The 60,641-nt window shown below is 37.3% G+C and overlaps 6 protein-coding genes and 1 pseudogene across 10 annotated transcripts; 2 read left to right on the forward strand and 5 right to left on the reverse strand.

Moving 5' to 3' along the window:
• Positions 1 to 8,941: 8,941 nt before the first annotated feature.
• LOC143553955 (calcium-transporting ATPase 9, plasma membrane-type-like) lies at positions 8,942 to 15,937 on the reverse strand (annotated as a pseudogene). Its single transcript, XR_013138921.1, has 32 exons — positions 15,791 to 15,937; positions 15,548 to 15,664; positions 15,390 to 15,429; positions 15,193 to 15,308; positions 14,980 to 15,111; positions 14,820 to 14,909; positions 14,674 to 14,743; positions 14,501 to 14,571; positions 14,336 to 14,419; positions 14,173 to 14,250; positions 14,026 to 14,097; positions 13,704 to 13,787; positions 13,539 to 13,621; positions 13,226 to 13,462; positions 13,109 to 13,151; positions 12,951 to 13,034; positions 12,730 to 12,867; positions 12,576 to 12,641; positions 12,397 to 12,495; positions 12,093 to 12,203; positions 11,648 to 11,815; positions 11,303 to 11,362; positions 10,850 to 11,014; positions 10,674 to 10,790; positions 10,476 to 10,574; positions 10,215 to 10,352; positions 9,964 to 10,064; positions 9,846 to 9,891; positions 9,653 to 9,781; positions 9,430 to 9,537; positions 9,274 to 9,365; positions 8,942 to 9,165 (listed from the first exon to the last, which is right to left on the reverse strand). The product of XR_013138921.1 is annotated as a calcium-transporting ATPase 9, plasma membrane-type-like (transcript).
• Positions 15,938 to 18,690: 2,753 nt separating this feature from the next.
• LOC143553946 (GATA transcription factor 28-like) lies at positions 18,691 to 21,101 on the reverse strand. 3 transcript variants are annotated; one of them, XM_077043830.1, is made up of 7 exons: positions 20,597 to 21,101; positions 20,412 to 20,507; positions 20,226 to 20,341; positions 19,965 to 20,087; positions 19,417 to 19,522; positions 19,174 to 19,230; positions 18,691 to 19,050 (listed from the first exon to the last, which is right to left on the reverse strand). In XM_077043830.1, exons 1-6 carry the CDS (start codon positions 20,846 to 20,848, stop codon positions 19,189 to 19,191), a joined length of 735 nt encoding a protein of 244 aa, XP_076899945.1. In that variant the 5' UTR covers positions 20,849 to 21,101; the 3' UTR covers positions 18,691 to 19,050; positions 19,174 to 19,188. The 3 variants fall into 3 exon arrangements, with proteins under 3 accessions (XP_076899945.1, XP_076899944.1, XP_076899943.1); XM_077043829.1 differs by having other exon boundaries at positions 18,691 to 19,053; XM_077043828.1 differs by having other exon boundaries at positions 18,691 to 19,094.
• Positions 21,102 to 22,393: 1,292 nt separating this feature from the next.
• Positions 22,394 to 24,799, reverse strand: LOC143553956 (putative membrane protein At1g16860). Of its 2 annotated transcripts, none has more exons than XM_077043839.1 (5): positions 24,614 to 24,799; positions 23,366 to 24,178; positions 23,126 to 23,272; positions 22,842 to 23,053; positions 22,394 to 22,764 (listed from the first exon to the last, which is right to left on the reverse strand). In XM_077043839.1, the coding sequence occupies exons 2-5, from the start codon at positions 24,176 to 24,178 to the stop codon at positions 22,572 to 22,574; spliced, it is 1,365 nt and encodes a 454-aa protein (XP_076899954.1). In that variant the 5' UTR covers positions 24,614 to 24,799; the 3' UTR covers positions 22,394 to 22,571. The 2 variants fall into 2 exon arrangements, with proteins under 2 accessions (XP_076899954.1, XP_076899953.1); XM_077043838.1 differs by having other exon boundaries at positions 23,366 to 24,181; positions 24,610 to 24,790.
• A 999-nt stretch (positions 24,800 to 25,798) lies between these two features.
• Positions 25,799 to 28,129, reverse strand: LOC143553947 (uncharacterized). Its single transcript, XM_077043831.1, has 2 exons — positions 27,784 to 28,129; positions 25,799 to 26,009 (listed from the first exon to the last, which is right to left on the reverse strand). The coding sequence occupies exon 1, from the start codon at positions 28,072 to 28,074 to the stop codon at positions 27,802 to 27,804; it is 273 nt and encodes a 90-aa protein (XP_076899946.1). The 5' UTR covers positions 28,075 to 28,129; the 3' UTR covers positions 25,799 to 26,009; positions 27,784 to 27,801.
• A 16,155-nt stretch (positions 28,130 to 44,284) lies between these two features.
• LOC143553960 (protein SMALL AUXIN UP-REGULATED RNA 51-like) lies at positions 44,285 to 45,032 on the forward strand. Its single transcript, XM_077043841.1, has one exon. It carries the CDS (start codon positions 44,412 to 44,414, stop codon positions 45,030 to 45,032), a length of 621 nt encoding a protein of 206 aa, XP_076899956.1. The 5' UTR covers positions 44,285 to 44,411.
• A 6,522-nt stretch (positions 45,033 to 51,554) lies between these two features.
• Positions 51,555 to 52,058, forward strand: LOC143553948 (uncharacterized). The gene has a single exon (XM_077043832.1). It carries the CDS (start codon positions 51,622 to 51,624, stop codon positions 52,021 to 52,023), a length of 402 nt encoding a protein of 133 aa, XP_076899947.1. The 5' UTR covers positions 51,555 to 51,621; the 3' UTR covers positions 52,024 to 52,058.
• Positions 52,059 to 52,832: 774 nt separating this feature from the next.
• LOC143553963 (uncharacterized) lies at positions 52,833 to 57,152 on the reverse strand. The gene is made up of 7 exons (XM_077043843.1): positions 56,554 to 57,152; positions 55,835 to 55,972; positions 55,521 to 55,766; positions 55,109 to 55,222; positions 53,895 to 54,077; positions 53,582 to 53,799; positions 52,833 to 53,514 (listed from the first exon to the last, which is right to left on the reverse strand). The coding sequence occupies exons 1-7, from the start codon at positions 57,082 to 57,084 to the stop codon at positions 52,833 to 52,835; spliced, it is 2,112 nt and encodes a 703-aa protein (XP_076899958.1). The 5' UTR covers positions 57,085 to 57,152.
• Between the last annotated feature and the right edge of the window lie 3,489 nt (positions 57,153 to 60,641).

A 60,641-nucleotide genomic window follows, 5' to 3' on the forward strand; every position in this document is an offset into this window, starting at 1 on the left:
CTTAAAATATAAGTAAAAAACGAAAAATCTAAAAAAACTAAAATGTTTCCGCCGTTATTCTCGTTCACAAAAAAAAAAAAAAAAAAAAAAAAAAAAAAACGGTCTGACCCTAACCTATATTGACCCAAACCTAAACAACCCTTTTTTTAATTGACTCGTTTTGACCCAAACTCATTTTGACTCATACTCGTTTTGACCAATGACTCGTTCGACCCAACTCAATCCATTTGCCACCTCTAGTTCTAATCAAACAAAATGTTAACACAATTCTTTATTCGCGTTGAGTCTTCAAGCCATGAATTGTTTCCCTATTACTTGGAACACACTTATAAATGCATCAAACTTCCAATGGTTCCCGACCCATTCTTCAAACATATTTTCTCTTCTTATCATCTTCATAGTTACCACTTACCATTGTACCCTTAACCTCCTCAATACTCAAAGTAACAGCCAACCTGTATTAGAAAGTTTCTTCTTCTTTAGTGTTCCAAACTCTAATATGTGGATCTTTTCTTATGTGATTCTCTTCTACATAACTGCCGAGATTTTGAGATATTAAAATTCATTAATATCAAATTATGAATTTGTTAGACGAATGTAAATTCAAACTTTTAAAATTACATATATATTTTGGGTGACTGGAAGTTGGTCATTCTAAACAAAAAGTAGCATTGTGTTCATTTTGATGATTACAGCTTCATTTTTTGTGATCTTGTTATGAGGGCTTGATGGTGGGTACGTCCAAATCAAGAGTCAAAACTGAAACCTACTGTTTGGATATTTATGCTACTTAATTAAGTGACAGATTGGATACAACAATTAAACACAGTGATTGATTTAGTCACAAGTGTGTTCTAGGAAACTTGATGGTTTCCAAAAAAAATTTCAGAATGTTAGGGTGCGGAATGTAGTAGTTGAGGTTAATTTCAGGTTGTGTTTGATGCATGGTGTTAATTTTGCTGCTTCTTAGTATATGCAGTAAAGGAAATTAAGTTTGGGCCAGGGTGAACATGTCAATTTCGGTTACAAATCTAGTGACTTAAAACATGTCATTGCAGCCATCTAGTGACAGTACTTTGATTGTAAATTGATGCCATGGTGTATATATATATATATATATATATTAGGCCCAATATCAATATCTTGGGTCAATTTGTTTTGCCTGATTAGCGAACCGAAAAAAGCAAATACAAAACCAAATCAAACCCAAAACCCAAACCGAGTGGTTCTGAAAAATAAAAAAACCACAAATTTGGCTTTTGGTTCGATTTTAGCTCAAAACTGCACCGTTCACACCCCTAGTTAGAGATAGAGAATCTAATGTGGTAGCTAGCTAGGTTAAATAAAATTTAGAGATAAATAATATTCATTTAATATATGGAGATGGATATGGACTATGGAGAAGCCAATGTGAATACTCTTAGCTAACTAACAATTATCAAATTTGACAAAATAACTTCAAACTTAACTGGCTAATTCTAGCTCTGCACTATACTCTTACACAAATTTTAAAAAAGGAGGATTATTTCAAATGTAGTTATATAATTCTTGACTAAAGCTTTAAGCATTAAGCAAGGATATATATTATGGAGCACTCATAATAAGTTCAACTTAGGTATGAGTTTTGTCAGATGTGAAATGTATATCATCTGTAGGGGTGTGGCAATAAACTGGAATTCGAAATCAATTAATGAATAGCTACATTTGAACTTGACAGTTTCATGTTAATCCATAGGTACGTACAACACATAATTTCCTATATGCAAATCAAAATTCTCATAGTAAATTAGGTTAAGAAGATGCCAGAAGTCTCACCATCTCGTAGAAATCCATCAAAGTGTAATGAAATAGATGATACCAACAACAGTGATATGACACAAAATATAGATAGAATGACTCTTGTGACGTTGTTTTGAGATGAAAGGTATGCATGCAAAAAGGAGTTAGGATTTCAATTGAGGGAGGGAGGTATTTGTGTTAGGGTTATGTTAGATATTTCCTATAACCAGATCGATCGAAATTAGTATTTTTATGAGGAAATCAGAAACCCTAGCAAGATTGAAGAATACTAGTACAAAAGAACGCTTCGAATAATTAGGTTTGAATCCATCATTCAACTGAGATGTGTCATATCGGATCACTTGGATCCGCGCTTCATATTAGGGGGGAAACTAAAGGACCGGGAATTTGATAGCCAAAGTCACTCACGTCTCAATTATTTCGTTTTTTATTAGAATAGATAGATTTAACTAAATTTACCGTGCATTGTGGTGGGTGGAAATTTTTTCGGTTTCGACATACTCGCTATTGCAAACAAAAATGAAAACCCAATAATAGTCACAATATGATCAAAAGCATTGAACCGAATTTTTATATTCATGATATGGTTCGATATAGTAGTTTTAATATAATCAAAACTATTTCAATATTCTTATATCAAAAGATAACTAGATATCCAAGTCCACGTATATTAGATTTTATAAAGGAAACATGTATAATAAATAACAAATCTACTATTATAATAAAAGACTAATCATGTATGCCACTTGTCACCCACTTAGCTATTCTTATCTTTTTTAACCTATTTTTTTTCAAAAACATAAATTCAAGAATCATAAATTTGAATCTCGTCAACTTATTTATCACGTTTCCTAAAAATTCGAATTCTTTTTTTATTTGGAAAGCTACAATCACGATTTACTAGCTGTTTAAAACTTTTCGTTATATATCTTTTTTTTATAACTAAGATATCATTAGTTGTTTATTTTTTCGTTATATATATTTTGTTGACTATATATTTGCTTAATGTGCAAAGTTTAACATTTTCATTAAAATTACTTTATCTAAAATTCTTAAAATTATGAAAATTTTAAAATATACATTAAAACCATTATTAATTTTAGCTGAAACTTTGGAAACCTTAATTCTGTTTTTTTTTTCTAAAACTCTAATCGTACGAATAATTATTAGTTTTAAACCTTAAAATCAAGTATTAAATTATGTTTTTTTTCATATTAATGCATATATAACCGTGGAAACAATCATGGTTTACTAGGTGTTTAATATTTCAACAACTTTTCAAACGAAATTATCTAATCACACGGGATGTGTAACAAATTATAAACATTCATTATTTAAAAATTTTAACTAATATAAATGTGTGTGATTTGATTTTTCAATCTTCCCTATATATAAAGCAATAGATTATTTTAGGTATATTTTTTTAAGGAAGAAATCAAGGGTCTAATATGATCAAGCTATAATTACGGTTTCTTTATTTAATCTGGTTAACTCATTTACCATGATTGTTTTCTGTAAATCTGAAAATTTTTCATTATTTTGGAAACTACAATCATGATTTTTAATTGTTTTAAATAATTATAGAAATAGAGATATAACAACATAATTAAATATTGCAACTTCTTTTTAAAATAATCACTAATAAAACGGAATTAGTATTCAAAGTTTAAAACATTCATTATCTAATATTTTCAAGTACTATATATAAGACATAACATGTAGTACTTTACTAACTCATACAATAAAACATCTTCACAACTATGGCAAATAGGTTAGTATGTTTTTTTTCATATTCCTACCAATTGCATTTTTATTTAATACTTTTACTATTTCATATACTCCGTGAATATATGACTTTTAATTGTAATAAATAAAAAAAACTTGAAACATTTCAATACAGATCGGTTGGTGACAACAAATTTTTCATGTTCAATCAACTTCCAAGTTCTACGGACTCTAAGGATGACTATATCATCAAAGTTCGTGTAATCTGGTTTTTGGATAATCATGTTTGGGATATGCATGAGCAAATAATCTCAAAGGACATGATATTAATTGATCGAGAGGTATATGTTATGTGTACTGATATATATTAGTTTCATTATACTATCATTTATATTGCCTTTTTTTAACATTTTTATTCTTTGTATAAGTCACGGAAACATGGTTCATGGGAGCATATTATAAAAATTTATATACACATTTGAGAGATATATATCTGAAAATACGTCTTACATTTTAAAGAATGTTTATGCAGGTGACTACAGTCCTACATACAAGCATGTGGATAAGGAAAAAAAAGTCACTCTCTTTCTGAAGTCAACTTTTACACTATGTGAGAAATTTGGTGGTGATTTATACAGATTTAAATTTCACGACATTGATGCACTTATTGACAATGTTACTAAAACGAACACCACTGTTGTTAAGTATTATGTTACATAATGATACTTTGTATTAAAATTATTCTGTTAGTATAATATTATTAAAAGTATCCAATTCAATAAAAAAAAATAACCAACATATATGTTTTTACTTGAAAGAACTTTGTTCTCACATGGACAGTTATACGTCGCCTTGCCAAGAGTTACAAGAAGGCATGTGCTAAAGATTTTGATTATTGATAAACAAGGTAATCTGACCAATAAAACTACAAATGTAGTGTACAAGGTATTTTTCTTAATTGTAAAATATTTGCGTAATGTTGCTTTTGTAATTACTGTAATTTTAATGTAAGTTGTAATTCTGTTAACAATATATTATAATTTCGTTGTTGATTGTATATTTCTTAATGTTGTAAATTTTAAAAATGAGAAAATTATAATTTGTCTCCCTATGCTTTATGGGCGGGAGCACTTAACTGGTCCATTCCGATTTTACGAGTTGTGTGCCATTAAAGAACATGGAGGCAAATCATAATTATCTCTTTTAAAATTTTCATCAATTACCCGTGTAATTCACGAGTCTCAAACTAGTGACTTATAATATGATAGAAAACCATTTAATCTGTATATTAAATAATATAATAATGATTCAATGCAAAAGAATTAATGATGTTTTATTCGTTGAAACATGTTTAATATAAGATGTAATATAAACTAGGGGATCAAATCCGCGCGTTGTTGTAGTGGGAACTTTTTGGGTGTACTAACGAGCGAAAGAAGAAAACCCACAAATACAATCGTAATATGACCAAAAGGTAATCGAAATGTGTTCGGTTTGGGATATTAATAAAAGAAGACGACGGAGAAAAGAAGCTGAAACAAGTTTTGGTGTTGGTGGGTACGCTATCAAACCTGATATCTCCAACTCCACAACTAAAAAACTTACCATTCTATCAACTCAAGCCTTTTGGTTTTAGAGAGTGTTTAGGATTTGCTTATTTCAGTCAACTTATAACTTTTTGAAAAGTTAAAAACGTGTTTGAGATTGCTTATTGTGTGAGTGAATAAGCTGATAAGTTACTATATTGTAACTTTGAACTTATTACTTGTCCAAAAATAAGTTGTAAAGAGGTAAAAATAAGGAATCCCAAATTTTTTTCGTTTGTATGTATAAGGGTGGTGGGGATGGGAGCGAGTACCTGGCCACGGTTAGGGCGGGTATCATGACAACACCGCCGTCACCACCCCATTTTCGCTACCAAAAGCAGTCGTTAAACCCAAGTTGCATGTGGGCCCATCTTGAATACACACACAGTGCCATAAACTCAAAATCCGAAGCCCCAATTTTTGCATCACAAACATCAAATTCATCCATTTTTTCCTCAAATCAACCATCACATTCTCACAAAATTCACCCATTCATTTGTGTTGGTACACATTAAATAAATGGATGAATGTATAATTAACTAAATCTTTAATTTATTTTTTAATTAAATGTATAGTTTTTAATTTATTTTTAGTTAACAAAATAATTAACTAAATGTATGATTTAATTTAGTAAAAGAAAACAAATAAAAATGAAAATGTTTTATGCGATTGAAAGGAGTGACGGTAGTTTGAAATGTGTAATATTGCACCCCCACCACCCTACTAACGCGATGCAAATAACACAATTCCCCAAACATCAAGTGTATATAATTAGTAGTTTATAATAAGTATAAATAAAAATAAAAGTTTTAGAGTTATTTTCATGGATACTCCAAAATATAATATCTATATTGCATGTTTGCTCTTAATTTTCTTTAAAAAAGTACTATCAAGATAGTTTGTTGTGTGTGCACCATAGCGTGGATACCATTAACTTTTTCAATTTAGTAAATGTAAAATAACTACAATATCCTTGAATTATTAGAGAAACAAAAAAAACAAGTAGAATAATTATTAAAATTATATTTAACTAAAAGACAAGCTATAAACTTTCACTCCTTTGATTTTTGCCACAAACTTCTGTATATATATTTTTTGGCCCCTCAACATTATTTATAGCTTTGATTTATTAGACTTTTATCACAAGGGTTTAACATATTTACTATTTGGTCTTAACTTTAATATCACCTATATAATTTTTGTTCCTTCAATTTTGGTAATTAACCATTTACTCTTTCAAGTTACATATTTACTTTTTAGTCCGCTAATTTTGTAATGAAACTTCGGTCACAAAACTTTTCCTTATCAAATCAAATCGATACCGACCGACTCCTTGTCACGTAACCACCAACGTGTGATATATTTTAAACATGTAATGCATTTAACATGTTGTCAACCCCCCCCCCCCCCCCGCGATAGTGGTGGAAACGACGTGGCATGCGTAGATTGATATTATTTTTTTTAGAACGACAAATTTTCTTGTATTTAGGCTACAACACTGCAAATTTGGAGAGCCCTGATGCACCACTGGCCAAATTATGTTGTCTTAACCGGGCCCACGTTGGCTTCAGAGTTTGGCTTGGGCGTTCACCCGATAAACCATACCGCCGACTGTCACTTGACAATCGTTGTGCCACCACAAGAGCATAACTATTTGGCGTAATACGTGGTGGGACGAAAACCCCGGTGAGCTCAGAGTTCGAACTGACAACCTTTGCACAAGGTCTAGCTCAAATTCTTCTTTGCCACCATCCATCCAAAAGTGACATAAGTAGGATTCAAACTTGAGTCTTCATTGGAAAACCTAAGCTTCCTACCACTAGACCACGAGTGAAAGGATGAATTAAGTGGGAGGATACATCGATATTTATTTAACATGTAACATTAATATATGTTAAAATTAATGTTATCCTAAAGTATCTTATTAATCTTGTAATTCAATAGAAACATTATAAAACCTTCTAACTTATTCTTGGTCTACAAGTTACAAGTTTAGTATATCTATTTCATTGAATATTTGTTTTAAAAAAGAAAAGAAAAAAATAGTTTAAAAAAAAGGTTTGCTGGCCGTGTGCCACTTTTCCCATATGTATATAAATTATTATTATTATTGAGGTTCTCTCTTAATCTTTAAACAACATTTATATTCATCTCAATCGTATTCAAACCCCAGCTATAAATAGATTCTATCATTCTCATTAATTTTCACATAAAATCTTCTCATTCTCTTTATTCTCTCTAGCATAATCAAGTAAGTTCTTATATTTATTGTTCCTCGCATTGATTTTTATCTTGTTTTTATGAATTTTTTTAGTTGTTCATATGTTCTTGAATCTTCCTAGTTGTTTATATACTCTGATCATGATCATCATAAATTGTTAATAAAAACCTTAATTTTTGTTTTAAAAAAATTATGATAATCATGTTATTCCATTAAACAACAATTATTTTTTCAAAATCTTGGATCAAAAGTAAAGTTTTTTCATGAACAACTATTATTATTCTTATGATCTTCCAAAAACTCATAATGTTATCATAACTAAAAATTATAACATTTTAATAATTGGACCTTGTACTTTCACAAATGTCCATAAACATCCAAAACTATAGTATGTACACTCTGAACCCTATATTTTCATAAATGTCAAATCACACCCTTAACTATGTGATATTACACTTTTAACCTCGTACTAAACTATTTATCAAAATCATGTTAAACATTTTGAGTTAATATACAAATAGAGTATAAACCGGGTATGTATCTGACAAGCAAACAGTTGTCTAAGGCAATAGTGGCGTAAATAATCTCATTGGACGTGTGACTCGTACCTGGGAATCAATTTGCTGTAGGTCATGCTCTTGGTTTAAAACATTCTAGTATGCGACACAGTAACTAATTTATAACTCAAAACTTAATTTAGGGCATCTAGTGACCGGTTCAACAAGTTATTGCGTGTGATCGTGTTCATCCAACAAGCAAGGTGAGTTCATAACCCCCTTTACATGTTTTAAACGTTTTATTCGTTGGGTGGAAAACAAACAAACAAACTTATACAAACTTATTAATTCCATGTTTTATTCATGCTATATTTTATCACACTTGTGCATGTTTTCAATCTACGAAAACTCCCACATCCCCATGCCACCATTGGACGAAGACTACATTGCTCTAGAAGACTTGGACGTGCCCTTGAACCCCTTATCACCTACTATCTTCTCCTACAACCCAATTAGTTGGTCCCGTCTAATGAGTACTCTTTCCCACACCCATGGAGAACTAATATGGGCCATATGTTTTTTCAAATCGTTATGGGCCTATTAGTTCTTCATGGGTGGGGGAAGGAGTACTCATTAAACGGGACCAACTAATTGGGTTGTAGGTGGAGATAGTTGGCGATGAGGGGTTTAAGGGCACGTGTCGCAATTCGTTCCAATTTGTAGCCCCTTCACTACGCATAGCCTTAGTAAATGATCCACATCATCACTCTCAAGTAAATTGATTGGTTTATTGTACCATGTCAGCATCATGACAATGTTATAACCAAATAACCAATATTTACAAAATTATTTTTAATGTATGTATGTACGTTACCTTTTAGAAGACAACTTGTGTACTTTCTTAGTGATTGAAATATTAACTTTACAATTGGTTTATTGGATGCTGGCTATTGTGTAGCCAGCGTGCCGACTCAAATGAATCGAGTCTTTTCACGTGTTATTGTTTGGTTGGTTGTACCTTTTATTGTTTTAGGGGCCGGCTGAAACCTTGTCGTCTTAGCCGGCCTAGCTTCTTGGGATAAAAGTCAACACTTTTTTTTGTAAAATTTTGTGTCAAAACGTCTATTTTCATTTTCATTGATTTTTCCAAACTACTCAATATCCAACACTACACCATGACTTGCGTCACTTAACCGAAACATATAACACCTTGCAAATAAACGAATACACTCATCGATTTCGAGAAGCAATGCAACGTTGATACGGTTTGCTGAAGACCCTGGCCAAGGGAGTCCGAGGAACCGGGATGAGCTTTCCCACCATTGCAAGAGGCCAACTGTAAAATCATAATAAGTATTACTACTAAATGACATACAACAAATAGGATGACTATATTCTTGAATGATCATCATATCATGTTTTATGAATATGCAACAGAACCAACCTGAAAACCGCGATAACAATAGACACCACCCATAAGTTCCAACCAAGTCTAACTGTTGATGTAAACTTCCCAAGGAATTGAATGATCATCACCTGTTTCATAAAACGAGTTACGGTTTCTGCACTTTGCAGTTCGCAAAACAAGCTGTCTAATTACCTGAAGCAATAATGTGGTTCCTATTACTCCCATAAAAATAGGATTTTTAGTCACTCCAGAAAATACATATATTTCTTCTGGTTTCCGAGCATTGAACTCGTTGAATATCTGTAATCAAAAGAAGAAAAAAAAACAGATTTTGAACTAACTGCATAACTAATTGAACAAAGTAGGATATATATTCATTAATTCATTCATTCATGTTGTTGAAGTTGAATCTTACTTGACACATGACAAATGCATTGAATATCAAGGTGTGCTTCACAGCATTTCCCCTTTCGTTATTCTTTAATTTGAGAATAGTTGTTCCATGGAAGTTAAGGACGAGGAGGACCACAACTTGATACAGAGCCTGCCAAATCCATACCATTTTCATTATTCTAAATCATATTCAACGTACGTAACAAAGTACCTACCTGTATAATTAAGTTCCGCCACATGATATTCGTCACAAGAGGTTCCCTGAAGATAAAAGATAGCATTTAAGAGCTAGGATTAAAAACAAATATATGCAATGCACAGATTGGTCTTGACCTTCGGCCAACAGGAGATCTGTGCATAAGATGATCCGTTGGAGGTTCAGTTGCCAATGCCAGTGCTCCGAGGGTGTCCATGATGAGATTAACCCAAAGAAGCTGCACCATGCATAAACACCACATTTGAGAAAAATAACCCAACGTGAATGTCACAGAAACACTCAGCAAGCATTCTACCGGTATTTGTTAATAAGCTACTTTGTGTGTGTGTGTGTGTGTGTGTTGAGAGAGAAGTAGAGGATATCAAACCTGCACAGTGTTTAGAGGTACTTCTCCAGAGGATATTGCTGCTACAACATTTATCACAAGTGCTGCAACGTTAACTGTAAGCTGGAACTGGATAAACTTCTGAATATTTGCATACACAGACCGACCCCAACGGACAACCTATAATGTTATGATCATTAAAACAAAGGTTCCAAATGTAACTATAATTAATCACATTGAAATATTTCCTTAATGATGGCATGCGAAATATAGTGATGTTTTATTTTGATGGCATGCACATACCTTTACGACTGAAGCAAAATTATCATCCAATATGATGATATCAGAGCTTTCTTTTGCAACTTCAGTTCCTTGAATGCCCATGGAAAGGCCTATATCAGCCTACGATACAGATAGAGATATACATATAAGCACGCACAATAGGCCAAGAGTTTAATCTTAAGCTTCATTTTGTTAGCAAAATTTAAGATGAACTGAAACCTCATGAAGTGCAGGCGCATCATTTGTTCCATCTCCAGTAACAGCAACAACGTCCCCAAGTTTACGAAGCGTTTGCACAAGCAATAGCTTATGACTAGGTGAAGACCTTCCCATCACCTATACATCCACATATTTAATTTATAGTTACTCAAGCTTATTAACATATTAAACCGTACCAATATCTGTTTGGAAGCATGCTCTCTTTCTTTCTCTGAATACTCATGAAACGTCTTTCCCTCGATAATGATTGGCTCTGTTGCATCTTCACCTGGACTAAGTATTCCACACTCCATGGCAATTGCTTTTGCTGTTTGAATATTATCCCCAGTCACCATCCGAACCTATTCATTAACATTTGTACCAAATAAGCTGTTGAAAAAAAATATATATATGTTTATTTAGCATATAGTGAAACAGGATTGAACTTTTTGATAAGCTGCTTACTAGTTTAGGATTCACAACAATTGTTACCGAAAATTCTATGTTTTTTTTACTACTCTTAACTTACAAGAACGTAAATGTATTTTCATCATCATTTGAGTGTTCAAATTCACATAGCCAGATTAAAAACAGATTTTCCAATAAAATTTTAAGACATATAAGCTAAACCAGAAGGGGGAAATTAGAACCTTCACACCAGCATCCGTACAAATTTTTACTGCATTTTTTACACCTGGACGACAAGGATCCTGCACAAGGTAGAATCCAGTACCATTAATCAACTCTACTTATGTTACAACCAAGTGATATTAAGTAGTAGAACATATATTTATTTTCAGAAAATAAATATAAGGAAGAGTAATTGGATGAAACTGAAGATGTTAAAAGTTCACTGTAATGCACTAATACATGCATGACACTAAGTTCTGTTTTAAAAATATACACACAAAGTATCAGTAATAAGTATACAAAATATATGTAATATGTTAGTGTATGCTTTCTCTTGTTAAATATTGTACAGTATAGTTGAGTACCTTTATGCCCACAATTGCAAGCAGAACAAGATCATCTTCAGGTAAATTCCAGTTTGCCAGCTGCTGTTCATCCGCAGGAACATCATCTATATTATAGTTTCTATATGCAATAGCAACACACCGCAAGCTCCTTGCAGCCATTTCTTCAATAGCTCTCTTAAAATATTCCTGTTTAATTTAAATCTATTAATAATACAATATATACTCCATCCGTCACACTAAAGCGGCTCTCTAATCTTTTTGGGTGCCATAAGAATAGCCCTTTTATTAAAAAAAAGCACCAAAAGAATCCTATACACACGTATGTATGTGTGTCTATATTCATATATTTGAACCTAAGTTACCTAATATACATAACATAAATACATGGATACAATCATGAACTATTATCTCCATTCACTTTCGAGAATATTGTGCAGCTGGTCAACCACAACAATTTACTGACCATATCATTATCAGTGGGATGCAAGGAACCATCTGCATCAAGATATTCTTTACAAGAAGCCAATACGATTTCAGCTGCTCCCTTCCAATGTATGCGAACTTGAGTACCAGCCTGATATTCATCACAAGTTAAATTTCTTTTCTGCATATATATAAAGCTAACCAAACAAAATTAGAAGCAAACATGAAATATTTCTTGTATGATAACCTCATATATTGTCAACTTGACGTCACAATGAAATACATTCTCATGTTTGGGATACATGTTATAAACTACAAATGTAAGTTAGTAAATAGACAATTACCCCTTGTAATGCAACTCCGCCTCGCTTCTTTGCAGAGTTAAAAGTAGAGACGTATAGGATGACAGACTCTGATCTGACAGTATCAAAGTTCATCCCAATCTGCAATTAATGTCATTGACTTCCATCAATATAAATTTACAGCACTCATGTAACAATGTTCAAACATAATAAATTGATACCTTTACGCCCCATTGGAGAATAGCCTTTTCTGTTGGAGAGCCAGAAACCTCTATATAAGCGCCGTCCTATCAACAAAAAAAGCACAGCCAAGTTTTTAGTTGGTCATGGGCCCACCCTACCCTCCATTAGATTTATGATAAATAGTAACATCACCTTGGAGGAGAAAACACTTCCTGCTGTGTTCTGCGCAATCCCCTCATTTAACAAAGAGACAACATTTGCATGATATTGCAATCCATCTTCAGGGGGGTCAATTTTCTTTTGCCCAACGTAGGCCTCCACAACCGTCATCTATATTTGAATTTCACTCGAAAGAGTTGGTGTCCGTGCCACATATACATTGAAACTGCTTAACTAAGTAACATAAAACCAACCTGATTCAGGGTTAATGTTCCAGTTTTATCACTGCAGATAGTAGTTGCAGAGCCCATAGTTTCACAAGCTGAGAGTCTACGGACCTACAGGTAATTGACAATATTATCTTTAAACCGCTTCTCTAGTTAAAAATTGGAAGCCCGAAAACAATATGTACCAGGGCCTTGTCTGCCATCATCTTCTTCATCGAGTATGCCAACCTACAGATTAAAAAAATAATTTTGAATCACAAGGCAAAACAAACACAGGTGCATTGCAGCATTAGTGTACTCACGTCAGTGTTACAGCCAACGGAAGCCCTTCAGGAACTGCAACGACAACAATTGTGACCTGAAAAGTTCATGCATTAGTCAATGAAAGAAAAGGATGAAGGCAACAGAGATGGATTCATCACAAACTTACTGCAGCAGTAAAAATCTTTATGACATCATTAATTGCTTCACTAGCACTCGTTTTTCCACGGACAAACTGGACAGTTCCATCAGGGTTTTTTGAGCTACCAGTGAAGAACCTAAACACGTTGCAGTAGTTATAAAATAAGTGAATTGTTTAAATCGATGCTGCAGGTGTAACAGAACAACTTTTACCTAGCCAGAAGGACAGCCAGCACTAGTAAGGCAACTGAGAGCCCAACTATGCCTATAAATGTTGCAACACCATTCAAGCGTACCTATCAACCATCATGAGTGATATAAATATATGTATAGAGAATAGTGATCGGATGAAGAGAGAGCAAATATATGTAAGTAAACCTGCAAGGGGGTTTCTTCACCAGTATCTTCTGATATGCTTGCCATCAACAATCCCCATTCGGTATTTATTCCCACACTAGTCACCTAATGATGGAACACAAAAGCTAATACAGGAAGTGCGTAAACGTTTACTTTTACTTCAGTATTACTCACAGATTGTTATAACAGATGTAAAGTTGTGTTTAGCAGATGTAACCGGATTCATATTAACCTAAGTTTGTAATGTTGATTAGCATTAATTTATAGTCCAAGGACCGATTAACACTTAATGAGGATGGCTGAAACTCCTTGTGATAATTTATAAAAGATAACAGATATTTACCAGCATAGTTCCAGCACCATCTGCTACCTTGCAGCCAGACATCAAAAAAGGTGCCTTTTGATCCTTGTGCACCTAAAAGTCTTATGGTATTTAAGAAAAAAGCTCAATAAACCAATTTCATTTAGAAATGAGGTCTAACCAGCTTACAATCTTGCTCTCCCCAGTCATGCTAGATTCATCGATGGCGAGAGAGTGACCCTTTATAAGGAGACCATCAGCAGGGACCTGCAGCATACCAAAAAAAAAGATGATAAATCACCAATAAATTAGAGTCATATAACTTTAAAGTATTTGTGAGTTTAACCTTTACCTGATCACCTATATTAAGAGGTATTACATCACCAACAACAATGTCATATATCGAAACCTTCTCTCTTCTCCCACCTCGAGTTATCTAATTGAATTTGCACGAAAGAAAGCTTAGCAGAAACAATATAGCTAATTGTAGAATATCTTAGCACACATGCAAGCAAACCTCTATCTGTATATTCCGCTTTTCTGCATTTAGGTTCTGAAACTGCAGGGACTGTCTATAATCACTGGTTGCTATACACAACACCATTTGCAAAAACAATATGCATATATGTTATGATAGTTAGCGTACTCACAACCACATCGATTCTATGTATCATATACCAATCACCTTACCAGTCACAAAAATAACCAGAAGAACAGCAAACGTAATGCTTCCTCCATCATACCATCCTTCTTCAAAACCCTACACAAGGAAATTAACGCATGCCTTCAAACAAAAAGTCCTTGTAAATCAGAATTGTCTAAAAGTTCAAACTTGCCTCTGTCTTTATTCCTAACACAAGTGAAACTGCAGCAGCTACTATTAATATAATAAGGGTTAAATCTTTCAAAGCTTCCCAGATGAACCTCTGCAAGTACGATTACCATCATCAACTGCAGCTGTTAACAAATAGGCTGAAACGAAGATTAATAATGTACCAAGAAGCTTCGTCCTTCTTTGACAGGATAGGTATTGGGTCCAAAGGCAATTCTGCGGTCTGACAATTCACTGTCGTCTCCTGGTACTCCCCTGTCGAGATCGGTTCTCAACATCTCAGATAACCCCATGACCTGAAAATGCATGCATGATCGAGCTATTAATATAAGAAGATCGATCGAGGGCAAAATTAACATGGTTAGTAAATAACTTGCCCCGCCACATTGAAGAAGAGCTGTTATATTATGATCCCTGGTCATTGAAACGAGTTCCTCGAGTTCAATCCCATAGCCACCACTTGCAGATGGAGTAGGGACCGTAGTGTCTAACACTATATTATATACACGGAAGAAATAATTATTACACATATATACATGTGACAAAGGGAAATTAAGGAAGCAAAGTTAATTACCAAGTGCTCGTTGGCCGGCTAATTTAAATAGCAATGCAGCCTGACAGATAAGGTGATGAGATAGAAGATTTTAAATGTACAAAGGTGTTGGATATAATATATATATAAGAGAAGCATGTATGTATGTATGTATGTATGTATGTATGTATGTATATTACCCTTATGGCTTGAGCATGTGCTCTGATCATCCCTCTCCTTTTTTCTTGATCTTCATTCTTTCTCAAGTCCAATGTGTATCGAAAGCGGCGTGAAGCATTAAGGACGAGGGCGGCTTGCTGAGATGGACATACATGCATACATACAATCAATAAGTGAAATATTATTTCTTTGTGATGATCATATATTCTCATTTTAACACTGCATGCATGTGAATGAATAAAGAAAGAAGTGAAATTACGTACCCTCCAGCGCCTGAGTGTATCAGTGGATGCATTTTTAGTAGTGACAATGTCAAAAGGATCGTCATTAAAAGTGTCTTCAACGACACCGGTTTCAATGTCGGCCCGAGGAGGAGAAGAAGAAGAGGAGCTGCTTCCGCTTCTAGCCATTGATAATTAATTATGAATGAATTGTGATAATTCAAAACACAAGACAAGACAGTGTTGATGTTGTTGCTGAGAGTGATCTGATCTCAACTCATCTCATATGGCTGATATTATGGATGGAAGTAGAGGAAAACCGTCATCTTAGCGTCTTTTTTATTTTCTTATGTTTTTATTTACTTGAATAACTAATTAATTAATAACTAATTTTGGTGTACGGACAGATCTATTGCCCAACATAACCACACTACATCCTACAAACATGCTTTGTTAATTGCTTCCCTATTTGACTGTTTTATTAAATTCTATATATTTTTCTCTTTTATTTTAAAGGACATACCAAAAAAAATACTAAAGTATTACTAGTCACATTGACAAATTATACATACGTTTTTTAAGGCTAAGACTAGAATAAAAAAGAAAGATGATTGGCTAAATGGGGTGGACCCCACCTTTTTGAGGCGTTACCCCGGTTGACCAACAAGAGGCAAAAAAAAAAAAATGGTGCCCCCACCCCCACCACAACGCTTAATCTCATATGACTGATATTATGGAAGGAAGTAGAGGACAACCGTCATCTTAACGTCTTTTTCATTTTCTTATGTTTTTATTTACTTGAATAATTAATTAATTAATTAATAACTAATTTTGGTGTATGGACAGATCCACTGCCCAACATAACCACACTGCATCCTACAAACATGCTTTGCTAATTGCTCGCCTATTTGACTGTTTTATTAAATTCAAATTTTTCTCTTTTATTTTGAAGAACATACCAAAAAATACTAAACTATTACTAGTCACATTGACAAATTATACATAAGTTTTTTTAAAGAAAAGACTAGAATAAAAAAAGATGATAGGCTAAATGGGGTGGACCCCACCTTTTTGAGGCGTTACCCCAGTTGGCCAACATGAGGCAAAAAAAAAAAAGTGGCGCACACACCCACCACAACAATTAATCTCATATGACTGATATTATGGAAGGAAGTAGAGGACATCCGTCATCTTAGCGTCTTTTTCATTTTCTTATGTTTTTATTTACTTGAATAATTAATTAATTAATTAATAACTAATTTTGGTGTATGGACAGATCCACTGCCCAACATAACCACACTGCATCCTACAAACATGCTTTGCTAATTGCTTGCCTATTTGACTGTTTTATTAAATTCTATATATTTTTCTCTTTTATTTTGAAGAACATACCAAAAAATACTAAAGTATTACTAGTCACATTGATAAATTATACATAAGTTTTTTTTAAAGAAAAGAATAGAATAAATAAAAAGATGATTGGCTAAATGGGGTGGACCCCACCTTTTTGAGGCATTACCCCGGTTGGCCAACGTGAGGCAAAAAAAAGTGGTGCCCCAATCCCCACAACACTTAATCTCATATGATATTATGAAAGGAAGTAGAGGACAACCGTCATCTTAGCGTCCTTTTCATTTTCTTATGTTTTTATTTACTTGAATAATTAATTAATTATTTAATAACTAATTTTGGTGCATGGACAGATCCACTGCCCAACATAACCACACTGCATCCTACAAACATGCTTTGCTAATTGCTTTCCTATTTGATTGTTTTATTAAATTCTATATATTTTTCTCTTTTATTTTGAAGAACATACCAAAAAATACTAAAGTATTACTAGTCACATTGACAAATTATAAGACTAGAATAATAGAAAAAAGATGACTGGCCAAATGGGGTGGACCCCACCTTTTTGAGGCGTTACCCCGGTTGGTTAACATGAGGCAAAAAAAGTGGCGCCCCCACCCCACCACAACACTTAATCTCATATAACTGATATTATGGAAGGAAGTAGAAGACAACCGTCATCTTAGCGCCCTTTTCATTTTCTTACGTTTTTATTTATATGAATAATTAATTAATTAATAACTAATTTGGTGTACGGACAGATCCACTGCCCAACATAACCACACTGCATCCTACAAACATGCTTTGCTAATTGCTTTCTATTTGACTGTTTTATTAAATTCTACATATTTTTCTCTTTTATTTTGAAGGACATACCAAAAAAATACTAAAGTCTTACTAGTCATATTGACAAATTATACATACGTTTTTTTAAAGCTAAAACTAGAATAAAAAAAAAGATGATTGACTAAATGGGGTGGACACCAACTTTTTGAGGCGTTACCCCGGTTGGCCAACATGAGGCAAAAAAAAAAAGTGGCGCCTCCACCCACCACAACACTTAATCTAACAATGGCATTCGTTGGTTAATCATTATCATCACAAATTCGAAGTTTATGCATGATGCATATCGGAACACACCCACACACATTTAACGACCTTACTTGAGGATTCGTGAGACATGACATTTGGACATCTAAGAGTAATAAATGACACTTGTAGATTGAATAACTCGATGGTTCACCCGAATTTTCCCATAGCATAAAACCTAGAAATCTGACAAAATGTATGTATGTTTGTGTGAATTACGAGAACGAGAGATCACAGGGAATGACCAAATGACAATCAAAGTCTATTTGAAGGGATAGGGCCAAGACTGCGGATCTATTCCAATTCATTTTCCACCAAACACATTAAAATTGAGGGAATTAAATTCCATTCTAATGTTTCAATTTATACACAGTTACCCGGTGAAAGTAACAAATAATGAATCTAACATAACCCATTTGATATTACATCGAAAACCGAGGGAGGGACTTGCATATGATAGACTAAAAACAGGGGGAACCGTGACTTGAAGTTCATTTCCGCTTGTTTGATCAGTGACCATTAGAAGAAAGGAACATCCCTGCTGACGAATCATTTCAATAGTACGAGTGAGACAATTTCAAACAACAATGGTCTCCCCTCCTTCACTGCATTACTACTCGGCTATTGTACCCACTACAGAAATAATGTAGAACAATATGTACTTTTGACAAAAACTGAAGTAAAAAATAATAATAATAATAATAATATTCTAAGATAAAATTTTATAATGTCTGGCATGTTAATTTGAAGTTAATCTCAAAAGGTGGTTATATCAAACTATGACAAATATAATAGAAGCAGCAGCATATTTTGGTTTACTTTACACTTTCACTTTGGTCACCCGTCTCCATTCTCTCCACTTTCTACTTTCTACCGTTGCAGTTGCCACCACTATGACGATGAATAACTGTTGCAGTATGGCAGAGGCAGCAGTTAGCCCATTTACACACACAAATATACATGTATTTAACTGTTAAAACCCCTACCTCATTATGTCGATGCTACTTTCCCACAGCTGCCTTGGTCAAATCCCTTAAACTTCCCTACACATTTATACTCAAATTTCAATAACAAAAATTCCATTTTTAATCACCTCATAGGGGACAAAAACTAAAACCCCTCAGTGTGCAAAAAAGGAAAACATATTGAAGTCAGCAGTTTAGGTTTCCTCACAAAAACAGTCTCCAAAAAGTGATTGGAATTACTAGCATCAAAGATAAATGACATACCTTATTCGCCCACATCAAGCCACATGCGTTACAAAGAGTTTTAGGTCCATCAGGTCCTTTGCGCATCATTGGAGTAGATTTCTCATTCACACCACAATGCCTACAGCTGCATCACATGACCAAATAATATATGATTAATTGAATAACATAAGTGATTATTAAAATCTCCTATATAATAGTTTGAAGATAAGACAATGTTATTTAAATAGGAAACTAGATGATCAGTGATCACCAACAAACAATAATAGATATCTCCTCTAATATACTGATCCCAGTCAAAAACTAAATAAATAAATAAAGCCTAAATTATATAAAAAGCAGAAAATGCTTATTTTGATTTTCAATATTTTCCCAACACATAAGTGACTTGCAGAAACCTAAGAACTTAATACAAAATTAGAAATACCAATAACAATAATCTTCCAAGCAAAATAAGAAAGCTGATGAAAACAATTATAAGCTCAAACAATAGATTGCACAAACAAATGGCCTGGCTTTCTGCATGTTTAAACAACAGCGTTTTCGATTTGAATAAAATAGAGGCTTACACAGTTTCTTGATGCTGGTTACCACTACCGTCCGAGTGCCAACTTTGATTTGAGTCCCAGCTTGTGGATGCATCCTCATGAGTGGGCTTTGAAGAAGTAAACTGGCCTTTATGCCGTTTCATTCTACAACAATAAGTAAGGAAACATATCAAGCGCGCGCAGACAGAGTAAACACACTTCCAATATAAGGCATATGAACAGCATTGGTAGAAACAGAATACAAATACATGTTATAACTGGAAGTTGGAATCTACCCCTTACCCGAGGGCCACTTCCTTGCGAACGGTATAAAGAATTTTCTTGTCAAAATTCCTCGATTTCCTCTTTTCACGAAATCTCATCAGTGAGGCCAGCCTCCGCGAATTACTGGACAGATCCTGGTAAACGAAAATTATAAAAAAAAAATCTAAACAAACATACAGTGATGAACTTAATTCCTACGCATACCCTGTTATTCTGGTTATGGGTTAAAGGCATATACGGAGGCATGCTTCCGGTTGCGGGATCTTCACAGCCACCTAGTAACAGAAGTACTGCTTGAACCTGATAAAATGTTAAAAACATAATAAAACTTATGAGGTTGAAGATAACTAGAGCATAAAAATAGTTAGAAGTGATTAAACGAATGGTACCTTGTCGGTAGATACGGAATCGAACACGTAAACCTGACCCTGGAAAGAGAGAGTAAGCTGGTTTGTATCATCAGCGGTGGCAGCAGGCAACAAGGCATTATGGTTATCAGGATCATGGTGAATCATGTTGTCATTAGTTAACTGGTGTAAGTCATCATCATGTTCTTGCTGTTGCTGTTGCTGTTGCATTTGGGGATGATAGTAGGTATCTGGCATCTGCATTGATGCTTCATTCACATGAAGCTCATCCATTCCTCAGCTCGATTAATTTACCGTATCAATCTACAATATTCATATCGAAACCGAAACCCTAGCTATTGATGTTGTATGAATTACAGAAAATTAACAATTGGAATTGACGGAAGATTAACAGGTTTTGTATCTAGTTAATTGGTCCAATCAAGTAAGTATATATACTTGATCGAAGGAAACACACAGTACTTACTTCAACGATTGGAGGCAACAATCTCTCTAGGGTTTCTGCGAATTGTTCCCAAATTGCTATTTTAATTCCGTTTTTATGTTTTGTTGAATGATAAACAAAGCCCGCATTAGCAAAAGGTTGGCCCACCATCTCATCGTGTAAAGGCCCACTGTGATAAAATTATGCACTTCTATATTGAAACAAGGAGAAAGTCACGAGACTAGAGGTCATTCTATATTGAAAGAGGGACTTTTGTAACAGTTTTGTCTACCGAGTTTAGAGACATTGATGATAACTTTTGACTGTTAGGTTAAGGAGCTGGCATACGGTCATGGTTGTAAAACTCGTTTGACGCTAGTTAAACAGTGAGGTAAGTACTAACGATTAATAGGGATTAATCATATTCGAATTTTGATATGTAATTTGAAAAACTAGTTCAAAGTTCACATAGTATATTTTAACTTTTAAGCATAAACATAACATTAACACCTCAATGAGAAAAAACAAATAACTAGGGTTAACAAGTCCCACTGCCAACCAAAAATTAAAAGAAAATTAACAATAATTAAAAATTTTAAAATAATAGTTTTTAATAAAAATGTCTGATTTGGACGTTTGGCCTGGTTTGGGCCGATTAGGTTCGACAACCGATTAATAGGGCCGATCAGCTAAAAATGTATCGGTTTAGAGGCACTTAGCGATTAATCCCTGCTTAGACCCAATTTTTACAACACTACATACGGTCAAGTAATTTAACCTTCATCAAAACCACTATACATAAGATTGTTTGTATTGTGATATCTTTCAATTTTCTATCCTTGGTTTGAGTTCCTTATTGGAAAAAAAACCATCTTAACACCTTCAACGTTTCAACATAGTTGATCAACAATCAACTTCTTGTAAAACTTGAAGGTCGCTCACTTTGAACCCCCCCCCCCCCCCCCCCACACACACACACACACAAACACACCCAAAAAAAACACCTTTTTAAATAAGCATTGAATCCGGCTTTTTTTCATTTTCGAGCAAGCTTCACCACTGCGAACAAAGATATACTGTAGGATGATCAAAACAGTTAAGATATTGTGGCCATGTGGTTCCATCCAATTCAGATATTGTTGTTTGGTTGTTTACTATTAGTGTTCTGCCGGCTATTGATCCCCTGTTCATGTTTCATGTCTTAAGATTTGACAACTAATCATTTGTTTCAAAGACTATAACAAAAAATAATAATAATAATGGCAATAACAAGACAGGGAGGTGCAAAAAAAAAAAAAAAAGAAAGAGATCACATGTTGAAAGCGGCAATTGAACACCAGCCAATAACCTCCTCTCACAGAATCAAACGATCACATGTTGAAAGCAGCAATTGAACACCAGCCAATAACCTCCTCTCACAGAATCAAACACCACTACCTTCTTCCATCAAAAACCTATTCACACTAATTAACATACAACGACTGCAACACACCCCAAACCACTAGCTACTATCTACCACCTGCCTATATATAATATATATGTATATCATAAAAATAGATGATTCCTTCCTACCTACACTGGTATGACATCTACTTTGGATGCATCTTCACATCTCAAGACTACCCCCTCGAGACTTCCTGGCAGCATACAACTTGTCCATTGGCACCCCGTTGTGAATCCTTCTGCAGGAGGCACTATCATTAGCACGTTCTCGTTCCTCTGCACCACTCCCATTACGCTTACCGTGCTCCCTTCCTTGATGTACCTATTCATTTATCATCCTTATTATTATTTATTTATTTATTATTACAAGAAGGAAAGAAACCATCAACAGAAACTTACCCTTCTTTCAATCTCATGACACGATCATTGCTTGCCAGGTTTCTCTCGCCCATCCACCTTATGAAGTCCGGGGACAAGTCTTTATTCAAAGGGTCGACTTCAACAACCACAGAGTCGTCCACATAAGGGGTCACCCTTGCTCCATACCCTGTCTTCACCAACGCTCTTAATCCAGACTGGAAATCCGATATGTAGAAATCCACCACGTGCCTCTGCCATCAACCAAACACCATGTTAATCGTTAATCACAAAACCAAAGGAACCAGCTATAGCTAGCTACTCACTTCTATTGACCGCAGCCCCCAGCTGAACCTACGGTGCGTAGGGTTGGAGTCCCATCCTCGAAACTCGTACAAGCTTGTACAAGTATACACACATCTCGGCATCTTTTGGAAAGTTGACTCAAGAGGTACGTTTCCACAAGTGACCACCTTCACAAATCAATTCAAACTATCATTGCATATTTGCATTGCAAGTATATATAATTATAATCAACAACAAAAGGAGGGGGGAAAAAAGAGTACCCCGGAAACCTTGACATATTGGCCATCTTTTGCAGTTCTGAGTTCAGCATCTGGATAACGGGCTATAAAACCAATGATAGACTGTCTACCATAACAAGAATTCCAAGTGAACAATGCAGCAACAACGATGAAAAGAACCACGACGACGACCAAGAGGATGCCATTGTGAACCGCGCCAAGAATAAAAGCACCTGCAATAAATCCCATCATAAACAGTAGAATCATGGACCACATAATTATCTTAGGGAAACCCTTGTTGAAGGAATAGTCATCCTCTTTGGTAAGAGTGGTGACTGCATGACCATGGACTTTGATTGACCCCTTGGAGTCCAGAGGACCCGAAAACTTCCGTGGAGCCCCGGATGAATTGAGGGGCCCCGAAGAGATCGGGCCAGACGTAATCAGGCCCGTCGTAGGCAGAACCGGTGGCAGAGGACCTGAATATCTCATAGGTGTGACTCCACCGGATTGAGGACCCGAACCGGATGACTTCTTTATGGGCTCGCCATGCTTGTTCAACGGGCCAGAGTTAGACTTCTTGACACTGGACCTCGCAGCATTAGGTATTGGCCCGGAATGTGAAGCGGTTCTTGAAGGAGCAGTTGTGGCGGTTAATGGACCAGACTTCCTTGGCTTGGAGGCGTCGGTGTTGATATCAAACATCTTTCCCAGCTCTCCGGATTTTTTGATGTCACCGCCGGTGTAAACCATGGCTGAAGAAGTCATTGTTGGAGGTCTTTCTTTGGGCTGCTCGGGGCGGCCGGATACATAAAGGCCGTTACTCAGCTGATGAGACGGGAACCTGGAACCCATCTGGTTAAGATGAACAAGCAAGATTAATAATGACTGATTAATAGGTTGTGCAATTAATTAAGGAGTAGAATGAAAAGTAATTGCTAAACAGGTAAATGAGAAATGGGAAGTCTCCATTGTTTCTTTCAATTAATAGACAGATAGACAGACAGACATACATACATACATACATACAGAAGCAAAAACATAAATGGTGTGTTATGATATTCAATAAGCATAGGGGATAAAGAGCAAGCAAGCATTGTTGTAATGTAAAAGCATAAAGAAAAGGTAGATCTCGGTGTATAAGAGCAGATCCAGAAGCAGAGATGTGTGTGTGTGTGTGTGTGTGTGTTTTAGCCTAAAGAAAGATACTCCATTGTTGATGAAATAATAATAATAATAATAATAATAATAATAATAATAATAATAATAAGTGAAGAAGAGAAGAGGTACCTTGAAGAGAGAAATCAATGGAAATCTGAAGAGAAATCAGAGGTAGAGGTAGGTGGTGTTGATGTGAATATATGTACAGAAGAACATAATAATCTATTTTTTGTTTTCTGTCTCTTCAACTCAACTCAAGTGGTTTGGTTTGGTTTGGTGGTTGTGTTGTGTTTTGTTCCTCTCCCAAAAACACTCACTTTGGAAAACAAAAAGGAGAACTGAAGTGGGGACTGGGAGTGCGGCCGGTAGGGGAGAGAGAGAGAAGGAAACGGAAAAGAAGAAGGTGGTTAGTGGGTGTACTTATTGTTATTAATGCGTGTTTTTTTTATTATTATTATTATTATTATTATTATTATTATTATTATTATTATTAGTAGTAGTAGTATCAGCAGAAGCAGCATTTGTTATAGATGATGGATAAATGAAGACATACAGACCCACTCTCCCCTGGATTTCTTCCTTTCTATATTGTCATTTTGTCAACACTATGTCCCATAAACACACTTTCATTGTCAGACACTTCTTTTCATACCCAAACTGTGTTAAATGTTTCTAAATTCTTATTTATAATAAATTCATATTCAAGAAAAGAAACAAAACATGGTTTTTGCTTGCACAAAATAAACCATCTATTCTTTTCAATTTAAGAAAATTAAAAATGAAGCAGATCTTTTATTCATCTATGTTGATAGGTTACACATTGAAAACGTGTATGTGATATTACCTACACATGTTTAGGTTATATGTAAAATTTTTAAAAAAGTACAAATACATTATAACATACAAATGTATGTCAAAATAAATATTTTTGTTACATAAAACTCTAAAACAGTTTGTGATTTTAGGTTATGGTATTTTATTTTATTATTTTTTTTTGATGGGATAGAGGAGGTTATTATTTACTAATGGAAACTTTCATTAACACGGACAACTAGCAAGACGCTAGAGGCCCAAACTACAAAACAACATTAGAAATCAAAATTATGCTACTCGGTCCACGATAAAGACTTAAAAGGTCGATTTTGGTTCTATAGGCCACGTATATTTGCATTTGTTTACGCACGCAAGCATAACATGTGATATGGTACGTACAACCGTGTTGTTTTAACATTTAAGCCTTTTCAACAGAAAGTTGAAATAAGAAGACATTCCTCACGTAGAAATAAGAAATCATTCCTCACGCGCATATATTAGTTTATTTCACCAACCAACTTTTTTTCCTTTTCATCATACCATGGACTTAAAATCCATACAAACAAAAGAAATCAACTTGAAGGTCTAATGATTAGAAATGATGTCCAAAACATGTGTTTTATTTTGCCTTCACGCATACAACAATAAAAGAAAATTCATTTATTTAGGTGTTCCAAACCAAATTCAAATCTCTGATGCTCCCTTCCAAAACCTGCAAATCACAACAAATCATAATTAAACGTTTTTCCGTCTAAAAAAAGAACCTATATATCACAGATTGTTAGCATATCCTATCCCTATATATCACTGATTTTTAAAGCCACAGGATAGATCCACAATATATTTCTCATTGCAAAACAACCACTCTCCAATACAGCTTTATATATACCATATGTCAAAACAACTATGCACCCAAATCATTGAAAAAAATACTATCTACTAATTCCTCAAAGATTCAACTGATAAGCTATTGATTAGCATTTTTGTGAACTTGTTTTTTCCTATTAGTCTACGCAAATAGCATCACTTGATTTAGCCTTCACAAAGGTAGGGTCTAGTCCCCCGTGTATCAGTGTGATATAACACGTGAGTACTTGTGCATTCTAGAGTTAAAGCGTATCAAAAATAAAATCTACAGTATCCAAAAATACAGAATGATAAAGCCTGCTAATTTTTATTCCTTAACAATGGAAATATATATAGATGTGTTCACGGGTGAAGATATACATATATCTGATACACGAAATAGAGATGTGCTTAAGTCTTAGCCCAAAGTTTGGGGATACTGGGATGTGTTCATATATGCATTAACATACAGACAAATGCAAAATCAAAACCAGCAAAAGAAATTTTAACACTTAGATTGAGCATTGAACACATGTTCGTGTTTGAGTCTTATCATGCTAATCATGCCTCCTCTCATGCAAGTATACTAACGTGCGTATAAGACTATAAATGTATTTGTATTTTGTAATCAGCAATAATAAAAGACTGTCAAAACAACATACGGTGTGCACACTGCAGTCTGCACATCACTAAAAGCCCAAACCAAGGGGTAAAACCCGTACCTCCTAGCAAGTTAGCTGCGACCCTTGAGAATCAACTATGTATAACCTTAAAACCTATAGCAATCCAATTTGGTTGCTCTTCAGGTTCACTTTGGCCCCATTTTCCAGTATCTTGTGTTATTCCCACAAGTATACGCTTTCAACTTATTATCATATTCGATCGTCCATCAAATTAGTATATAGAATCAAAAGACTCAGTATCGATTATACCATGCAAGATAATAGATAGCAGAAAATAAAAGCTTGATTTTATTGAATAAGTAAGACAGTTGGCCCAATTCAAGAGGGACTGATAGTCTGATCTCCAATACAAAAACACTTAATAATCAAATAAACAAGACTAAGACAACTACAACAGGAAATGCAATACTTAAAACATAACTTTGGCAGTTACTACCTCCTATCAGCCCCTAACAGTCAAAAAGTTAACTGTCTCAACCCCCCCACCCCCAACCCACTAAGTCAGACCTAAACTTTGCTCCTGATTGACTGGGTCAAGGTAACTGAACCGAGACCTTTTGGACCACCTGATAAGGTGAAGTCATATCACAAGATCAATCCTTTTTGAAAACTCCATCTTAAATTCTTAACACACAAATAGCACATGTCAGTTGACACTAGTTAAACGTCTTCTATAGTCATTAGTAAACATCACCAATGTAGTAAAGAAACTTGTAATTTTTATTTATCTGTTTCGCACTATCGTTCTAAACTTTAGCCTAATAATATGTCAATAGTAAACATCACCAAATAGTGCTAATGATCTTCCGGCATTCCACAATATGCTTCAACAACACTTTAGAGCTAATGCCACAACTCCAATAAAAATGCAACAAGTAAACAAACAAACATACCAAAACATAGATATATAACACCAATCAATACATTCATATCCAATTCAATGGTGAGCTAATATACCTGGATCGGATGAGCAACTCAATGGCCGCCGTGCTCTTTGGCGTGTTGCTGGTGCTCAAGGTGACGGCGTTCCTCAGGCAAGGCGACAAGGTAAGAGAAGATCATGCCACCAAAGCAGACATGATACAGCGGTACAATGGAATCGGTCTGGATGTATTTGGCATGGTAATTGTCCAAAGATCTCTGGATGAAAGTCTTGGCGTTGCTTGTGGTTACCAGTGGCTTCACGTGTGCCGGTACGTCTTTCATCTTCAATCCCCTGATCTCGTTGAAGAACTTCCTCATCGCCATTTTCAGATCGAAGAATCGCTCAAACCCTAGTTTTGTTGATTCTAGGCGGAAATGAAATGGGCATGTAGCCTTTTATTACGATACCAATTACCAGTGCCGGTAACGGGTCGGTATACCTCAAGTGTAATTGGGTTGTCGATGTCTAAAATCAATATCGGGCCGAATTAACATAGTGTTGGGCCTCAATATTTTTTTAGGTAACTTGGGCTAGAGGTGCACAAAAAAACTGTACCCAGAACCGGACCCGAAAAAAATACCTGGAACCGGTTTTTTTATATCGGGGTATTCTATACCCGAAACCGGAACCGACCCTACCCGTAGGATATGGATAGGGTATACATTTTGAGTTCAATACCCGTACCCGGAACCGTACCCGATTTATACCCATAAATACCTGGACCCGGTCATACCCTATACCCGATACCCGGTTATACCTGATACCCGATACCAATTTTCTAATACCCGAAATAATACATGAATTTTTATAGTATATATTTATGTTTACTTCACAACTTTTATCTTTAAGTTTTTGTAAAATGCATATTACTAAGTAAATAATTTGTAATTAAGTGGATTTATGGTTTTTGTAATATAGTTTAATTATTTTTATAAATTACAAAGAAAATTTAAATTTTAAACAAATTAAAAAATGTATAAAAAATTTACAAATTCAAAACCGGGTATTAATACCCCGGTCGTACACGGTTTCAATACCCGAGCCCATAAACCCTACCCGGGTACATAGGGTTGAGTTTTTCTCCTCAATACCCGAAACCGGTTCCATACCCGAACCCGGGTGTTAGAAAAAAACTCGATTTATGCACCTCTAACTTGGGCAAACGACTAGAGGTGCACAAATCAAGTTTTTCAAATACTCGGTTCAGGGTATGATCGATCATAAAACAATACCCGGGTCGGGTTCGATTCCAGATATTGTGTCTAAAAACCATACTCTATGTATCGGGTTTGGGTCGGGTTATTCTAAACCGAGTAATCGGGTATTTGAATACCCTGTTTTCATGTATTGAGAAAACTCTATTTTCGGGTTTTTTTATGAGTATTTTTTGGGTATAAATTGGATTTTTTAAGAGGTTATACTTTTTAGGGATATTTTTCGGGTATTTTCAGGTATTTTTCGGGTATAGATCGGGTACTTGAAAACCCCGGTTTTGGGTATGGAACCGGTTCCGCTTTTCAGGTATTACCGGGTACAAATCAGGAATGGTTCGGGTATGGATTTTGGTATTGAAATGCATAACATATCCGTACCTTATGAGTAGGGTAGGATACAGGTTCAGGTATTAAAACTTGAGTATAAATATATTGGTTTCGGGTTCGTTTTTTTTTCCACCTCTATAGAAGACTATTGCTTTAGGAACTTGTTGCTAGTTTGTTACCAAGAACTATGTTACTACCAATCTTTAGTAGCTATCTCTTTAGATGATTAATTTGCATGAAACCTTCTGTTTTTCTTTTTAATCCATGGGGATTCAATGTGTTTTAAATGAAACATCTTTCATGTAATAGACTTTTTTCACCGCGAGCGTTGGTCACTGACCGGGTAGCTACTCATGGACCTTGCCAAGGGTGTTGTCCACTTGTCCCTTTGAACCCATGGGCTCTTTGGCTCTAGAAAGTAGAAACAACATCTTCTTACTTGTATCAATGTATATAGCGAGGGTTTCTCATCTAATCTTTAAGTCAGTCCAAAATAGTTTGACAGACACTAAAATTACCAACGGTTTTCAACTCATAAGAGTTCCATCTTTTTATGATACAAACTACAGGTCTTTCTCCATCCATAGACTAGTTATGTAATTGTAGTATTTTGGATGGCATCAAGTTTAATATATAATATTATTCTCTATGTATAAAGGCACTACATAATCCTATAATACAAACAATCAATAAGGGTTTTCTGTTTGCACTTGAAACAAAACATATTTATTTTGTCTACTAACGGTGGGTGGTTCAATTCTTTTTATAGTTTAGGTCATGTACTATATATAGATGTTTATTGGTTCGGATATCATGTATTCGGTTAGTTCGGATTCGTTTGCTTGGAATTTAAATTTTGTTGTCCATAACCGATATGAATTTTCAATTGTCTAACTAGACCGAGTTCAACCAAAGTAAAACCGAACTCAAATGAATATCAGTTTTGCCTAGGTTCGCCCCCTATTTTTATTCCGAACATCAGTTTTTACATCGGATATGTAAATAGATGACAACTAGCTAGGTAATTCGATAGGGTTGGGCCATTAAAAAACTCACAAACATAAACCATAGTTACATAAAAAAAATAAAAAAATAATAAAAAAAACATAGTTATTCGGTTTAACCGAATAAACCAAATTCAAACTTTTGTATATCAGATTCGAAAACTTAATTCACAATTCGGATCGATTTCTTTGGTTACAGATACAGTTTGACCATTTCGATTTTTAGTTTTTTTCTTTCACGTCCCAAGTTTGGCGTGACAATGGTTCTTAACTTCTTATCGAGCCAAGTATTGAAGCACTTAATGCCTGAATCATTAACTCTAGCAGCAACCACAGTACAATTTAAAATAAACTTTTAAGATCTTATAGTTGTACGTAGAGGTGGCAATAGGAGTGGGTTGGGTTGGATTTGGGTGATGGGTCAGGATGGGTATGGGTCATGAGGGATTTTTAAAATAGAGGGTTGTGATGGATATGGGTCAAGATGGATAAAACTAACTCATCTTGACCCAAGTGAAGGTTGACATACAAAGGGTTTTAAAAACCCCTCAAAAAAATATTCAAAAAAACTATTAAAAAAATAATAACTCAAAACATAAATAAAAAACGCAAAATGTAAAATAACTAAAATGTTTCCCCCATCCTCCTCTTTCATAAAAAAAAACTTTTTGTTCCGGTTCAATTTCGTGTTTTTCGGGTTTTTCTTATTCGGTTTTGTTTTTTTTTCATTTCGGTCGGTTTCAGTATCTGCTCGGTTTCAATGATTTCGGTTTTGATTTCTCGGTTTTTTCGGTTCCAGTGTTGTTTTATGTTAGTCAGTTTTTTCGGTTTCATTTCGTTTTTTTTGTTTCGTTTCGACTCATTTGTTTTATTTTGGTTGCTACGTTTCATTTTTTTTGTTTCGTTTTGGTAAGCTTTTTGATTGCATTTCACTTTTTTTTTGTTTCGTTTTGGTCAATTTTTCGGTTTCATATCGGTTTTTTTGTATCGTTTTGGTCGTTTTTCTATTTCGGTTTAGTTTCGTTTCAGTTTTTTTGTTTCGTTTGTCGGTTCGGCGTTTTTTATTCATTTTGGTCCGGTTTTTAAATTGCATTTAGTTTTTTTATGTTTCCTTTTGGTTAGTTTTTCAATATCAATTCGTTTTTTTTTTGTTTTGTTTCGGTCGTTTTTCTATTTCGGTTCAGTTTCGTTTCGATTTGTTTGTTTCGCTTTGGTCGGTTCAGTGTTTTTGTTTTGTTTTGGTCAGGTTTCAGTTGTATTTCGCTTTTTTTTTTGTTTCGTTTCGGTCATTTTTCTATTTTGGTTTAGTTTCGTTTTGTTTTTTTGTTTTGTTTCGGTCGATTCAGTGTTTTTGTTTCGTTTTGGTCGGTTTGGTGTTTTGTTTTGTTTTGTTTTGGTCCGCTTTTCAGTTGCATTTCGTTTTTTTTTTGTTTCGTTTTGGTCAAATTTTCGGTTTCATATCGTTTTTTTGTTTCGTTTTGGTCGGTTTTCTATTTCGATTCAGTTTTGTTTCGGTTTGGTCGATTCGGTGTTTTTGTTTAGTTTTGGTTAGCTTTTCGGTTGCATTTTGCTTTTTTTGTTTCGATTCGGTCAGTTTTTCGGTTTCATTTCGCTTTTTTTTTCGTTTTGGTCATTTTTCTATTTCGGTTCAGTTTCGTTTTTGTTTCATTTTAGTCAGTTCGGGGATTTTGTTTCGTTTTGATCGTTTTTTGGGTTTCAGATGAATTTTGTTTCGCACATGATAGTTTGGGTATTTTGAAATAGATAAATTTTGGATAACTTTGATATTTTGTTTTGACCCATTTTAACCTATAAATGAAACTCACTTGTATATTTCCAACCCATCCTGACCCACTTGAAGAATTTTTATAATCTATCCTAACCCATTTTACTTTTAAAGTTTATCTATCTTGATCCAAAACAACCCATTTGAGTTGGGTTTGCCACCCTTAGTTGTACGACTCACCGACACCTGTGTGAGTGTGGTCCTTAAAAACTGAAAGAGATTAATGGAACTGAGTTAGAGTTAATTATCTGCAGCTGCAGCTGCAGCCCATAATTAATATTGAAGGTCACACTCACATCACATGCATTTCTTGAAGCAGTTGGTCGTTGCGCAGACGTCCCTGTTCAAGGTGAGTCTTGCGGGTCCAACTGGGCTCTGCTGGGACCTACCTCTTCAAGTCCCCCCAGTCCAATGTTCTTCTCATGAATTATTAATAAGTGAGGTGAACTTTTGGACTAGCAATGGGTTTTGAAAAGGGTTTTTAGTTTTAAGGTTTTCCGTGGGGATTCTTCCCGCGGTTTTCCTAATGTCACGCAGAAATTCCCGACTTTTCTGCTTGATCTTTGGGTATGAAGCGGGTAGGTTTGTAACCTCCTCGCAAGTCAGGAGCGTTGAGTCCCACTTGTGTGGATTCTCCATGGGGTTTTGGTAGTTTTCAACATAGTGATCAATTATGTTAAAACCACCAATTCCATCTTGGAGTTTCAAACAATATAGTTCTCGACGTTCCCGCCATGCGGGGATGTTATTCCCGTTTCCGCAAGCATGGCCCAGAAGATCCTTCCTGGTTTGAATTCCCTGCGGAGTGCTAAGTATGTGAAGGGTTTTGCCTTGACACTGTACCCGCACTCGTCTTACGGTTACTTTACTTCCAAGGTATTCCTGGCGTCAATTCCCTGCGGGTGCTAAGTATGTGAAGGGTTTTGCCTTAACACTTTACTCGCACCTGTCTTATAATTACTTGGTTGCCAAGGTAAGGGGTATTTTCCCGCTTTTGAATCTTTTTGAAATTTTGAAATTCGAAGAGTTGGTGAAAGGATAAGAACAGTCCAAACTATTGAAACGTCATCCGACGGTTTCTTCTGACAGTGTCAGGACGTGCAGGAAGTTATGGCGACGTGACAGTATATGGTCATTCCAGGCGCTTTTTCAGGCACGTGGGCGCGAATTTTCGGGCGCGTGGCCGCGAAATTACTGGCACGCGTCCTTTCAACAGCTGTTGCCAGCTTGCTTTTTGCCACGTGTCATAGTTTCATTGCACCTGCGATTTCTCTCTCTTCCGCATTAAATTCACCGCATTAATTGCGATTAGTATATAAAGGGGGAGAGTGTCCTTTGTAATCCACACTTTCACTTTTCTCTTCATCTTCAAAACGATATCCGGCGAATACTCACCTTTTCAGTCGAGCATTCTCTTGAAATCGTTCTCTTTTTCATATCTGCAAGATGTCTTCTGCTTACGATCTTGAGGGTACAGCCCAGGAGGCTGGGGTGCACGCCGAGCACCCGTCATCCACGTCCGACAAGGATGACAAGAGTACTGCTGGCGAGTGCAAGTGTGCTCTGTCTGTCGATCTATATCAGTACATCGTCAGGAAGTTCATGCTCGAGTCTCTCGAGCCTGAGTTTCCTGAACCTCATTAGACGGTGTATGATGCCCCCAGAGGCAAGATCGGGGTATATAACGCATTCTTTGTTTATGGGAATCTTAGGTTCCCATTGACAAAGTTTGTGTACCGTGTCCTAGAGAGGCACGGTGTACACATGACCGAGGTGCACCCGATGGCGATCGCGAAGATTCGCCACTTCGAGTGGGTGTGCCGGATTCTGGGCATTGAGCCCTTCGTCGACCGCCTGATGACCTTCTACTCTTGGAGGTGCATCCAGGGGTGGTATACTCTGATAACCCGTATAAAGGGTTTGAAGATTTGCGCAACCGAGCGCAGTCTTCGTTCGTGGAAGCTGGAGTTCTTTTTTATCTCCGCTCGCGCCATCCCCCTTGCCATGAAGTTCAAGAATGGGCAAGCACTCCCCAGCCTTCACGCCTCCAACTATCAGGAGGCGGAATGGTTCTCGAAGATATCCCGAGTCCAATCTCCGGTTTACCGCTTTGCGGAGTCCGGGATGGTGATGCTCGGGATGAGCCGGGTGTGGAAGGATGCGGATGCACAAAAGATCCCGATCGTCCTTGAATACGGTTTGAACTCTGTCCCTTACGGTACGGTCTGTCTTCTTTGTTTATATTTGTTTGTCTTCTAACTGTTTTGTCTTTTATTTCAGAGGGGAACGACTTGCAGTCGCTCCTGTATCCGCGGGAGGCTGATAGTCCCGCTCGGATGGGTACTCGTGCTCTAGATGAGAACGAGTTGCCCATCCTTGCACAGACGGCGGATCGGTTCGTGGAGGTCTACCCGCCAGGCCACGAGATCTTGAGCGCCAGGCGGCCAGGTAAGGCGTTATTCAACCCTCGACCCCTCAATGTTGAAACCTCTGCTGGAATTCCTCTAATCCTGTGTTCTGATGAAGAATCCGCAGATGGTCCTTCGTTGGTGCGGAAGAAGAAGGCTGCCGGCGGGAAGGGGAAGGCGAAGGTGGCCTCCACTGCCGATCCGGTGCCTCGGTCTGACTTAGAGACCGAGAGCGAGGAGGTGGCGGGGAACCCCGGTGGTGATAAGACCACTGCTCCGGAGGCTGCGACTGTCACCTCCGGAGAGCCCAGGATGACGACGGTGAGCGGCGCAAAGAGGCCGGCTCCATCGGGTTCGTCCCCACTTGTCCGCACTTTTAGGCTCAAGAAAACCCGTAAGTACAAACTTCCTTTATTTTTAACTTCATAGCTTTCCATCATTAATACTTATTTTCCTTGTGCAGGCGTGGATGCTACCGCATTCCAGGGTGGAGCGGGGAGGAGTACCTCCCCGCCCATGACGGTAGGCTTGGTCAGCCTACCTGAGGCGACGACCCAGGCGGCTGCGCCTACGCCTGCTTCCGCTGGTTCAGTTGCTCACTCCGTTGAGCCAACTGTTCCAGCTGTGATGACATCACCGCCGGCCGTCAGTGCCATATTTACCGCATCTTTCACTGAGCCGGCGGTTACTTTTGCTGCGGACTCCGCAGCGGCGACCGCGGCGGCCTTCACCATGCCTCCTCCGTCATCGGCAACGACGGCCGATCCTTCAGGTATGCATGGGGCTTCTCGCCAACCTCTGCCTCCTTCCCATCTACCTGACCTCTTGGACGGATTTCCCTTGGGTTCAGGTGATGGGTTTGGCGGCTATCGGCCTGTTATTGACCCTACAGGTGCGTAGGGTTCTTTTGGCCTATTTTTTTTTTTTTTTTTTATATATCATCTTTTCCTAACTGCTTTTTGTTTTTTGCAGTGTCGGATTCCAATGAAGTGTATGTTCCACGATGGAACATCCGCCGAGGAACAACCCTTCGCACACCTGTGGAGTGCGTGGAGTGGGCTCGTCACGCAGCTCCCAGTGGTGCGTTGGGGGAAGCCATGGCTAGCTACCAGGAGGGTAGGCTAACCAATGAGCTTCGGGTTCTCCTAGCCCGGATGCAGCCGCGCGTCGAGCTGCTTTGTCGTGAAAACGACAAGTTAAAAGCAGCTCGCATTCAAGAAGTAGCTCAGGCGCGGGCTGTCCGGGAGGAGAATAAGAGGCTCTCCGCCGCGGCTGCGGAGAAGGAGAAGGCGTTCAAGGCCCTTGAAGTTGAGGTTCAGGCCCGTCTCGAGGCCCGTTCCAAGGCTGCCGAAGCTGTTAACGAACAGCTTCGGCTGGCTAAGGAAACTGCTAGGAACGCAACTGAAAGGGTCACCAAGGCTGAAGCTGTTGCTGAGCCTCTACGCCTCGAGAATGAGGAACTTAAAGCTAAATTAGAGGCGCTCCAACAGGCTCATGATGCCTTGGCGATGGAGGACGCGAAGAAGCTCCAAGAGATCCTGGACCAGAGGGGCGTGCTTGACCACACTGAGCGGAAGCTAAAGGGCGTCGAAGAGGCTGCTGCAAAGGAAGTGTTGCTTGCCAACCTCAATAAAAGTGAAGCCGAACGCGCCTGTAACCAAGCTCAAGCCGCCCTCCAAGAAGCTCTGGTTGCCAAGGAATGGCTTCTTCGAGAAGCGTTGTCTCAGGTAAGCTTTTCATGTCTTTACGCTTTTTTTTGTAAATAGAAAAGGTTTTGATACTTGTATTTTTTTTCTTTTTGTAGGTTGTGCATCGGGTCTTCACGGAGACGTCTTATGACGATGCTATGAGCACAGCCCTCAACGCTTCTCATGAGGATGGGGAAAAGGCCGGCTTCCTGCTTGGTCTAGGGTTTGTTGAGAAAGGCATCCCGCCTTCCAACTTCCCTTTGTATGATGTGGATACTGAAGCTGTTTATGACCAAGCAGTGAATCAGTATGCCGCCTTCCCGCATCCGGTGGTGGAGAAGGTAAACGAAATCGCTGCTGCTGATGATGGGCTAGCTATCCTTAAAGCTTTCCTTGAACCGCCACGCTCTACCGATGGTGCGGGTCCAAGTGGAAGTGGTCCTGAAGCATGATCCTGAAGATCCCTTTCCACCATTAGCGTAGATTTTTGTTTTTGTATAGCTTCTTTTGTATGCAGGTATGCACCCAGCAATCTTTGTAATATTTGAATTTTGATGGAATAAAGATTGTGTTAATTCCTTGCCTTGCTTATTTTACGCATGTTTTGATTTATCTTAGCAATTTATTTAGTACTTAGATAAGTTAACTTTTTAACGTGGCAAATTATAAGTTTGTTTCGCTTCCTCTTTCATGATTGTGCGGGTATGACCGTCACTTACACTTAGTAGGATGTCTTAACTTTACTTATATCTGACCTGCGTGGAAGTTTTCCTCATCTTTTCCTTTGAAATTTTCTAAGTGTTCAGAATAAGTTAACCTTTGAACGTGGTAGATAATAGGTTGAAGTTTTGCCTCCTTGTTCGTGATTGTGCGGGTAAGACCGTCACTTGCACTTAGTAGGATGGCTAAACTTTGCCTACATCTGACCTGCGCGGAGGTTTTCCATAAAACTTGAAATTTTTACCGTTTTGTGTTTATGCGGGTTTTGCCGCCTTCCACACGTAACGACTTACTTCTTCCCCTATTTATGCGGTGAATACCGGCACATCAGTGTGGGAAGTTCATAAGTATAAAGGTAAGGCTATCAACACATTGTGAAAGGAGAATCATTTCCATTAGAAGTGGCTCTAGGCCTTTTCTTTACAAGTTTGGAATTGATCTACATATAACATTTGCATAATTGAGCTCCATTCCATGTTCTTGGGATGGGAGTGCCATCGAGCCTTTCGAGCCGGTATGCGCCCTTTCCCAGAACTTCTTTGATAATGTATGGCCCTTCCCAGACCGGGGCCAGTTTTCCTGGGCGTTGTTGGTTCGAAGCCTCGTTGTTACGCAGTATGTAGTCTCCTACATTGAAGTTGCAGAGTTTTACCCGCGTGTTGTAGTACTTTTGCATTTGTCGCTTGTAGTTCTCTTCACGCACTGCGGCTAAGTCTCTGCGTTCCTCGGTTAGCATAAGGTCTAACCGTCTTTCCGCATCATTGTCTTCTGGCTGAATCAAGACCCTTGGTGAGGGTAAACCAATTTCGACCGGGACCATGGCTTCAGTGCCATAAGTGAGACTGAATGGGGTTTCTCCCGTACTGGCCTTTTTCAGCGTTCTGTTTGCCCAAAGGACGTGCGGAAGCTCGTCCACCCAGCCGGATCTATGTTCCAAGAGTCTTTTCTTTATGCCTTCGACGATGCTCTTATTTGCTTTTTCCACCTCACCATTACCTTGCGGGTGTGCCACTGAGGTAAAGGTGTGGGTGATTTGATGTTCTTTCAGCCACTGTTGTAGCTTCTTGTCAGCAAAGTTGGTGCCGTTATCGCTCACCAAATTTTGTGGAAGTCCAAAACGACAAATAATAAATTCCCAAATAAATTTTTTGATATGTTTCGCGGTTGTTTGGGCTAAGGGTTTTGCTTCTATCCACTTGGTGAAGTAGTCGATGGCTACCACTAGGAACTGAACATTTCCTGCTGCTGTAGGAAATGGGCCTGTCACATCGATGGCCCACTTCTGAAATGGCCATGAAGAGGTGACTGGAACAAGTTCATTCTTCGGGCGGTGCGTGTTGGGTGCGTAGAGCTGACAGGACCTGCATTTTCTGATGTATGCCAGCGCATCCGTATGCATCCCCGGCCAAAAGTATCCCGCGTTGTTTAGCTTAGCTACAACAGCGCGTGGACCTGCGTGTACTCCACAGATGCCTTCGTGTACTTCCCTTAGGAGGTAGTCAGCATCTTGGTTATCCACGCATCTTAAGAGTGGGCCAAGAAAGTTACGTCTGTAAAGGATGTCATCGATGAGTTGATAATTCAGTGCTTTACAGCGTAGTTTTCTTGCCTGTGTTTTTGACTCTGGTAGTGTACCTGCCGCGAGGTATTTTATTATTGGTGTCATCCACGTTTCTGTGCCGGTTTGGATGACACAAATTTCCTTGTGCGGGACCGAAGGTGCCTCGAGGAGTTCAATGCGGATGTCCTTTCCCAAGTGGGTGAAGGCTAATGATGCAAGCTTGCTTAACGCATCCGCAGATTTGTTTTCACTACGCTTGACGTGTATGACTTTGCAATCGTTAAAATCGCGCATAAGGGTTTTTGCTTGTGCGAGGTACAGGGCCATTGTGTCGTTCACGGCCGTGTACGTCCCGTTGATTTGATTGGCTACTAACATGGAATCCACGTGGGCTTCCAAGTGTTTCACTCCCATCTTACGCGCAATTCTCAGCCCAGCCAAGAATGCCTCATACTCGGCTTCGTTATTCGTACTTGGAAAATCCAGTCGAATAGCGTAAGTGTATTCTTGGCCTGCTGGGTTGGTTAGTTTCAGCCCTGCGCTTGAACCCTCGTTACTGGCTGCTCCATCAGTGTAGAGTCGCCAGACATCATTGTTGTCTTGTGCTGGAGAGGGTTGAGCCTCTTCCTGGCACTCTTTTTCCCGCGATGCAGGCACTTCCGCAATAAAGTCGGCCAAAACCTGGCCTTTTATAGCTGGTCTTGGCTTATACTTTATCGCGTACTCCCCCAACTCAATTGCCCATTTGGCTAGGCGTCCCGATAACTCGGGTTTGCGTAGAACATTTGCAAGTTTGAAGTTGGAGAGAACGGTGATTGGGTGACCCTGGAAATATCGTCTTAACCTGCGTGAAGCGTGTATAAGTGCTAAGACTAATTTTTCGAGGGTAGAGTACCGGGTTTCTACGTCTGTTAGGATACGGCTGACATAATAGATTGGCATCTGGATGCCTTTTCGCTCTACTAGCAGGACTGCCCCGGTTGCTCTATCTGTTGCGGAAAGGTATAGGATTAACTCTTCTCCCGCTTTTGGTGCTGTGAGCGTTGGGAGTTCGATCAAGCGTGACCGAATCTCCTGAAAAGCTGCTTCCGCTTCTGGTGTCCAGCGGAAGTGCGTTTTCTTTAAACAGTTTCTCAACGTTGACACGAAAGGAAACGACTTATCCGCGTGGTATGCCAAAAAGCGATTAAGTGCCACTAGTCGTCCATTCAGTGTCTGAGCCTGTTTGATGGTAGTAGGTGATTCCATTTTGATAATGGCTTCGACCTTTTCAGGGTTCGCTCTGAAGCCATCTTTAGTGACGATGACCCCCAAGAACTTCCCTTCTTCCATTCCAAAGGCACACTTGCCCGGGTTGAGTTTCATGTTTATCTTCCTAAGCGTGTTGAAAGTTTCTTCGATGTCTTTCAACATCGCTTCTGCGTCAGGGCTTTTGATGACCAAGTCATCCATGTAGACTTCTAAGTTCCTCCCAATTTGGGCATGAAACTGGTTGTCCATCAGGCGTTGGTATGTGGACCCGGCATTCTTAAGTCCGAATGGCATCATTTGGTAACAAAATGTGCCATCGGGCGTCCGAAAAGCGGTTTTGTCCTGATCATCAACGGCCATGTGGATTTGATGGTACCCCTTATACGCATCCAGGAAGCATTTAAGGCGAAACGGTGCTAACGAATCCACCTTAAGATCAATTTCGGGTAACGGATAACAATCTTTGGGGCATGCTTTGTTTAAGTCCTTGAAATCTATACACATGCGCCATTGTTTGTTATTCTTCGGTACCATAACGGGATTTGCAACCCATGTTTGATATCTACTAACGCGTACGATGCGTGCGTCAAGGAGTTCCTTGACTTGGGTTCTACACGCGTTAGTTTGTTCTGGCCCCATTACTCTGCGCTTTTGTACGACTGGCGTAACAGCCGGATCGCATTTGAGCTTATGCTCTGCCTTACTTCGGGGTACACCAGTCATGTCAGCTGGTGTCCACGCGAAGATGTCAGCGTTTTTCTGTAATAAGCGCTTGAGTAAGGTGCGTGTGGGATCAACAACTGTTGGGCCAATGGAAACGGCCTGGTCAGGGTATTTGCCGTTGAAGGCCCATCTTTCCGGTTCGGTGATGGTTGGTTTTGCCATCTTTGGTTTGGGTTTAGATGAGACAGATGCGATGCATACCTGGGGAATGCCGGTGATCATCGCTACACCCTCATCTGTTGGCCATCCCATCATGCCGTGGACTGAAGATACCACGGCGTTGAATCTTGCCATCCCGTCTCTTCCGAAGAGAATGTCGTATGTTTGGTGTGGCTTCCTCATTACGACAAAATCCACGTCTTCTGTGCGTGAGTGATTCCCGTCCGTAAGAGTGACGGGGAAAGATAGGATACCCAGGGGGGTGTTTGTGCTGCCGTCGAACCCTTCCATCGAGGCGTAGATCGTTTCCAGGTGTTCCTTGTCTTCGTCATCTAGCTTGTCGAAGAACTGCCTGTACATCACCGTTGACGAGGCGCCGTTGTCAGCAAGAGTGCGAGAAGTGATGTAGTGCCCCAGCTGGCTTTTGATGACGATAGGGCCTTCTTTGCTGGGTCCTCCTGGCACTCGCGGGAAGCGCACCTCAGCTTCCTTCCACGCGCATGGTTCTGTCGTTCGCCTTTTTCTTCCTCTGATCTTACGATGAACCATGTTGATGCTGATGTCAACGGGCTTTCGTCCGTTGCCTCTGTACCGGTTATCATTCCTTCCTCCCTTCTTGATTGATGCCACAAGGTGTGCAAGTCTTCCATCCTTGACGAATGTTTCAACAATATCCTTCAAGGATGTACACTCCTCCATACTATGACCTTTTGTCCCGTGGAAGTCACAGGATTTGCTTTGATCCGCATTAGGTCACTGCCGGATCATTGGAGCTTTTGGCCATGGTAGTTTTTCGGTGGCAAATATCTCCGTGACGCTTTTGGTGAGTGGCGTCCACCGGTGTTTTCGGTTTGAAGGGTGTGTGTTATCTCTTCCGCCAACAGGAGGGTGAGAGCTGGATGAGGTGTCAAAGTTTACCCTTGACTGCCAAATACCTAGCTTCCTCTTTTTGTTCTGCCGGGCGATCCGAACATTGTTTTCTCTAGTCCTTTGCGTGTAGAGGTGTGTACTCTGGGGAAGATCCCTTCCCAGTTGCTTCTCCGTCTCGGCAAAGCGCTTGGCCGCCGTCATGATGGCATCCCATGTGGATGGCATGCCGTCCTTACCCGTCAATGTGCGGATAAGCTCTGGGTATTCGGCGCCCTGGATGAAAGCGGCGCGAACAAGATCTTCACTTATGTTGCCCACACTTAGCTTTTTGGAGTTGAAGCGAGTGATGAAGTCTAGTAAAGATTCATCCTCCTCTCTAACGCAGTTGAGGATCGTCCACTGTTCTTCAGTATATTTCCTTTGTTGGCTGAAGTGTTGGCTGAACTTGTTCTGAAAGTCCGCCCAATCATAGATGTGGTGGACCGGTAAACGATCGAACCATGCCCTGGCCGCTCCAACCAGAGTCAACTGGAACATATAACACCACGTGGGTTCCGTCCAGTTACTGACGGTTGCCCCGCAATGAATCTGTTCAAGTGGTCGTCTGGGTCGGATAGACCATCATAAGTGCCGATGTTGGACATTTGTTTGGCACTTCTCGGGGCGATTGCTTCCGCAATGTCCCTTGCAAACTTTGACTTTCCTGCATTTGCAGCAGTTGGTCTAAAGGTTTTGGAGAAGTCACGCGGGTTTCTCTCCGCATTCGTTGGTTTAAAGGTTTCTCCAAAATTCCTTGTCGGTTGGAAGTCCGTTTCCTTACGCTTCCCTTTTGCCTTATGGCGAGGGTTTGCGTCGGTATCGGATTCTTCCCGCTCATCGTCTGAGTACTCGCACTCACTGTTCATATTGAGATGTTGGCGAGTATTGCCGAATTCGTCAGCCTGTTGAAGTGAACGCAAGCGTTCATCCAACTCAGCTTGGAACTCTTTCTGACGTGCTTCGGCCCACGCCTTAACTTGATCTAGTGTTTGGCGAGGGACCCTCGTCCGTTTCTCCAACTGGGCATCAGTGAACCCCAGTGAAATATTGTTTACTGCACTTGTCCCGGCTTGGGTAACCGGGGTAGTGTTTGTAAAATTTGTATAACCGCCGGTGTTCCCAGTTGCTGGGGTTGTGGTCACCGGGGTTTCTTGGTCACTTACTGGCCTTGGGACCGGAGTAACGTTAACCATTTCTTCAGAAATTTTGAAAAAACTAAGAATTAGTTCTAGCTTTTATGCACGGATGGCGCCAATGAAGAAACACTAAGTGACCCAGGGCAGATTATGGATAATCTGTGGGTTAAGTAATGTTTCCCACGAGGATGAGGTCCAGCAGAGAAGGTTGTTCTTCAGATGACCTGCAAAACAGACACCGTAAGCTCGTCACTGAGAAGGGGGGGTTCCTCCTTGTGACCACCCTCCGGCGTGAGAATCAGACTAGATTGCTCTGAATATAAGTGTATATTAAGAGATTGCTAGATAAGATAAGATAATGAGATATCAGATGATGTCCTTACCATTCCAAGGTGTTGGAGTATTTATAGCCGAAGGTAGGTTTCCTAGAAGGTACAGCCGGCTGAATAGTATTCCTGTTCTACCAACAGTGGGCTACGCACAAGCCATGTTGGTTGGTGGATAGGCTGCGGCCGACAGTGACAAGGTCGGCTGTATACTGTTCCTTTACTGCCGGCTATGCACTGTTCCACCAACTGTAGGCTGCGCACGTCCCACAGTAAGGGTTGGTGAGTAGGCAGCGGCTAATAGTGACAAACAGTACTAGAGGGTGCACCTCCTCGTACTGTTGTCGGTGAGCTGTCACCCTGTGATTGGTTCATGGGTGTCTCTGGTCAGATCGTCTGTTTTGCCCATACCTTGGTAGGTATAGTACAAAAGATCTTCCAGAAGCATACGGACTGGCTTATTTGGGCGGGAGTATTCCCGCCTTGCTCATTCCTTCAGGTGACTACTGAAGTAGCAAGAGTTAGTGCCTTGTGCGTGTAGCCTTGCTATCAGTGCGGGTAGCCTTCCCTGATGGCTTGTATCCGCAACTGCGGGAACAAGCGGGGTACTTCACCATTGGGAGGCTTTCCCTGCGGGTACAGCTGGCGTACTGCGCGTAAGGTCTTTTCTGAGCATGGTGGGTCCTGCGGAAGCAGTTGGTCGTTGCGCAGACGTCCCTGTTCAAGGTGAGTCTTGCGGGTCCAACTGGGCTCTGCTGGGACCTACCTCTTCATATGCATATGCTCTTCTATGTTATTTACCAGCAACTTGTCTTCTCCACCACTTTCTTCGTATTCTAAGCAAATTAAACTTGATTAAAACTTCGCTTGGATTTAAGAAAACATATATAATTTCTTAAGGCGCGCATTGATTATTAATCGTACGTCAAATACGGGCTACTAATTGTCATTTGACCAAAGCTAGCTAGCATGCATGTGTTTGTGTGCAGACCTAGTTGCATTGCTTGTTATTAAAGAAAACTTACCCACAGATGATATGCCAATTCTATTTTATTGTATTACAATATACATATACATATATAATATAAATGTCAAATATTAGAATAAACATGAGAGCACAGGGCAAGTTGAATTCCACCACTGATTACCCAATCAATGCACCCATGATTGATCCCTCCATCTTCAACTCTAATCATTCCTCAACTAACAAAATACTGCTTATTTTTATCTACAAACTAACTAATAGATTAATTAATAATATTTATTTCTTAAACATATGCCTAGCTAGCTAGCTAGTTACTAGTATAAATAGACTTACAGGTTATACATGACAACCACCTCTCCCTGCCCTTTGGTACCTACATACTCATATCCGGCCTTTTTCACAAACACACTCACGCCATCTCTTAGATCTCTTTCAACCGTACCAGAAGAAGAATATAGCAGACATGGGTGATGTTAATGGACCACCACCAGCACCAGCATCAGCACCAACAAAGAAGTCCAACAAAATCAGAGACATTGTCAGGCTTCAACAAATGCTCAAGAAGTGGAAGAAGGCTGCTACTACCACCAAGAACAACAACAACGATGACAACAACAATGGCAACAACGACAACAATGTAGCTGCTCCTGTGACCAACAGCAAGCCAGCCACTAAGGGACTCAACAAGTTCCTGAAGAAGACGCTATCCTTTTCCGATATCAGCAACTCTCAGGGTGCGCAGGAAGATACTGTGGTGAAGAAAGGATATTTGGCGGTTTGGGTAGGGAGAAATGGGGATGCGATGAAGAAGTTTGTAATCCCTACAGACTACTTGGCACATCAAGCTTTTAGTGTTCTTCTACGAGACGCAGAAGAAGAGTTTGGATTCCAACAAGAGGGAATCCTCAAGATTCCATGCGACGTCCCTCTTTTTGAGCGAATCTTAAGCATGTTGTCAGACAACAAGAAACATCATCCTACTCTCAAGTCTTCATCTTCTACATCCTCATTCTTCTTATACGACCAAGATCAACCAAGCTCTACTTTAAAGACCCCTCCAACTACTCCATTGTACTGTCGATAGACTTCAATCGTCTAATGATCTCTTTTTTTGTTCATTTACTTAGTTACATGTATGTTTACTCCTTTTGATCAATATCATCAACACTTTGTTTCTTAGTTGTTGCTGCTATAGCTACTTAATTACTTATTAAGAATGCATGGCCTTGATCAATGATAATAATAATATTGCTACATTGTATGTGCATTTGACAAGTAAATGAATATGTTGTTTTTCTTTTTTATAAAATTAACCATGAAAGGAAATGATATATAACTATGAATATGATCATTTAAGTGTTAAAATAAATACAAAGGTAGGTATTATGTAGTTTTAAATAAAAGATATATAAAAAAAGATTGCTGGACAAAGCTAGCATTGTCTTATTATTAGAAGATTTGGTTGATATTGTTTGTATTGTATTTGTACAAAATCACTACAATATCTATATGGTATGATGGGCATGGACACATTACATATATCTTCTTTATATATGTATATATCTTATATGTTTCGGTTTATTTGTTTTTTCTTTCCTATCGTCGTCGTATCACCACAATCACATATCCTATCACTTACAGCCAAAAGTTCGTTTGTCACTTGAGTTTTTATTTGTTATTGCGTTACGATTATTTACCCTCTTATGTCTACATCTTTATAGCGTATAATCTCCTAATGCAATGGAGTATTAGATTGATAATTATTAAGTATTGTATTATATTGTGTGATTATTGTGAGATGGTAATGGTACGTAATTGATACTGTTTTTATTATAATTAAGTATATATATAGTTGTGATTATTAATTTCGTGGTCCTTACTACTAAAAATATTATTAATTAATAAGTATAGATCTAGAGTGGAAAGGACAGGATACATGTACGAACTAGCTAGCTAATAACCAAGTGGATGATTATACATACGTACCCAAGTTCTCCGGTGCAATTCACATGGCGATCCAATACCCATGTGGATTCACATGTGCTTTCATTTAACTGCAACTTCCATACTTCATTCTGTCTAATTTCATTTTTCTATACCAAATCTAATTGACTAAACTGTGATGAATAATGTATTAGCTAGCTAGATATATTTCAGAAAAGCAGGGTACTTTATACAACATTTTATTAACTAGTTTAAATAGTTATTGTATTTTAGAAAGTAAATTAGCTCTTCAAACTTACGAATCTTAGATACTACACATTGACTTTTGCCACATTCAAGGTTGTTTGGCAATAATTTCTTTAAAAAATAAATAAATTACTATTTTGATACATGTAGTTTGGCCCATTTAACCATTTCTGCCACACAAAAAGAAAATTTTTGATATCTCAAATCATGTTGTTAACTTCCTTTTTGTAAGTCATTTCACACATAATGACTATTTATGTCGTAGTGATAACATTGTTTAATAGTTTGGGGGTCATGCTTGGCGTTTGCTTAAATTAATAACATAAAATACATTTTAAAAAATAAGATTATTTATGTTATTATTGTTTTTATATTATTTACCTCAAAACTATTAAATTGTGTTACTATTTTACATAAATAATCCTTACATATAAAATTACTTATATACTCCTAGACTTAAGACAAAAAAGATTAATATAGCTATTGGAGGGTGAAATGATTACCAAACTCAAAGATGGGGATTGGATTGAAATGTCATAATTATTCTTCTAAGACCACCCGTACTGGATGCGTTGTTGGTTGCGTTGTGATGGATAACGCGGGGGTACACCGCCCCCCCCCCCCTGCGTTTTGTTAATTTTTTTGACACGTTTTATATAAAACGCTACAAAAGGCACGAAATCCAAAAAGTGACCGTTGCATATTAACGTTGGAGAAATAATTAAAAAAAAATCTCCATCTATATATTATTTCCTATATATTAAACCATTTCATCCTCAATCAAAACTCATCAAATTTATAAAAATTCTCTTTCAACTCTATAATTCCTTACACAAAATTCACTATATATGGATCCTCCATCTATATATAAACAGATTTTCGGGCCCGACCAACAAGCCGATGACCTAGAGGAGGAACAGGCGGTTACGAGTGTGATTATGCTCGCGACAAAGTATATGAGTTCCGTTACGAGTGCGATTAGCTCTCCACCCCCCGTTTCAAAAAGAGCATATATCGAATGAGATCGTGCCGAAGCCAACAACCGGTTGATGGCGGATTACTTCTGCGACTCGCCGAGATACAAGAACCCAAAGGCCTTTAGGCGTCGTTTTCGGATGTCTAAAAATTTATTTATGCACATCACCAATGATTTGGAGCGTGAGTTTGATTACTTTCAGCAAAAGCCTGACGCTCGAGGGACGCTAGGATTCATGGCTATTCAGAAGGTTACGTCAGCCGTACGCGTGCTCGCCTACGGAAACACGACCGACATCAACGACGAGTATTTAAAGATGGCCGAAAAAACAACTCGGGACACCTTGGAGTATTTTTGTTACGATACGTTTTGTTTTTTTTTAAATAGTTTATCACTTGTTTACTGTGATCATTTATTTTATAAAATTTTTGTAAAATATAGGAATATTTAAACTATATGGACCACATTATCTGAGAGAGCCCAACGTTAACGATCTACAACGTCTTTACGAGGCACATACAAGGGTGCATGGTTTTCCCGGCATGATAGGGAGTGTAGATTGCATGCATTGGGAATGGGCTAATTGTCCAACTGCATGGCGAGGTCAATTCACACGAGGTGACCAAAAGGGACCAACGGTCAGCCTTCAAGCGATCGCTTCATACGACCTTTGGATTTGGTCGGCACTCTTTGGTGTTCCCGATTCCAACAATGACATAACCGTCTTAGAGCAGTCTCCTGTGATGGAGAGTTACATATCTGGGACCGTTCCGGTCGCTTCGTTTTGGGCTAACGATAACTTCTACCATCATGGGTACTATCTGGGTGATGGAATATATCCAGAGTTCGCGATAATCGTTAAAACATTCAGAGACCCGATGGATGAAAAAAGACAATATTTTAAGAAAGTGCAAGAGTCTTCGAGAAAGGATATCGAGAGGTGTTTTGGTGTTCTTCAACAACGATGGCATTATGTTAAAAATCCTTGTCGTCTGTGGTCTTTAGAAAGAATGAGATGTGCTATGTATGCGTGTATCATAATGCATAACATGATCATCGAGGACGAGGGAAGAGCAATATGTCCAACTTTCATACCGGACCCGGATCCACCACGGACTCCGGCAAGTATTGAGCAATGAATCGAAAACTCGGATTCCGTGCGGTCAAGAGAGATACATAACACACTAAAGAAGGATTTGGTCCAACATCTTTGGATGTATTGGCCTCTACCTGGTGAAAACAATGATTAAAACGAGGGCAACAATGAAGACGATGATGAAGACAACGACGGCGATGGTGAAGACGATGAAAACGACGATGAAGACGACGAGGACGACGACGACGAAGAGGGCGAAGACGATGACGACGACAACAACGATGAATAGTTTTTTTCTATTTTCATGTAATATTTATTTAATAAAATATTATTGTTATTTGATTATTCTTATTAAAAATTAAAAAAAAAAACAAAAAGTGTAAAACTGACTGGGCGCCACGTGGCGCATAATGCCTGGGGGTGGAGAGTTATGACTACAGCCTGTTTTTTTAAAAAATCATAACCCTGACTGGGCGCCACGTGGCGCATAATGCCTGGATGTGGAGAGTTATGACTACACATGGTCTAAGGTGGTAAGTGGTAACAACATTCACATTTAAACCCAAAACAACATAAAAAAATCATTACATATTCTTTCATTTTTCAATTAAATAAAAATTTATATACAGTTATAATTACCGCTTCTCTCTCCTCTACTCACAACCACTTTTAAAATATATTAAAAAAATATAATGCGTGAGTAGTAATTTTCAAATATACAAAAAAATCAATAAATTTCTTTTTTCCGTCATTCTAAACCATATCCTACATTATAAATAAATGCCAAGGATTAAATGAACTGATCCATAGGGCTGAAATAGTAATTTAACAAAAAAAAAACCAAGGAAGAACCATAGGATAGTAGGAAATAATATTTATTTAAAAAGTAGGGATTACTCCATAAAATAGTAACCAACTTTGAAAGTTGTTCCAATCAGGTCACTAATAAAAACTTTTGTTCCAATCAGGTCATTGAACTTTCATTTTGTTCCAATCATAGATATTTTACCTGGATAGCAGATAATCTAGGTTTTTTTTTAATTTTTCAATGTTTTTACTTTGTATAATAACTTTTAAATGTTACGAAAATTAGTAAAAATACGAAATATAATTTTAAAATTCAGAAAATTTGCAAAAAAAATTCAGAAAATTGCAATAAATTGCAAAAATTGAAAAAAAAAAACATGTTCAAAACGGGTCGGGACGGGTTAGGGTCAAGATGTTCGGGTTAGAACGGGTCAAGATCGGAATTGATCAAAACGGGTTTCGGGTCAGTTTTTTTACTAACGAATCAGTGCGTTTTCAACACGTTACAACTCATTTATGCGATTTTTTCAGTTCGTTTCAGCACCTAATAGCTCGTTTAAGTGATTTTTCAGCTCATTTCAGCACCTAACGGCTCGTTTAAGCGATTTTTCAGCTCGTTTCAGCACCTAACGGCTCGTTTAAGCGATTTTTCAGCTCTTTCAGCACCTAACAGCTCGTTTAAGCGATTTTCAGCTTGTTTCAGCACATAACAGCTCGTTTAAGCGATTTTCAGCTCGATTCAGCACATAACAGCTCATTTAAGCGATTTTTCAGCTCGTTTCAGCACCTAACAGCTCGTTTAAGCGATTTTTTAGCTCGTTTCAGCACCTAACAGCTCGTTTAAGCGATTTTCAGCTCGTTTCAGCACATAACAGCTCGTTTAAGCGATCTTCAGCTCGATTCAGCACATAACAGCTCGTTAAGCGATTTTTCAGCTCGTTTCAGCACCTAACAGCTTATTTAAGCTATTTTCAGCTTGTTTCAACACCTAACAGCTTGTTTAAGCGATTTTCAGCTCGTTTCAGCACCTAACAGCTCGTTCAAGTGATTTTTCAGCTCGTTTCAGCACCTAACAGCTCGTTTAAGCGATTTTCAGCTCGTTTCAGCACCTAACAGCTCGTTTAAGCGATTTTCAGCTCGTTTCAGCACCTAACAGCTCGTTTAAGCGATTTTTCAGTTCATTTCAGCACCTAACAGCTCATTTAAGTGATTTTTCAGTTCTTTCCGACCCGAAACTCATTTCTAAATCATTGTTGGGTGCTGAAACGAACTGAAAAATCGCTTAAACGAGCTGTTAGGTGCTGAAATGACCTAAAAAATCGCTTAAACGAGCTGTTAGGTGCTGAAATGACCTAAAAAATCACTTAAACGAGCTGTTAGGCGCTGAAACGAGCCGAAAATCGCTTAAACGAGCTGTTAGGTGCTGAAACGAACTGAAAAATCGCTTAAACGAGCTGTTAGCTGCTGAAACAAACTGAAAATTGCTTATACGAGCTGTTAGGTGCTGAAATGAGCTGAAAATCGCTTAAACGAGCTGTTAGGTGCTGAAAAGAGCTGAAAAATTGCTTAAACGAGCTATCGCTTTAACGAGCTGTTAGGTGCTGAAACGAGCTGAAAATCGCTTAAACGAGCTGTTAGGTGCCGAAACGAGCTGAAAAATCGCTTAAACGAGCTGTTAGGTGCCGAAACGAGCTGAAAAATCGCTTAAACGAGCTGTTAGGTGCCGAAACGAGCTGAAAAATCGCTTAAACGAGCTATTAGGTGCTAAAACAAACTGAAAATCGCTTAAACGAGCTGTTAGGTGCTGAAACGAACAAAAAATCGCTTAAATGAGCTGTTAGATGCTGAAACGAGCTAAAAATCGCTTAAACGAGGTGTTAGGTGATGAAACGAGCCAAAAAATCGCTTAAACGAGCTGTTAGGTATTGAAACAAGCTGAAAGATCGCTTAAACGAGCTATTAGGTATTGAAACAAGCTGAAAGATCGCTTAAACGAGCTATTAAGTGCTAAAACGAACCGAAAAATCGCTTAAACAAGCTTTTGCTGTTAAAACGAGCTGTAACGTGTTGAAAACGCGCTGATTCGTTGGTCAAAAAAAAAACTGGCCCGAAACCCGTTTTGACCCGTTCCGACCTTGACTTGTTCTAACCCGAATCTGTTGATCCTAACCCGTTCCGACTCGTTTTGAAAAATTTTTAATTTTTTTTACAATTTTTGTAATTTATTACACTTTTTCAAACTTTTTTTTTTCAAATATTCGGAATTTTAAAATTATATTTCGTATTTTTACTAATTTTCGTAACCTTTAAAACTTATTATGCAAAGTAAAAACATTGAAAAATTGAAAAAAAAAAATCTAAATTACCTGCTATCCAGGTAAAATATCTAGGATTGGAACAAAAAAAAAATTCAATAACCTGATTGGAACAAAAGTTTATTGAAACAACTTTCAAAGTTAATTACTGTTGTATGAAGTAATCCCTAAAGTAATAGCCCAACGGAGAAGGCCCAGTAGGGTTTATGACAATTACAAACCTAACCCCTTCCTTGTTATCCTCTTTCCATTCCAAGGTTTATCGTTTCATTTGGAAATCAATTCAATTATGATGCCAGGTAAGGGTGGTGCTGCTGCTGGTGCTCCGCCAGTCACCGGATTAAAGCCAAGAACCATGAAAGCAGAAACCCAAAAGGTAAGGGCAAAGCTACCGAGCCCAAAGGAGATGGTGGCACACTACGAGTCCAAAGGTATGCAGCCCCCAGAAGCTTCTCTTAAAGTCATCGACGACCTCCAGAACCTTCTCCTCAGGGTCGTCTCCGCCAAGAAAACCAACGACATCAACTCCCACTTGCTCAGGATTGAATCCAAGCTCGACTCTAAGCCTGGCTACCCGCAAACACTAGCCATTGGTGTTGTCTCTGGAGCCGTGTTTCATGTCTGGCCACGTGTCGCTGCTTCTGTTGCCAGTGTTTGGAACTCTGTTCGCTCGGTTACTAATTCTAAATGATGTGTTTTTCGTTGTACATTGTTTTCGTTGTTAATTTTGTTATAAATGACCTGTTCAAGTTACTGATGGGCCTAATTTTATAGAACTTTAGACGAATGTAAATGAATAAGCGTAAACGGATTTAACTAAGTAAATGTTCACCGACATCATATATGAATGAACGAGACATGTTTGTGATTGTTTGTTTAACTTAAAAGAACGAAAAAGTTTGGTTCACTGAATGGTTGGTTTGTTGATTATATAAGGGTATATATTTCGGTAGGGTGCGGATTGGGTCGGTTTCATTAGCAACACCGCCGTAATTAAGTTGGTTAGGGTGTTTGATTTGGGATTTCGGGTTGGGGAAGCCAAGAGTATGAACGTTGAACGGTCAAATGACCATCAGAGCATAAAAAAACAAATAGTTTTAAGTAAAATTCTATAAATTAATGCCCTCTTCTACAATTTTTATATTTTACAAGATCCATATGTATACCACAAAACGGAATCAAGCAAAAACACTTGACAATGAAGAGGCGGTTCGAGCAAAGAAATTTCAAGTGTTTTGGTTCTAACCGTTCTCAACTGAATTTCAATTAACGAAATTTATGTTTTTTTATTGTTTTTATTTGAGTTAATGAATTTTATGTTTGGTAATTTTTTTTATCTAGTATTTTTATGATTTTAAATATATAAAAATGAAAATAAAAAAGTTCCTCTAGTTTTTGTACACCCCTCATACATCTTAAATCATACGGTCTCGACTCTCTACTTTTAACATGACACTCATTGGTTGATCACTCTCCATAATTCTCCATCCACCCCTAAACTCATATAAACCAACTTTCCGCCCAGTGACACTGAATGTTTGGTTTGATTGCAGGTCTAGTGATGGTAACCGGTAAGTAACAAATTCCAAAAAGAAAGTATACACATCTACTAGCTTCATAACTTACAAAGTTGATGATTATATACATCTGTTTGTTTCCTAACTTAAAAAGTTTACAGCTTTGTATTAACCAAAGAGAAGTCCAGTAACTATATGAAACCTCACAACAGATTATGTTGAACATTAAGAGAACAAAAACACATATTCTAAAGTGGACAACAACTACAGCGCTGCTTGGGAGGAGGAGAAAGAGACTAGGTGTTGCATCAGCAGTAGTGAGCTGCCGCATTTGCAAAACGCAGCATCCATCCATTGACAGTAGTAATGTCATGTAGTCGGCTGTGAATTCTTCATCGTTCTTTCCCAGCATGTCTTTTAAGCTACACTCACAATTCCTACCCTTGATCACCCAAAACCGCGGCTTTATCTTCTTCTCCAGGGAGTAACTAAAATATCTCGGATACTCCACAACCTCTTCCAGTGGCTTCTGCATTGTGTTTACTAGAAACTCGTATTTCGGCCTCAAAACCTCTTCGATACTGTACCCGAGCAATGGAGAGAACCTCCCCACCATGAATGCAATTTCCCTCTTCGATAACCCAATCCGTAACAAGTACCTCATTCTGCAACAACTTATCATCATCACCGTCCTAATATTATTATTTATATAAGAAACGCAGCAAGGCTTACCGTGGAAGTAGAGAATTATTCACGTCACAGACAAAAAACTCCGGGTATTTTTTTATCACACGAGGAAGATGCTTCTTCGAAACTCCAAGGTCATAAAGGAACTCAACCTTCTTCTTCAGTGTCTTATCAATGTTGGCCATGAAAATTTCAGGGCATCGCCCAAGCACCCTTCCAACAATTTCTTCTTCAACTCCTAAATCTTTTAAATATGAAGCCACCTGTTCAATTAATGAGCATGCGTTATCTGTAATAGCAAAGAAACTGGACTAAAAGCTGTTCTACACAATTGTTAAAAGGAGAACGAATAACCAACCTGGAAAATTTCTTGTGGTTTCTGCATAAGTAGTTGTGGACTAGTGGTGATAACTCTGTTTAGCTGGTTTTCTGTAACACCTATTTCACGAAATTCATCAATCATCAGCTTCAGTTTTGCAACTGAACAGCCTAAAATAAGTGGCCAGCTCTTGACTGCATGACAAATGCTGACTTCTGCCACCTATCATGAAATGTTATCACAATTTACTGGCTAGGAAACATGATTATTGATTAATAAATGTATGCTCAAGGATTATCAAATAATGGAACCACTATTACTACCCCTGGTGTTAAAGGGAGAAAAACGAAATTTCCAGGAAACTAAATTTAAGGAGTGCAAGAAGAGGAACTTAAAAATTCAAACACATGCACGTGCAAAGATAACTGAATAAAGTAAAAGACAAAGCAGTATTAAAGATTCACATTAACTGTATAAACAAAATGTATAATAAATGGTTATATTAATTATAGAGTTTAAAAATTTTGGTTTGAAAACTGAGGTGTGACACTTGAACACGCGATGTTCATATACCAATGTTGGTTATAGGTTTACTAATAGGAAAACTCTTTCAGTATGCAGCAAGTGCAAAAATAAATGCCCAAGTAAATATATGAATATGTATTAACAGTATATAAGAACAAAACAAACAGACATAGTAGAATCCCACTCATAGCAATGCTATTGGTAGGGATCGGGGAGGGTAGGACAGGGGCAAATCTTTCCTCTATCCCAAAAGAAAGAGAGGCTCCAAAAAGCTCTTCTTGATATCTATAGTATATAATATTATCGTGTGCCACATGGAATCAAAACAACTATACAAAACGTACCAAAATAATGGTAGTAAACTACTAAAGTACTAATAACAGAGGCAAGAAGAGTATATAAGAAGTAAGACGTATGTATATGTAACAGATAATATGCATACGAGCACATGTACGTGTATTCATACATGAATCATTAAACACTGAAAAACACTAAATGTTATAAGTTTCGGTAAAAGAAAGGACTGTGAAGAATGTCTACCAGGAGCAAACCCCAGCTGCTAAAGGGTATGACTGATCAAAGATCCATATTAGTAATTTATATAGCAGGGTAGAAGTTTGAGATCCACATAAAACAAAAGGATATAACTTTATTTAACAAATCTAATACACTGCGTGATAATCATAGTACTTTTAGCTGAGCATGCAATGGAGTATGAGATTACATACCTTATCTGCATATAAAAAAGCAAAGATTTCCTCATAATTTTTTCCAATGCTTGTAGAAAGAATCCAGGGGTATTTCAGCAACATCTTACCGAATTCTGTATCCTCTCCATACACCTAAATACTGGTACTGATAAGTGACTTCATCGGCAACAAAATATTATAAAAAGTTACATTGTAACAAATTTTATTCAGTTTTATGATCATATACTGTGTTCTTGGGCTACACAAAAGGAAACTACATTTACAAGGATAGGATAGATGAAGAATCACATTTAGAAAAGTTCTGCTAAGTCGTGTGATTATGCGCGTATTTGGAATACAGACGAGCTTAGAAGAGACTAAGTGTTGCATGGAAATATAATATATGACAATAAAGAAGCAAATTGTATGTAGGCTACAAATATAATAATACCTTTGCGAAAACTTGGATTTTTGGTTTAATATCTTTCTCAATGTCGTAGAAAAGTACTGGAGGGTACAACAAAAGAACATTTCTTATACAACCCTTAGGGACCCCAATTAATTCAAGGAAATCTACCACCGGCTTCATATTGGACTCTACAGACAGCAAAAGCAGCCTAGGAAATGATTCTATTAGGTAGCGGAAAGACCCGTCTCCAGAACCCAACAAAGCTAGACCTCCTCGTCTCGCTTGAATCTACATAAACGATACAATTAACAAAGCAATGAGGTGAAAAACCAAACCAGCAAGAATGCAAGATTTACCTTCTCAAGAAATGATAAGGTGTGCTGCAAATCATCATCAACCGATACTGATAAATGCTTCATCATTCGGCGACCAATCTTTTCAATTGGCACTTTCGCATCCACATCCGAAAACAATATTCCTTTCACATACTTGATCTACCAGCAAATGCCAAACAGTAACTAACTTTGCCATGTATAAGTATAAGCTCAAGGCAAACTTTAAAGAAAAATAACTATAAAGTGTCCGTTAACAAACATCTTATGGTTAGTTTAAGTTTTTAACCATTTAAGCCAATACTTGGTTATCCATATCTACAAGTTGATTGATAACAGTGTTGAAAAAAATCAATATCAATCGGCAACCAGTCTCTAATCGTTGTCCACCGATTAATTTTTTGGTAATCAGCGATATTAATTGCTAATCAGTCTAATCAGCCCTAAGTCCAGCGATTTCGGTCCTGAGTGGGTTGAAGGGCGGTTAAAATCCGTCTACTTCAAAATATCACATATAAAAATGTGTATATATAATTTTGAAAATTTGCACATAAAAATTCCAATCTGATTAATCTCGATTAATCGCTAGTCAGTATCCCACTCCCAACCAACGCCTAGCAAGTTCTACAACACCGATAGACAAAATTAAAACTTTTTTTATAAAATAACAACATTAAAGTGACTGTTAAGTAAATCTTCAAGAAACAGAAAAATAAACCAAACTTTAATATTAAAAAGAATACCTTGCGGATGAGGTTAGTCGGCAAATGAGCCGAAAGATAGCGAGCAATATGCATAGCAGAAGGCAAAGGCAGACCCACCATACTCTCCAACACAGGAACCAAACCCTTGTCCCCCTTCTGTTTCCCCATCTCGAAAACCTTCTTCTTGTAACTCCCGGTAGACCGAAACATCTCATCGAGCTCCCGAACACCATCCATCAACATTTCCACATACTTTGGCGAATTCACAGCAATTTCCATTGATTCCTCCATCGAAACACCATTTTCCACTAGAATATCGGATACGGCTTCTATTGCTGCTGCTTGATTTTGGGTTTCGTCTGAATAATCGTTGTTAGCGGTAGAAGAACAATACAGTTTCAATTGTTTCTTGATTTTGCGATAATGAACAACGCCTTTGGGGTAAACGGAAGGTAATTGAACCGGGAAGCATAGACGGAGAGTATGTGAGTGATTGTTATTAGACCAATAATAATTTGTTGGAGGCTGAAGGAGTGATGAAACCCGCATATCTGCTACTGCGAATGACATCGGCTTAAAAGTTAAAACCCCAACCTCACCTAAAACCCTCTATGAGTACGGGGATAAACTCATAAACATGAGTACACGTAGTCAAGCTATCTGCGTTTTGCGTCACGTAACGTCAAATCAATACTTCAAAGTTTTATAAGACACACGTGACGTCCAGCCAATGCTTCAAAGTTTTATTAAACACGAGTGTAGTCGATACTCTTCTTGTAACTCTACAACAATCGTTACTCAATCATTTTATTTTCTTTTTTACATTTATAATCTTTTAATAAAATTTAAACAGATGATATCTAACTATACTATTAAAGCAATAAGCTTTAAGTCCATATATCCCATTTCTATTGGTTGATTCTCATACTTTTCATACATATAAATGTTTTCTCTGATTTTCAAGTGAATAAAATAAATCAATAATATATTAAAATAAGATTAATCAATGCTATTTAATTATTATCTTTCCTCTTTCCTTTAATCTTTATTTTTTCATTTTGAATACTTAAATAATAATGTAATATTTTAATATTCCATTTAGGTATAAGTGTAAATTTAGATTAATTAAAGAACAACAAAAAATATTCTAATTAATGTAATATTTTAAAATCGTAGCTATAGTTTGAATACGAAATATTCATTTTTTTTTTAAAATTGTATTATTTTTGGTTGATTTCATTCACCACCTTTGTTATTTTTTGGTTGATTTCATTCACCACCTGTGTTAATTTTATAGATAATATATAGTAAATAATTTAATCAATTATTTGTTATTTCATCAATAGAAGAGATTACGGATTTAATATAGAGATTACGGATAATATATATATATATAGAGAGAGAGATACCGATTTAAAATATTATAATTCTGTTAAAATATGATATTATTTAAATTATATTTGTCAAACTCGTAAGGAAATTAAGGAAATTAGAAAATGATGACCCATTTTATTAAGGAAAGGTTTAATTACGGATTTGTAAATTTGATATTCTCCCCTTCCTATTTGAATTGATTATTGTCTAAATTATGGTATAAATTTGAATGTCAATTTTATTTAATTAACAATCATTAAGTTTTACTATAATTACGTTAGTTGACCCATTGACCCATTGACCCACTTATTTAATTTCACTCATTTACTTTTAAGAATTAAAATACAAATCCATTGATTTATTATTGTTTAACAATAACAATTGAGTTACAAATCCATTGTTGACTCATTCACCCATTCACTTATAATTGTCAACATTGACTTAGAAATACGATTTACTAATTAACAATTGAGTTACATATATATAACTAAATTAGTAACTTTTTATTTCACACCTTATATAAATTACAATACATACTATATAATTAGTAACTTACATTTTACATTATGTAACATTTCATTTTACAGAACTACCATTACATAAAACTCAAAATTTTCGATATATATTATTTGTATTTCGAATCTAATTATGTAACATTGCATATTATTTGAAAATCCATTAATTACGATATCAGTTCTATTCCTTCTTACTATAATAATTTTGAAAATTTTTGAAAATTCCTAAATTTATGTTTTTAATCAATTACATTTATACATTCCTTCTATAATTTTCTCTACCCTAATTCGTTTCCTATAAATATGTACATTTGAAAGGCTAATTCTTACACCATCAAAGCCTCTTTAGTAAAAACGAGGAGCTTTGTGCCAAGGTTTTTAGTTTTTTTTTTTGTTTATATATCTTCCATTTTCATATTTCATTTTTGAGGCTTAAAAGTGTTATTGTTGTTTAATTTTAATATATTTGTGTTTTTGTTAAATTTTTCTAGCAAGATGGAGCCAACAAATATCACCATGTTGAACCAACTTGATGTTCTTAACAGTGAGTGTATCCTAAAGGTCCGTATTTTGAAACTTTGGCGGCTGAAGGATAACTCAAAGCCCGGGAAAGATTGGTCCATCGAAATGATTGTTCAAGACGAAATGTATTGTTAACACATTCAATAATTTACTATATTATTCATACAACTATTTACTAATCTTAATAATAATTTGCAGGGCAACAGAATGCAAGCCTATGTAAGGAAGCCTTGCATTCCTAAGCATGATGTTTGGCTTGCCGAGAATAAATCTTTGATTGTTTGGAATGCCTCACTCGGTGCAAATATGTCTACTTACAAATACATCGACTGCCTACACAAGCTTTGTTTCATCCATTGATAATTCTTACTAATTTGTTTTTTAATAGTTCAGTATATCTAACATTAATTTATTTTAAATAGGTTCATTTTAAGGCGGTCCAAATTGGTAGATTGACTAATTGCATGGAAAAAGTATTTGATGAATAGTAGTTTGATTATGTTTGTTTTGGTCATTACTAATGTATTTTATTTATTAATTTTCTATCATTTTTTATTTTATGTAGTTTAGACAATTCATGTAAATTATTTCATTTTTATATGAATAACAATCTTTATTTTCTCTGTGTTAAAGTTTTTGAATCTTATCTTGAAATTTTTAACAATTATTTATTGAACTTCTAAAAAATCGAACGTTTTTTATAATAATATTTACAATTATTTATTTTTGTTTTCAAAATTCAAAATTGACCATTATTGCAACAATCTTTTTTTAGTTTTTAGTAGTATTCAATCTCAACAAACTTTCCATCTTTTATATTTTACCAAATTTTAATTAGCATAAATGACATATTTAATATATACCGGAAATATTAAATAATTTACTTTTGATAATACTTGAAAGTTAATAAGTTTTGGATTAAAAACACATTAATTTATTTGACCAATTTAATATGTGGTGTATTACTTATTTCAAATGTATATTTAGAACATCTTAGATATTTACTTTAATTGCTTATTTATTTTAAAAATATTCATCATCTTTAATTTAATGGTACACTAGGTTATTGTCCCGTGGGCGCCACGGGTGGAAATATAGAAATCGTCTAATAAACACATTTAATTTCAAACGACAATATTTCCCGTCCTCGAAAGTAAGTTAATAGAACTTGTCTAAATTCGAAGGATAGACAAAGTCTATTCAATCAGATATTCGATATAATGAATTGTTAATTAGAAGATCATCGTAATTTGTACATTCATCTGTCGTCATTTGAAACCCCCCCCCCCCAACATTCCTTTCACCTATATCCAATAGTCAATTCGCAAATTATTTTATCTCTTCAACATGTAAGGATTGACATCTAACGGTGAGCCTCGTGTTTTTTTGATAGTTTAAGTACCTTGTGCTTTTACAAGGTGTAGGAAGAACTACTTGAAGTGTAATTTAAAATAAACATGAAGAAAATTCTATACAATTTAACTATTTATTTAACAAAAGTATCATAAAATTAGTATCTACAACTCCCTAAATACTTCCTTGTATATAAGGTTTATAATTTAATTTGTAGCATTTAGTTGTTGATAAATATAAAAATGAACAAAGTGGTTTTTTAATAGCTAATAACTAAACAGTTACAAATATTAATTGGCTTATATAACTTGTTTAGCGATTCATAGAGCCATAAATTGTATACACTCTAATATTGACTTGAAC

This window comes from Bidens hawaiensis, unplaced genomic scaffold, assembly GCF_021521415.1.
Source record: "Bidens hawaiensis isolate Kalapana, Puna unplaced genomic scaffold, B.hawaiensis_p1.1 tig00017459_1, whole genome shotgun sequence".
In the NCBI taxonomy this organism is placed as follows: domain Eukaryota; kingdom Viridiplantae; phylum Streptophyta; class Magnoliopsida; order Asterales; family Asteraceae; genus Bidens; species Bidens hawaiensis.

Coding starts and splice junctions, on each gene's coding strand:
- LOC143553947 (XM_077043831.1), bottom strand. CDS start 28,074: ATGGCGATGAGGAAGTTCTTCAACGAGATCAGGGGATTGAAGATGAAA.
- LOC143553946 (XM_077043830.1), bottom strand. CDS start 20,848: ATGGATGAGCTTCATGTGAATGAAGCATCAATGCAGATGCCAGATACC. Junction 20,088..20,225: donor CGCAAGGAAGTGGCCCTCGG/GTAAGGGGTAGA, acceptor TTATTGTTGTAG/AATGAAACGGCATAAAGGCC. Junction 19,523..19,964: donor AACCAGCATCAAGAAACTGT/GTAAGCCTCTAT, acceptor CATGTGATGCAG/CTGTAGGCATTGTGGTGTGA.
- LOC143553948 (XM_077043832.1), top strand. CDS start 51,622: ATGATGCCAGGTAAGGGTGGTGCTGCTGCTGGTGCTCCGCCAGTCACC.
- LOC143553960 (XM_077043841.1), top strand. CDS start 44,412: ATGGGTGATGTTAATGGACCACCACCAGCACCAGCATCAGCACCAACA.
- LOC143553963 (XM_077043843.1), bottom strand. CDS start 57,084: ATGTCATTCGCAGTAGCAGATATGCGGGTTTCATCACTCCTTCAGCCT. Junction 55,973..56,553: donor CGACTAACCTCATCCGCAAG/GTATTCTTTTTA, acceptor ATTTGCTGGTAG/ATCAAGTATGTGAAAGGAAT. Junction 53,800..53,894: donor AACCACAAGAAATTTTCCAG/GTTGGTTATTCG, acceptor TTAATTGAACAG/GTGGCTTCATATTTAAAAGA.
- LOC143553956 (XM_077043839.1), bottom strand. CDS start 24,178: ATGGGTTCCAGGTTCCCGTCTCATCAGCTGAGTAACGGCCTTTATGTA. Junction 23,273..23,365: donor AATATGTCAAGGTTTCCGGG/GTACTCTTTTTT, acceptor TGATTTGTGAAG/GTGGTCACTTGTGGAAACGT. Junction 23,054..23,125: donor GGGGGCTGCGGTCAATAGAA/GTGAGTAGCTAG, acceptor GGTTGATGGCAG/AGGCACGTGGTGGATTTCTA.